The 72,089-nt window shown below is 40.2% G+C and overlaps 1 protein-coding gene across 1 annotated transcript; it reads left to right on the plus strand.

Annotated features, from left to right (window-relative positions):
• Nucleotides 1–8,915: 8,915 nt before the first annotated feature.
• LOC140480233 (anterior gradient protein 3-like) lies at nt 8,916–37,206 on the plus strand. The gene is made up of 7 exons (XM_072574944.1): nt 8,916–9,099; nt 17,411–17,474; nt 20,485–20,537; nt 21,559–21,635; nt 27,436–27,499; nt 33,781–33,864; nt 36,935–37,206. The coding sequence occupies exons 1-7, from the start codon at nt 9,000–9,002 to the stop codon at nt 36,982–36,984; spliced, it is 492 nt and encodes a 163-aa protein (XP_072431045.1). The 5' UTR covers nt 8,916–8,999; the 3' UTR covers nt 36,985–37,206.
• The last annotated feature ends 34,883 nt before the right edge of the window (nt 37,207–72,089 follow it).

Below are 72,089 nucleotides of genomic sequence, written 5' to 3' on the forward strand. Positions count from 1 at the left end.
CTCCATTACCTGTCCAGAATGGCTGGGGATAATTTTCCCAATGCAGATGTTGGTGTAATAACAATGCAAATAGGAGCAAGTCACTCCTAAAGTCTACTAAAGTCCACTTCTTCAAATACCATGATAGATATGGAGAAAGGACCGCAGGACAATCTTGCAAGGAGTTTATGATTCACAATGAAATGCTGTATGCTGTGTTCACAATGGATTACATCTTATCTCTGAATAAAAGAAAGAGGACGAGGTGGTGATCTCAGCTGTAGGAATTTTCTGCAAAATGAAGAAGGCCAAAAAAAAAAGGAAATAAGAAATGTATTTATAAAGCATCTTTCCCAGTTGTTATAAGATGGTTATGTTTTAAAATGTCACCTTTAGCTTAAGGTGAAACTGCTTGCTCTGGATATTGTGGAAGCTGACCACCCAGCTGATCACCTCTACACAGAGATATGCACAAGAGATCTGAAAGCCAAACTGAAACCGACTGAAGACCATGTGACAGTTTTCTGTAAAGGTGCAGCTGCGTTGGAAGGTACTGTGAGAAAGCGAAAGAGGGAGGCAAGATTTTGATAAGGATCTGTTTTTCTGCATGACAGAAGGGAACAGAATGGATGGGATCTTTGGAGATTTAAGGAACAAAGACTTCCCATGGTGGGACTTGCTGGTACAAGTCACATTTGGGAGACTTAAACTGTGTGGGCCAACGGTCAAAGGGAGATTTAACTTGACACCACAATGAGAGTAACTTGACTCAGCTTTGTAATGCTACCTTTGTCCCAGACAAGAGGAACACAGTAAAAGGCCATGTTAGACATAGCTCAATTGTGTTAGTAAATGCAGAAGTGCCCCTTCTTTAGTTTGATGTATGAGTTTCCTGTTAAACTATATTGAATTTTGGTTGATTTTAGTTTGCTATCTTAGTAAAAGTCTTAAAACATGAAACCTCATTCTTCAGCTAATTTCAGTTTGTCTTTGGAAATTTATTATTTTTTAAGTTATCTACCTCTCAGGTAATTATAACATAGGGAATGCATTTTATTTTTGATCTGTACCTCAATTTTATATTTTTGTATTATAGTCCAAAGATGTGCAGGTTAGGTGAATTGGCCATGCGAAATTGATCAGAGTGTTCAGGAATGTGTAGGTTAGGTGCATTAGTCAGAGATAAATGTAGGATAATAGGGAAGGAGAATGGATCTGGGTGGGTTATTCTTCGGACGGTTTAAGGTAGACTTGTTGGGCCGAAGGGCCTGTTTCCACACTGTAGGGATTCTATGATTCTATGATGATTCTATGATAATCCAGTAAGTGTAGACCAATGCTTTATTATGTGCTTGCACCGAACATTGATGTGAATGGTCGTGACATCCTAAAGAGTCAAAATAACTTCAACATTCAGATCTGACCTTTGGTCATGATATATATTTTCTCCCCATCTTTATTCTCCATATCAGCTAATCATTCAACAATTCAACAAACTGTTGAAACAGATTAAATATCTAAAAATATACAGTATCTGTGAAAAATGGTATTTGTGACACCAGAGGGCACTCTTCTACAATTTTCAGATCTAACTCAGGGTAAGAAACTGAAGAGTATAAACGTAATTTCACAGTCATTGCCTTCAAAGTTTGCTCCCATTTTTTCATAAAGTGTGATTTTCTTACACATTATTTGATAAGGCAGCTTGATAAAGTCTGGGAAACCTTAGTACTGCCTCATAAATTGACAATTGTGGTGTTTGTGTGTACAGTAAAACTTAGGGAACTCATACTGGGATGGAATTGGACATGTCCCACAGTTCTATACATACATGGTTTTGAATAGTACTGGGGGCAGAAACATAGGACTGAAATTTCCCAGACCTTGAGCAACATGGGAAATGGCAATTGGAAAGTTGGGAAAAATATGGCCAGTTTGGAAAAATGAGATTTGCAATCACTTGGGGTTTATCAGAATCAGGGATCTATATCATGACAGCCCAGGGACTGGTCCACAATCAGTCTTGGAGATCTGACACAGTCAGATTGTAATTACACTAAGCCAGTTGAGGAGCAGCACAGAGATCACTCAGGGGTCTGGTCACTCATCGGTCAAGGCTGTTCCTCCAAGTCGGCCAGGAGGGTATGCCACGGTCAGTCCAGGAGAATGTGCTCACTGAGAGTCATGGGGGAGTTTTCACGAGCTACCCCTGTATTAGGGAAGATGGGGAAGTTAATTGTAGGATTGGATACAGCATGCTGGGATGCAGAGGGGACAATAATTGTGATGGGTCTCGGGGGGCAACTTAGCATATAAGGGTGGGAGAAAATAGCATGTTGGAAGAGATGGGTTGCTGTGAGAGAGCAGGGGTGGGATTTGGTTAATGACAGTCACTACCAGCCTGGACTCAACAGGGGGACAGTGCAGAAGGATGGTTGGCATGACTCATTTGCATGGCTCGACTCAGGGAGATGGGGAGATCGAACTGAAAGAGTTGTGTGGAAGCTCAGCATTGATGGGATCGACAGAAAATGCAAGTAAACAAAGAGTTTGGAGATTCAGGGGTGGAGCCTGGATTACCAGGCTGAAAGCTGCGACTCACTCTACCAAGTGTGGCCTGTGCTACTTTCCATCCTTATCTGAGTCACAAACATGCAAAGGAAATGGGAATTGACTGTGAGCACAGTTGGAGTGGGCTGTGTCAGTGTATTGCCTACAGATTGTGTTGCTGGAAAAGCACAGCAGGTCAGGCAGCATCCAAGGAGCAGGAGAATCGATGTTTCGGGCATGAGCCCTTCTTCAGGCTCATGCCCGAAACATCGATTCTCCTGCTCCTTGGATGCTGCCTGATCTGCTGCGCTTTTCCAGCAACACATTTTCAGCTCTGATCTCCAGCATCTGCAATCCTCACTTTCTCTTATTGCCTACAGATTGCCGAGAGAGCATTAGATTTTTTTTGAAGAGAAAGAATGTGCAAAAAAAATAGCAAATTGACACTCAGTCAAAATGCTTAGAATCATAGAATCCCTATAGTGTGGAAGCAGGCCATTCAGCCCATTGAGTCCACACTGACCCTCTGAAGAACATCCCATCCAGAACCTATTCCTGCAACCCCCACATTTAACATGACTAATCCACCTAGCCTGCACAATCCCTGTATACTACAGGCAATTTAGCATGGCCATCCCACCTAACCTGCATATCTTTGAACTGTGGGACAAAACTGAGGCACCCAGAGGAAACCCACACAGACAGGGGGAGAATATGTAAACTCCACACAGACAGTTGTCCAAGAGTGGAATCGAACGCGGGTCCCTGGCAATGTGAGCCGCCACCCGAAGAGAGAGAGAGTGACGAGAGAGCTGATGCAGGCACTTTGGGCAAATGGTCATCTCTGCACCATAGAAATTGGGATTCAGAGTTTCATTCAGCTGCGTCAGTTAATACCTCACACAACCTCTTGGTAACCAAGCTAAACCTCCACTTCAACCCTCTCTGAGACAAGCGCTGAATCATTGCTCTCTCTCTCTCTCTCTCTCTCGTTTCTCTGTATGCCCACAAGCTACTAGCTCAACAGCACCGGAGATACGTGATCACCTTCCACATGTATACTGACTCGTTACCACCTCCCTCAGCTCCTCCACCATTTCTCAGTTATCAGGTCACTTGTCTGCCAAAAATTATTGTGCAAATGGTGCAGTTTTCTTCCAGATAAATGCTGAGAAAAGTGACGCCATTTTCTTTCAAATCCATGTCTTTCTGTGCACTTCTAAAATCTCAAAATCAGAACTCTTTTCCTTGTGTTTAAATCTTATCTCTCGTTCGATCAGTAACTTCCTCTGGCCCTACTGTTGCCACGCATTGGACCCCAGTCTATTATGCATAGTTTTCTTCCCCCGCACACCACTCCAATAACTTTGATCTACTGTAGTGAAAGTTACTCTGTACAGGGCTGAATATCTCCACTGGACCTTGCTCCTTTCAGAACTACCTTCTTTAACCAAGCTTTGCAGCCAGCTCACTAATGTCTATTTCCTTGTTTCAGCGATCCTGTTCCTGACTGTGTTTCCTTAGCTTTGTAGTCTTTATGACATTTAACTTGCTATGCATTAATGTTATAAAGATTATTTTTGTTGCTGTTACTTTTACAGGTTTAGCACCCAATACTGGCCTCAATGCTCTAACAACAAGATCAGCATTGGCCAGAAGTACAATAAAGATCACTCCCTCTGGTCTGTCCCAATTACTTTTCCTAGTTTAGCCCGGGAAAAAAAAAAGTCTTGCAGCTCCGGTACGATCTTGCCACTTTCACACAAAGCGCATTCTCTCTGAATGTGTTTTTGATTTCTGGTCAGCTATGTCTATTTGTGGTGTGCGGCCCACATTAAATCAAAGCAAGGGGAGTTTGCCCCACATTTAACTTGCACAGGGTATTTTTGGCCAGTAGGGTGCAGATTTTCATGTGCCAATGATGCTGGATTTGGGAACTGATTCCAAAACTTAAAATATAAACATTGCTTTCCGCAATCATCTAAAGATTTCTATCAGCAAAATTAGATTTAAAAATAACTGCCTGAATACTTTGTGCAGCCAACTGTTGTGTTGACTGAGTTGTCTCACCTAGTGAGTTTCTGAGAGTATCTACTTCCTTTCTCTCCACTACACCAATGTGCCTCTAGTTATGTTGTTTGTATCAAAAATCTTCCCCATTTTAATTTTAATGGTCATCTATCCTTTGCATGAAATATTTTTGCCTCATTATTTCGGCTGCTGGAATGGACAATCACATATGAAATAAAATTTAATAAAATGATACATTTTAATGTTAGGACGAACAAGATGAGGCAATAGAAAAAAATGGATGTAATTTTATAAAGGTTGGAGGAGAAGAGGGACATGAGGGAGCGTGTCCATGAATCATTGAAAGGGGAAGGACCAGTTGAGAATTTGTTTAAAAAAGGATCTGAATTGAATTGAATCATTTATTGTCACAAATATTTAATTCAGTGAAAAGTGCATACCAGCGGCATGCATAGGCACATCCACATTAATTTAAAATAAAATGAAAAGTAAAGAAAGATAACTTAAAGACAGTCCCAAACTTCCCTTCTCTGCTGCCAGAGTCCTGCTCCAGGCTTCACCAACCCATGCCATGCCACCGCCAATGTCCCATTCTGGGCTACACAAGCCCACGCAATATTACCATCAGAGTCCCACTCCGGGCTAAACCTGCCCACTGCAAGCAGTAGTGAGAGACCCGCTCCAGCCTTCACAGGCCAGCCAGCACTGTAGCTACACCATCTCTGAAAATCCTGCCACTGCTTTAGAACCCAGTGAAGCTGTGTGATCCTGGGATTTATGAATAGAGACATAATGTTGCTATAGCTTGACCAGACTATTGAGGTAATCTCTCGTTAGAGATGGTGATATTTTAACTTGAGGGTCACCATGCTGCAGGTGAGGGGAGAGATTGGAAAGGAGAGTCCTTCATCCAAATTTGCTGATGACACAAAAGTAGGTGGAAAGCCAGCTTGCAAAAGGGCTGCAAACAGTTTACACAGAGATATCGATAGGATAAGTAAGTGGGCAAAAAGTTGCAAACGGATTTTATGGTTGGAAAATGTGAGGTTGTTCATTCAGAAAGGAGAAAAAAAAGAACAGAATGTTGTTTAAATGGAGAAAACGTGGATCTACTTGTGCACAAAATACAGAAAGCTAGCACACTGGTGCAGCAGATAATCAGGAAGGCTGATGGAATGTTGGCTCTTTTTTCAAGGGGATACGGAGTATAAGAGTAGGGAAGTCTTCCTGCTACTGTACAAGGTGCTGGTAGGACCACATCTGGAGAACTGTGAGCAGTTTTGCTCTGCTTATTGAAGGAAAGAAATCATTTCATGAGAGGCAGGTCAAAGAAGGTTCACTAGGTTTGGATGGATTGTCTTATGAGGAAAGGCTAATGAGTTTGGGACACTATTCATTGGGATTTAGAAAAATGAGAGGTGATCTCCTTGAGATACAAGGAATCTTTAAGAGGTTTGACAAGATAAATGCTGAGAGGGTGTTTCTCTTCATGGAAGAGCATAGAACCAGAAAACATAGTCTCAGAATTAAGACCATAAGCATAAGAACAGGAATAGATTGTTCAGCCCCTTGAGCCTGCTTTGCCAATCAATAGGATCACAGCTAATCCAACTTTCCTCAGGTCCACTTTCTTGCCTTTTCCAATTTAAGTCTGGATTAATTTCCAATTTCTAATTGGGTGCCAATTTAAGACTGAGATGAGGAGGAATTTCTTCCATCAGAGGGTTGTGAGTCTTTGGAATTCATTGCTACTGGGAGAGAGCTGTGGGGCAGAGCCCTTCTGCATATTTAAGATATGGAGGCGCTGGTGTTGGACTGGGGTGCACAAACTCAGAGTTAACATGACACCAGGTTATAATCCAACAGGTTTATTTGGAATCACAAGCTTTCAGAGCTGTGCTCCTTTGTCAGGTGAAGTGGAGGGTAGTTCACAGGCACGGAACATATAGGTAGAGGGATAATGGCAAGATTATTCCTATAATTAAGAGTATCAACAGATAAGTACAAATAGTGTAAGTAGTGTCGACAGGTGGAATAACAAGTCTTCACAGGTGATCAAAAGTGTCAAACACTGCGAGTAAAGTGTCAACAGCTGAATAATAAGTGAAAGGATGACCTATGAACCAATTAATTAGGCAGAGAAAGAATTACAAATAATCAAAAATAAGATGGTGCTAGAGGCAAACCCAATAGATAGAATGACAGGACGAGGTATCAGCGTCGCATGATGAGGGTCTAACCAAAATAACAAGTAATCAAAAACTGTAAAAACCAGTTAAGGTAGAGAAATAAAAACAAGTAATCAAGGTAATGGTATCAAAATGAAACAGTAAGGAAGATTTTACAAACACAGAACGGTATGGTGGGGTTACATATAGCATGACATATTTCGGCTAAGACAGATCGATACTTGATCAGTAGAGCTATCAAAAATGATAGGGAAAGGGCAGGAAAGTGGATGTGAAAGGTGTTGGATCAGCCATGATCTTACTGAATGGTGGAGCAGGCTCATGGGGCTGAATAGCTTAACCTTGTTTCTATTTATTGTGCAGGAATTAAACACACGCTGTTGGCTTAACTCTACATCGTAAACCCATTGTCCATCTTACTAAGCTAACAAAAAGATTTTTGGGGCTACAGAATAATAGCAGAGGAAATGATCCAGCTGAGCTTTTCTTGCAGAGAGCCAGCACAAACATTTCAGAGCAAATAGCTTCCATCTGCACAGCAGATTGTCCTTTTCAATCCCATGATCAGACTATAGAATAAAACAAAGAACTGCAGATGCTGAAGAGCTGAAACAAAAACAGAAATTGCTGGAGAAATTCAGCAGATCTGGCAGCATCTGCGGAGAGAAAGCAGAAACAGCATTCTGAAGAAGGATCGCTGGACTTGAAACATTGGCTCTGCTTTCTCTCCACAGCTGCTGCCAACTGCTGAGTTTCTCCAGCAAATTATGTTTTTATATCAGATTATGGAGTTTGGCTAGACCATCTTTATCAGTTTTTTTTATGGTTTTGAAAAAAACCCTCTGTTAGGTGAGCTCAAGTGATATTCGAGCTGAAGAATGCAGAAGAATTCCTAACCAATGGCACTTGCTGCAAGGTGTTCAATTCCAAGAGGATTTGTTCCACGATAGTAATTTGTTTTACTTCTCTCCTATAGTCTGAGAGATTTAGAAACTACTATCCCTCATCACTTAATCACAAATTTTTGATTTGTCTCCAGACCTTGTTCAGGGGTCTTCATACAATACTGTTAATTTAATATAAAATCTACTGTTAGATATATTTTGTGCTATTTATGATCCTGAAAGGCAAGGATTGAATCATTGAATTACTCTGTGCCATAAAACCATCACTCATGGTTTCTAAGTATTTGACTAGGCAATAACATTAGAATTGTATAATCCCTAATATGGAAGCAGGCCATTTGGCCTATCAATTCCACACTGACCCTCTGAAGATCACCCACCCAGACTGACACCCCTATCCTATCCTTGTAACTCTGAATTTCCCATGAATAACCCATTTAACCTGCACATCCCTCGACAATATGAGAAATTTAGCATGGCTAATTCACCTAACCTGCACATTTTTGGACTGTGGGGGGGAAGCCAGAGCACCCAGAGGAAACCATGCAGATACGGAGAGAATGTGCAAACTCCACACAGGCAGTCACCCGAGGGTGGAATAGAACCCAGATCCCTGGTGCTGTGAGCAACCATGCTACCCACTAATCACCAATCACCAATAATAATTATTTTACAACAAAATATTGGAGGTGTTAAATACTTGGCATGGAGAGTTTTGAGAAATAATCAGGGAAAGAGTTTCATAAGGAAACACAGGATCTTTAAGAACAACAACACCAGCAGTGGTAAAAACTAAAATATTTTGTTCCACAGAATGAATTGAAAAATAATTATTGGCTTTAATCCAGTACGAATAGGATTGAGACCAGTCATCTCTGTAAAGTACTGTATCACTGTACAGTATTTTATTGGTAGATTCACTTTCATGAATTACACTCAGTGCTGCTTTGTATTTACTAGAGTATAATTCCACACAAAATTGATGGAAATGTATCTCCTTTTCCCTATTTTTACTTCATTTTAACATGCATATATCAATAAAGTGTGCACTTTGTATCATTGAAGATTATCAAAAAGTAATATGGTTAGATCTTGTGAAGTTATTTAACTTTGCTTAATCAAGACGTCACACAGTTGCCATAGGTACTGCTATTTGACAAGTTTATTGCATATCCACCTTATTTAAATAAATCATTCACTTCAAAAACTTTTCCTACAGGAATCTGCCTGAATAGGGAGTGTTACAGGTACTTCTCAGGCTGAATTGATGCAGATAGGATTTGTGTTTATTAACTCTGACCCATTTGAATTTCAATCAAGGGTGTAATCCAGTGATTATACAACAATGCTTCGGGTTTTTGTTCCTTTACTTTTGTTTCTGGTTGCTGTCACATCCAGCCTAGCCACAGCAATCAAAAAAAGACCACCTCAAACACTGTCAAGAGGTATGTGATGTTTACTTAATGGGGTTTGTGAATTAATTTTGCTTCTGTTGAATTTCTGCTAAGTTGATCTTGAAAGTTATATCAGGTAAGACTACATTCATGCAAATGCAAAAGCAATTCCCTGGAGCAGAAATAATCTGATTTTGCATGGTTGGAAGGTCACTGTCACATCTTAATCTTCCTCAATAACTCTTGACTGTAGACAAGGGGAATTGAATCAACGCAAGCCAAGGGGAGTAGGAAATCATGCAATTGCAGATAGTGGGAACATATAGAGAAATAGTTCCCAACTAAATCAAAGAGGAGAGAGGGCCTGAGACAGGTACATGCTCAGTGGGCTGAATGGCCTCTTTCTGTGTTGTAATTTTTTAATGTAGTTCCATGGGCAATCATTGCTAGGGAAGGTGAGAAGTGGAGTTTAGGTGGAAATCCTGCTCTCCGATGCCTACAAGGAACTTGACAAATATTGTTTAAGTTAAAGCTTTGCTGAGCTTCTTGTGAACCTATGCCTGCTTGTTGCTACCTTTTGCTTAAAGATTGTGTATAATTCAAGTCTTTGTTGATTATAATTGCATTTGGGACTAAATTATATCATCAGAACTGACAATTCCAACTATGCGTGGCCTCCAAGCTAGGAAAGTTAGGTCATGACAGCCAACAATACTCAGCACACGGTGTTCGGCTGCCATTTAAATTCCCTGGCAATATTTTTCCAAACGGTAGGCATTGCTGAAGTCCTAGAACTTGCTTCCATACATCCTACAGCAAAGTGCCTAGTGAACCATTACTTTTCTCAAGTCTGATTGCAATATAAATATTACAGGAGCTCATACAAAATTCCTCCAATAATAATATAAAAATGCTACTTCTGTGTGACACCCTTTACTAATCATCCCAATGCTTTTTGAAAATTCTGTTATCCAACAGAGTGCTCATTATAGCTCTTGTAAAATCATGAATGTGAGGCTGAAATTGGCCAAAGGTTGCCAAGTGTTTCATGGAGGCTTTCACTGGGTGAACTCTGGTAAGTTATTTCTTACAATTCTCTGCTAGTTATCTCACTCGTTATGTCTGTGTCACTCCTGTATGGCATCCTGTTTTTGCTATTGTGCATTCACAATTGGCAGAAATACTGCCAGGACCTCCTGGGATTCCAGTTAGTGCCACATCTAAAAACTAACAGTACGCCAAGTCTAGTCAGGAACTGTGCTTCACAGTGCACATAATGGGAGGGGAATCAAAACAAAATGCTTCTGAAATCACTTAGGTGGCACTTCATTGTAAACACAAGCTCACATTCATAAACATATTGCTTTTTTACACTACTCCCTGTCTGATTGATAGTCATTGTAAGGAGAAAGTGAGGACTGCACTCTGATTTCTAATGAGGGGCTTTTGCTCGAAACATCGATTCTCCTGCTCCTCAGATGCTGCCTGACCCAGCACCACACTCTCAACTCTGATAGTCATTGCAGTCAGAGCTACAAAAGCCAGACCTCACAGGCTATTGATCCTTAGCACCATACCATGCTGGATCCCTGTCTAAGTGCTGTTCCCACTACACCAATGTAGCATTTTCATGTTGTTCAGTGGTATATCATACACCGAAAAGTCTTCAAATGGCTGAAAATGTTCAATTTTTTCAACAACAACAAAAAAAACCTTTCAAGCAAAAAGTCAGTGAATACTCACATCTATTGGAATCGGGTGTTCTTGAATATGTTTTATGTCAGAAGTAGATAGATGCTTGTTTGACATGGGAATCAAAGTTTATTGGGGGTAGCTGGAAATGTAAAATATGGAACATAAGTGAATCAGTCACAATCTGATTAAATGTCAGTGCAGGCTGGGTGGCCTAATCCATATGTTTTTATGATTTCATACCTGTATTGCAGAAGTCTGCAAAATAGGTCAAGAACACCTTAGTGCATCACAACCAACCATGAGCTGATAAGCATGACCAAATCCCAAACTTTTCATCCAGGGGATAAGATGTTAATATCACTGCCTTTATAAGGTGAGCTTGAAATAACTTTACTGAGGCCAGTATCCCATCACCAAGTCCCCCTTTATTTACACATGGCGAGTCCTTGACACTGATCCAGCTCCCTCAAAGCCAGCTCTCAGAGTGAACAGAACCTCTGACACTACTGTTTATATATCTCAACTAGGGCTCCCTGTTTGGACCAGGTTAACATCCCCGATTAGGGGACTCTTATTCTGTAATGTCCACCTGGTTGACCTCATTACAATCACTACAGAAACATTGAAAGTATATTTCAATGGCCCATATTGGTTAGTGAAAGGAATTGGTAAGATTAATTGCCTTTGCGACACCCTAGATTGTCTGAAAGAAAATCAGCTGTGTCACACCATTATGTTAAAGTATTATCACTGTCAAAAGGAGGACAAGCCAATGCAGGTTTTTCAGGTAGAAGGAACACTGGAGGAAAAAGTGGTAACTCACTCCTCTAGCCTTGGTCAGAAGAATAGAAAGGGAATAGTTGTCTACAGCAATCTCAATTGACTTGCATAGTGATGAAGGAATTTATGAGAAATTGTTGGGATTTTTAAAAACCTTTTCCAATATCGTATTGACTATATTTCTTATCAATATTGTCTAAAATATGCCATTATCTTCAAGTATAATAAAACAAACCTAGTTTTACATCTTCTAAATGCTGAAATTTCAAGTTATGATTGTTTGTAACTCATGATCCATTTATTCAGATGACTAAAATCATACCTGTGCCAAAGACTGGTCTCTACTCTGCAGAGACTCTAATGCTGCTGACTTTGAGGAAATTCCCAGGGAAATTAGAAGTTTCCATTGACAATTACTGTGCCTTTGGAATCCTCCAAATAATCTCTTAAAATCAGATAGTTCAGACATTGCTGACTCATTTAAGCTTAATAGTCGCACTGAAAAACATCTAAAATCCTGGGTGGCTTTTAAACTGAGCACCCAAGTCTCCATTGACCCTAGCACCTACCACGCACCCCGCCTCCCACCCCCCACAACCAACCTGCCACTGCAAAAACAACACCCAGCTCCCCAACCCCTGATACCCAACCGTATCAAACAGATCACTACGCATTCTGAACCAATGCTGCCAGTTCCAACAGCACAACCTCCTGACCCAATACTATCTCCTTACAAGAAAGAAAATCACCCCCACCAGATCTGACACCCTACCTCTTACCCTTCCACACCCACCTCATCTGAACACCCCCAAAATTGCCAACTGACTCATCCCCTTGTCCTGCCCTAAACACTCACTGCCTAGTCTGACAGGATTTCTAATCACCCATCTGGCATTCTGTACCCAACACTCTCTCACCTACTTGGCACCTTATCCCCTCATCTACCTGGAACCCTATACCCTGAAACACCTGCCACCCTATCACCTCACAATCTAGCACACTATGCTCTGACAGCCACTTACCTTACCTCTGCACCCACCTGGTCTACACCCACTTACCTCACATACTTAGTTTTCTACAGAAGCTGTCATAGTGGCTGCTAGATATTTGAATTACAGAATAAGGCACTTGTTACTGCAAAAGTGGATCATGGTTTATGATGCATTATTGCATCGTTTCCAGACCAGGTTTGCTGTGTGTGTTTAAGACAGTTACATGATATCATGACATGACACTCTTGTCTAAAGGTATCTACGTCACCTTCATGGCAATGAAATCAGAGTGCTGTGCTCAGTCAGCCAATTATTTTTATGCAATATAGAGTTAGCATCAATAGACACAGAACCGAGGCTACACGATGTTTCAGCAATGCAATTAGGTAGTGTTGTTAATAAACTTCAAGATAAAGCTCTTGACAAGAACCTGATCTTTGCGGGACATATTATGTGAGTAATATACAGGGCCTCTCTCACTCAATACCTACAGAGTAGTGTTTGACCCAAGAAACCCCTTCAATTTTGACACTGATCTTTTCCACTCCTGGCCGCAACATTTCCTGTTTTACATTTTCTGGGCTATTGATGTACTTTAAAGCTAACACTGAAGTGGTAGTCTAATAAATGTGGCAGCTCAGTCTGCAATCGCACCCTCGACCAACTGCCTGTTGTTTCATTGTTGATATGGCCTGACGGTAAGTAAGTATTTTTTAAAAATGCAGCTTCTAAAACCTGCTGTTTTCTTTCACACTAACTGATCAAGTCACTTTTTGAGAACTTGTGGAGCCCCAATAAAATGCTTGTATTAAAAGCAGAAGGAAAGGAAGCCATGTTTGACAGCCTGAGAAAACATTTCCCCTGACCAAAGATTTTTGATGCCATGGCAAATCATTGTCCTCTTGGTTAAATTACTCAGACTGACAGATTCATGCACAAATACGAGTCCCACCTCAGTGCTACTTCCCAAAACTTCATTGTGTCTTAAATGGGCCAATATTCCCTGTCAATATATGTGATGTTACTGCAGTGAGCCTCATTTTTGAAATTAAATGAATGAGATTAATTTTCTGTACTTACAAGTTAGATACAAACCAAAAAGGGAGAAAGGATCTTCAAATGATCTTTTTTTACTGAAGAAAATAATTACTCGGAAAACTAAACTAAGGGACTAAAGGCTGACATGTACCCTGGCTTGTATCTTCGGATCTTAAAACAGAGATATTAGCAACAAAGGTCTGTCATCTTCCAAAATTCCTGAGATTCCAGAATGGCGCCAGTAGATTGAAAAACTGCACATGCAATACTTCTACAATCCGAGTCAAGGAAGGAGGGAGACGGAAAGCAGGAAGAGATAGACAGGTAGCTTAACATTTGTCTTCAGAAAATTCTGATATACTATGAAGGAAATATTGGCCAGATATTTCAGAAAATATCATATAATCAATCAAAGTCAATATTGTTTAATGAAAGGGAAATCATGCTTGATGCATTTATCTAAGGTCTTCAAGAAGGTAACAAACAACATGAATAAAAGGGAAATAGCAGATATGGAATATTTGGATTCCCAAGAAAGCATTCAATAATATGCCAAGTGAAAGGTTAGTGCATAAGATATGAGCTTATGATGTTGGGAGCAATATATTACTATGGATAGAGGATTGATTCTGAAATGGGTCACAGAGCCTTGAGATAAATAAGTTATTTTCAGGTTGGCAAACTATAGTTAGTGGGTTGCTACAGGAAACAATGTTGCAGTCTCATTTATTTTCAATTTATGTTCATGACTTAGAAAAACGACTCTTTGCTGATGATACAAAGTTAGCCAGGAAAGTACTTTGTAAGGAGGATACAAGTCTGCAAAAAAAGATAATTTAAGTGAATAAAAAAATTTGGAAAATGAACTAAAATTGGGAGAAATGTGAGATTATCTACTTTGACAGGAAGGATAGAAAATAAAGAATATATTTAAAGGGAGAGATTGCAGAATGCTATGGTACAGAGAATCTGTGAGCGTCCATTCATGGATCACAAAAATAACATGCAGGTAAAGCAAACAATTAGGAAGGCCAATGGAACAGCTTTTACTGCAAGAGGAATAGAGGTAAAAACAAGGGTGTTTTGCTACCACTATACCTGGTGTTGGTAAGACCACAATAAGAGCACTGTATACAAATTGATCTGTTTATTCAAGGAGATATACACTTGCATTGGAGACAGCACAGGTAAGGCCTGTGCAATTGCAATTACTTGTCAGTTTTTCTCACTTTCTGAATCTAATCTTTCATTCCCTTTCTTTATTTCTCTGCTGTGTCTGATTTTATATTAAACTATATCTCCTTCCATCATTCTCAACCCTTAAGCTGTTTATTTTGCAGTCCTTCAAACAGAAAAGCAAATTGTTTACTCTGCCTGTTCAGGTCACAAATGTAATGTTTTCTTTGGTAAACTGTCATCAGCTCACTTTTGCAGAATCTACCATGCAAGACATTTACTAACCTCAAGGTGGAAGGCAAACTAACAGCAAACACTGATAATTAGGGAGCTGTAGGGCAAGTATTCCATTGGTTGAAGTCAAAACAAGCACAAAGGAAGATGGCTGTGGTTCTCAAATTGCCACAGCTGCAGGATATTGATGGTTGAATTCTTCAAGGTCTTAACAATCTTTACCTGCTTTATCAATAACCTTCTTTTTATTATAAAGTTAGATGAGGGATATTCATTAGTGGTTGGATGATTTGTAACTCCTCCAATATTGAGGTAACTTGTGACCAGATGAAGCAAGACCTGCACAACATTGCAGCTTGCGTTGATAAATTGCAAGTAACATCCACATCACACAATTGCCAGGCAATGAGTATCTCGAACAAAAGAAAATCTAACTGTCATCATTTGACATTCAATGGAGCAAGCATCACTGAATATCAATATCCGGGGGTTTACCATTGACCAGAAACAGAACTGGATTAATCATATTAATACTACAACTACAAGGACAGGCCAGTCAATACAAATTATGCGGCAGCTAACTTATCTCCTGCCTTCTCAAAGCCTGTCCACCTTTTGAAAGGCAAAAGTCTGGAGTGTAATGGAATACTGTCCACTTGCCTGTTTAAGTGCGGCCCCCACATGACTAAAGATATCCATCACCATCCCAGACAAAACTGCCTACCTGATTGGCACCCAGTTTACAACCTTAGATATCCATTCTTTCCACCACTGTTAAACAGTGAATGCAATGTATATCATCCACAAAATGCATTGCAGCAACCTGGCAACATTCCTCTGACAGAATTATACCAAACCAATTAACTTTACCATCTTGCAGAGCAACGGCTGTACACGTATAGGAACACCACCACTTACTAATCTCTAATAAGACATATGCCATCCTGATTTAGAATTCTATTGTCATTTTTTCACTTTCATTGGGTCAAAGTCCTGGAATTATCTCCACACCAGTACTGTGGTTGTATCTACACCTCATCGACAATAGCAGTTGAGGAGATATCTCACCATCACTTTCTCGAGCTTTGTTGGATATGAACAATAAAAACTTGCCTATCCAGTTACACACATATCCAATCAGTAAATAATAAGAAAAAGATGCCTTGTTATTGAAAAACTTGCATTGGAAGGAGTTGAAAGAAAGTTCACTCAACTCCTGAGATGAAGAGATTGTACTCTGATGGAAGGTTGAACAGATTGGGCCTAAAATCATTGGACATTAGGTAGAAAAAGATGAGATCTTATTGAAAATATAAAGTTCTGAGGGAACTTGACAGAATGAGTATTATGAGGATGCCTGGATATATTCAAATAAAGGGGGAAAATGTAAAAAGGAGTGTCCAATTAAGATTGAGATGAAGAGAGAGTTCCTCTTTCCTAGTGTTCTGTCACACTAACCACCGTCAGAACAATCTTAGAAATCTTCTAAGGATATGCTTTAAAAGATTGAAAATCAAGGTAGCTTCTATGGTCACCAGACTATTCTGACATCTTGAAAGAGACAGAAAAACTACCTTATCTAACCTATTCCACCATCAAATTAAGTTGGGAAATCCACCTCCAGGCAAATCACCTACATGAATGTTCATAACGATTGAAATATCTCTTCTTTTTCAAGATTTTCACTCAACTCAGCCAAAGCATCAACTCAGCTAAGAAATATCAGGCTTGCATTGAAATAGAGAAGCTATTTCATTTGTATAGTTACCGTTTTATTTCCATCTGCATGTAACTTGCATTTGAGATCATGTGGGTGAGTCAAGTGAATGAGATGTTATGGCTTTCTTAACCACCAAGACAAGCGTGGAGAAAGAAAATAACCACCATTATTCAAATAAACAAAAGTGTGCTGTTGGATTATTAATATTGAGTCAAACACTCAAAGGGTAAGAAAATACACAACTCATACATATATAATGTCTTGGATAAATAGAACAAACCTACAATTTGTTCATGATAGTACTTAGGATTTGAAATTCCTTTCCATAGGTAGCAATGGGATATATTCAAGGTTCAAGTCAATTTTTGTTCTCCAAGAAAGTCAAGAGTTACTGAGGTCAGTGAGAATGTGGAGTTAAACTACAATAACCTCACATAGCCTCCTGAATCAGGAAATCAAATAACCAATCTTTGCTTATATATCTTACAATCTTATGTAAATAGAGGCTGAATTAATTTTGCTATTCTGATACCAAACAACATATATTCGTTTGATAGTTGTATAAAATTAATTAGGTCACGGTAAATTGGACAGGCTATTTATGTGAAAAAGAAATAAATCGATTTCCAGACACTAAAGACTTCAAATGGCTACTCTAAAGGGCTTATTCATGCTCTCACTTTGGTTTTATTGAATATTTGCATGCCAATATGTGTTATTATTTTAGGTTGGGGAGATGATATAACATGGGTACAAACCTATGAAGAAGGGCTCTATAAAGCAAGGAAAAGGTAAGAAAATTTATCAGTTTTAATCTTTTGCAGTGAAATGTGATACTGAAAGATTCAAAACCAATAAAGTCTACAGCAACAAAAATAAGTATGGCTGTTGTTGGGTATCTGGTCAGAGATAATGCTTGTCTTTGTTGGAATCTGCAGAAAAAGAAGTACATTTTTGATTATAGATGAAATAGTGGTGAAATCCTTGTGTATGATTGAATTGATTGTGGCTTGGTTATTTCTTGCCACAATCCAAAACAGAATTGCAGAGATACAACTGGTACATCTTGGCGATAGTAAGGACTACAAATGCTGGAAGTCACTGTCGATAAAATGTATAGCTGGAAAACCGAAGCAGGTCAGACAGCATTGGAAGAGCAGGAAAGTTGATGTTTTGGGTCAGGATCCTTCATCAGGACTGGAGGAAGGGTCCTAATGTGAAACATCTACTGTCCTGCAACTCCAATGCTGTCTGACATGCTACACATTTTATCAACTGCTACATCTGTTCACCTCCAGACAGTCTTAGCTCCTATAATAAAATCATCAAAATGAATTTTAAGCTAAATCTCCATCCTTATGCTAGGATTACAAGATCCTTTGAAGGGTTACTTTAACATTTTTGTCTGAATCACTTTATGTGGTGAATTTGGCATTGCGTAAATATCCTTAACCTGATCATTATAATGTTCGCTATTCAGTCCAATGTTCCTTTGGGGAAAAGTTCAAACCCAAAAGGAGCGGGTTCGGCTCAGAATGGAGATGTTAAAACAATCTGAATCTCAACTCCAGCCTGTGTCCAATCCATCCACTTCTCATTTATTCATGAGGGCAGGCAGTTAATCCATTCCCAGGAGGTAAGGTTAGCAATTTAAATATCGCAAGTAAAAGTTTCACATTTGCCATTTTCAATTTGACCTTGGACAACTTGGCAACCTTTTTCTTGTAGGTAAATACCATTTCACTTACCTACTGAAGTCTAAATACCTGCTTATCAAATGTCCCATGAATAGCTCTCCAATGAACTGCTTCTAAACTCCTCTGACCTCTGCCTCAAAGTTTCCAGCCTCTGATCAGGATACTTGAAATCACTCATTCCCCCAGTCCATGAGGACATCAGTCTTCTCTGAGAGCCTCTGGTTCTACCCCTTCCCCACTCAAGGGAATTCTGATCCCTCAACAACCTCCTTTCATTATCAATCCAAAAGGTCAGAGAGCTCCCCAGGATCTGACCACCACCCTCTCAGTTGGGTCTCAGATCTAATGGTTTCTGCAGTCTCCTCTCCAGTGACTCAGTTTGACCTACGGGGGTGGGGGCGCGAGGAGGAATTTCTCAGTGACTCCATATGCAGCATTGAGTTAAAACTCTACAGTGTGTCTCTGGGTTCAGGTTGGTCATGCATAACTGGGCCCAGAACCTGGCCCCAAAGAATAATATGATGCTCCCCTTTTTTCAAAATTTCATAATGATCTCTTGATAGCATTTGGTTGGCGATGTTCCTTCAGAGAGAGTTGGGGAGGACTCTATTCCTCCTGTAACAAAATCACCACAGTGCTACTCTTTCATTAGAGAAAGACAAGTGCTGATGGTTTAACCTGAAGCTCATTACACCTTGGGCAAGTGACAATGTTGACAAGATTAGACTTTATGGGAACCTCAGCCAGTGTGGTAACTGAACCCACACTGTTGCATCACTCTGTATTGCAAATCAGCCATTAAGCTGACTCAGTTTACCAACCCCCTTCCTGCTATCAAAGGCGAAAGTGTCAAGTCAGCTATTTCTAGTTACTCTTCTGCTGTGGAAGTTGCTGTTTCTAATTAAGTGAAGCCAGTCTCAGCTTTTAGGTCTGATGGCTAGTTAAAGGCATAATACAGTGTCTGGAAGGAGGCGAATCTATAGAGTCATAAAGTCGCACAACATGGAAACAGACCCTCCAGTCCAACCAGTCCACACTGACCATGTTCCCAAACTAAACCACTCCCACCCACCTGCGATTAGCCCATGTCCCTTGAAAGTTTTCCAATCATGAATTTATCCAAATGTCATTTAAATGTCATAACTGTACCCACTTTCTCTGGCAGTTCATTCCACTCATGAACCACTCTGTGTAAAAGAGTTGTCTCCTATGTTCTTTTGAAACTTTTTCCTCTCACCTTAAAAATGTGCTCAAGTTTTGAAATTCCCCCCTCCATACCCCCCCCCCACCCCACAAAAAAGATCCTTGTCATTCACCTCATCTATGCCCCCCTTTGAACTTATAAACTTCAATTGGGTCACCCCTCAACCTCCCATGTTACAGTGGAAAACTCTCCCAGTCTTTCCTGTCTATTTTTTATATCTCAAACCTTCTATTCCTGATAAAAACCTGATACATCTTTTCTGAACCCTCTCCAGTTTAATAGTTTCTTTCCTGTCACAAGACAACCAGACCTGCACACAATACTCCAGAAGAGGCCTCACCAACATCCTGTACTTCCCAACTCCTAATTTCAAAGTTCTGAACAATAAAGGCAATGACAGTGAAAACATCCTTACTCCATTAAAGAGTGACATTGGTTATCCACGTTGTATTCCATGACTGATGGGCAGATTTTCTGACAGGTTTAAGCCAATATCACTAAATTCCTGCTCACCTATCAGCTCAAATAAAAGATTTAACTCAAAATATCACAAAACATACCTAGAGACATTTTGGTATGGCGAGCCTCTGAATCTAGAAAAAAAAACAGATCGCAGAATCTTTTGGGCAGAAGTATCCTTGTCTATTGTGGCCTCTGGGTGGCAGGATCTATGCTTCCCTTGGCATTAGAAACACCCAAACACATCTCACATAACCCATCATTTGCATGGAGGCTGTTACTTCTCAGATACACCCAGCTTTGGGGCTGGAGTGGAATAGTAGATGAAACTGATTGAATCACTTCTGTAGGATGTTATTCTGCAGTAGACACATAGATCATGTTTAATTATGATTATTCACTGAATATCTCTTCTAATTTTCCCTTTATTTGTTGGTTTAGCAACAAGCCATTAATGGTTATCCTTCACTTGGAAGACTGCAAGTACTGTCAAGGTGAATGCTCGGTTTTATAGAATTCTTTCAGTTTCATAGTTAGAAGTGTAATTCTGTTCCATTTTCAAAACATAATTTAGGGCAAATATTATGCTTTTTAAAATAAACATTAGGTCAACTATTAGAGGCAGATATTTATTTCAAATCTTTACAAAGATCAGTCATCATATATTCTATATTTATTCATCTTGTTATGGTCACAGGAACATTCTGGGTTTGATTAAGGGTAAATATATAATTCAGGTTTGTCACACTTACACCTCTACCTTAACTAATATTTTGCTACAAAGTTCATCCAAGCCTTTGCAACCTCTAGACTCAATGTTGCCAATGACATACTAGCTGTTCATGTCCCTACCTTCTGCCAGATTGTCTGCCACAGAGTTATCATATTGAATTGGAGGGGTTGGGAAATGGCAAAGCAATTTGGTGCATCTAAATATGCTCATAAGTTCAAGGTTAGTTCTCTTCTGGCAAACATAGTAAGGAGCAATGTTGAAAGTGGGCAAGTTAATCTAAAAGGTGGGAGATGTAAGAAATTGGGCAGACGTTTCTCTGTCTGTAGTGACCTTGAAAATGAGGAGGCAAAAGAAGACTCTGAAGGCAATCAAAGGGCCCAGAGTATTGGTAAAAGGGTTGATGTGGAAAAAGGAGTTTTGGGAGAAGTTGCATTTACCTGTATACCATCCAGTTATCTAACTTAATTATATCAGTCTCAGGTTTCTAATTTCCTTCATTCTCTCTTGTTGAGACCAGCACACCACAGAACTGTAGTCCTCTCGCCAAGTATACAGTTATATAAAAGAGGTGACATAGAAATAGCCACACATGCTAGACATTACTAACTTAATCAAACAATTCCAAAGTACTATTTGAAGAAGAGTATTAGAAATAAATAGCCAACACTTATGTATCACCCTTAATTAGCAAAACATTCAATCTGTTTTTGCTGAATCAATGCAAGTCCTTTTTGCTTCACACTATAACACATATAACGTAATATTTTCAAACCTTTTTTCAGCACTGAAGAAAGTTTTTGCTGAAAATGACGAGGTCCAGGCTATGGCTGACAAAGATTTCATTATGTTAAATCTAATGGTAAGCATTGCTCTTGTTCACTTTGAATAAAACATTTTATAGACTTGCAGTTAAACCCACTCCAAATGTACATTGAAAATGTGAATGCATACTTCTAATAACATTTTGCCAACTAAAATTAATGATCCAAAAATTGAGGGGAATATATTAATAAACTCAATATTGATTCCTGTACCAGGGACATGCATGAGAAAATGGAAACTAGAAATTCATCTGCCCTAATTTCTATGTTCAGATTAATCACTGATCTATCACCATCACCTCCCACCTGCATCTACCAATCGCCTGCCAAGCTACCTTCCCCCAGCCTCACCCCCACCCTTATTTATCTCTCAGTTCACTTCCTCACCCCTCCACCCCCCACATTCCTGATGAAGGGCTTATGCCCAAAACGTTGACACTCCTGCTCCTCGGATGCTGCCTGGCCTACTGTGCTTTTCCAGCACCACACTTTACAACTCTGATCTCCAGCATCTGTAGTCCTCATTTTCTCCTAGTTTCGATCCAAACAAGCCAAAGGCATCTTTTACTTGAGCCAGTCTATATTTACATGCATCTGAGCAGGAGGGTTGAATAACTGAACGGATTCCCATTTAACTTCAGCAGGAAGATCTTGGACAGTGGTCTTTCCCCAATGCACTTTAGCGGCAGCTGCCCCCAACTTTAGTGCATCCCTCAGCATGTAGTCCTAGACCTTGGAACGTGCCAGTCTGCAACACTCAGTGGAGGTTAACTCCATGTTCTGGAAGAGCAACAAGTTTGAGATACACCAAAAAACATCTTTCACTGAGTTGATGGTCCACCAGGTGGAGTTGATATTTTTCTCAGTGTGCATCCTAGGGAATAGACAATAGAGCAGAGTTCTCTGTCACTCAGGACAAGCCTCGACACTACATTTAGAAGGATCAGAATCAAGTTAATTGGGTCTCAGCCATTGACCTTACATCAATATCAGCCCCCCCACTACTTCCTATCCTGTGCCAAGTAAATATTGCTAACACAAAACCCTATCTCCATTCTGTGGGGGTAGATATTGCTGTGGACCTGAACAACCAATGCAGCATTTTCCATTATTCTGCATTACCTTTGTGCATTTTGACAAGGCAGTCATATTTTGCAAATGGGCACAATTTAATGTTACCCAGGTCAAAAATGGTCAGAAAGTTCTGCTTTGGTATGCACTGTAACATAAGTAAACCCATGTTTCATTGTAAAATCCGAAGTACATAGAACTTAAAACACAGGGACAGGCCATAACATCAAATGAAACTAATCCCCTCTGTCTGCCCTTGCTCCATATCCCTCTATTCCTTGCATATTCATAAGCTTATTTGGAATTCTTTTAAATGTCCTTTTCGTATCTGCCTGAACCACACAGTGCATTCCAGACTCCTACCATTCTCTGTATGAAAACATTGCCCCTCACATCTCCTTTGAACTCCACCCCCCCCCACCCCCCACCCCCACCCCACCACCACCTTAAATGCATGCTCCCTAGTATTAGACATTTCAATTCTGGGAAAAAGATTCTGACCATCAACCCTATCTATGCATCTCACAGTTTTACAGTCTTCTACTAAGTCTATCCTCAGCTTCTGCCACTCAAGAGAAAACAACCTGATTTTTTTCTAGCCTCTTTTTATAGCTTATTCCCTCTAATCCAGGCAGCATCCTGGTAAACCTCTTCTGCACAATCTCCAAAATGTCCACCTCCTTCCTGTAATGTGGAATGTGAATGTAATGGAATGTGGAGTGTGGCCTAACCAAAATCTTATAAAGCTACAACATGACATCCTGGCTCTTGCATCTCCAGGAACAGCGACAGCTTTTCAAAAATTATTGAATTGACTGTAATGCACTTTGATATATCCAGTTGTTCTAAAAAGTGTATGTAAATGAAAATATTTCTGTCCAGCAAGAGAACTGAAGTAACTCCACTGACATTTAATGACAATAACATTGGAATCAGTAGGTAGCGGGGGAAACTGTCCAGTGGTTACCGTCACACCTGACACATAGGAAGATGGTCGTGGTTGTTAGAGGTCAGTCATCACAGCTCCAAGGCATCACTGCAGGGTAGTGTCTTAGGCCCAAACATCTTCAGTTGCTTTATCAATGATCTTCCCAGCCATCATAAAGTCAGAAGTGGGAATGTTCGCCAATGATTGCACAAAGTTCAGCACCATTCACGACTCCTCAGACACTGAAGAGTCCCTGTCCACACACAACAAGATCTGGACAATATCCAGGCTTAAGCTAATGATTGGCAAGTAATATTCACACCGCAAATGTCAGGCTATGACTATCACCAAAAAGAGACAATCTATCCACTGCTCCTTGATATTCATTAGCATAACCATCACTGATTCCCCTACTACAAATATCCTGGGGGTTACCATTGACCAGAAACTCAGCTAAACTCATCATACAAACACAGTGTTTACAACAGCAGGTCAGAGGCTAGGAATACTGTGGCAAGTAACTCACCTCCTGACTCCCAAAAGCCTGTCCACCATCTACAAGGCACAAGTCAGGAGTGTGATGGAATATCTTCCCCCCACCCCCCCCCCCCACCACCACCCCCCCCCCCCCCCCCCCCACCACCACCACCCCCCACCACCACCCCCTTCCACTTGCCTGGAGGACTGCAGCCCTAACAACACTCAAGAAATTCAACACCATCCTAGACAAAGTAGCCTGCTTGATTGGCACTACATCCACAAAACATCCACTCCCTCCACCACTGATGCTCAGTAGCAGTAGTGGGTACTAACTACAAGGTGTACTGCAGATATTCATGAAAGATCCTCAGACAGCACCTTCCAAACCCATGACCACTTCCATCTAGAAGGACAAAGGCACCAGATATATGGGAACACCACCACCTTCAAGTTCCCCTCTAAGCCACTCTCCATCCTGACTTGGAAATATATCGGCATTCCTTCACTGTCACTGGGTCCTGGAATTCCCTGCTTAATGGCATTGTGGGTTAACCCACAGCAGGTGGACTACAGCAGTTCAACAAGGCAGCTCATTACCAGCTTCTCAAGGGCAACTTGGGATGGGCAATAAATACTAACTAGCCAGCAATACCCACATCCCACAAAATGCAATTTAAAAACTCCCATGCCCACCATCTGCAAGGCACAATTTAAGTATGGTGGAATTCTCTCCAGTTGCCTGAGAGGATAGGATGGGATGGCATGGGATGGGATAGTTTCCAATAGCACTCTAGAATCTCAACATTATCTCAGAAAAGCCCACTTAATTAGCACCTCATTCACCACTTTAATCATTCACTTACTCTACTGTTGACCTGCAGTGACAGCAGAGTAGACCATCCACAAGATGCACTGCAGCAACTTTTAAACACGAGCAAAATCTTCCAAACCCACAACTTCTACCTAGAAATGCATGGGCAACAGTTGAAGGTCATACTGGCATATGTGAGTTCCTACCAGCTGGCACACCATCCTGATTTAGAAGATATCACAATCCCTTCATTGTCTTTGGATGAAAATCCTAGAACTCTCTCCTTAACACCCCTGTGGGTGAACATACATGACAAAGTTAAAATCACACACCACCAGGTGATAATCCAACAGGTTCATTTGGAAGTACAAGTTTTTGGAGCACTGCTCCTTCGTCAGGTTACTAGTGGGTCAGGATCATAGGACACAGAATTTATAGTACAAGATTAAAGTGTTATACAACTGATGAGATGTATTGAACAAACCTAGATTGCTGTTAAGTCTTTAATCACAGAATGGGTTGCAGGTTTCAATTCACTAATATGTAAATCACAGAATCTCTTTCAAGTCATATTCCTGAGATAACTTCAGATTTTATAAACAAAAGTGACATCTCAGTTCGGACAATGCATCAAAGGTGTGAGGTTAGAGTCTGTTTGTATCCCAACCTTGAGTCAAACTGGTTCTATTTCCAAAGTAGGAATTTATAAAATGTCACATGGACTGATTGTCTACAGAATGTGTGCTTTTTAAATGAAAGTGCATGTATCTGCAAATTCAAATTCACCCCATAGACTTATATGTACGTGCACGTGCGTGTGAAGTAGAGAAATACAGAGAGAGAAAGAGAGAGAGAGAGTCTGTGTGTCTGTCTGTCTGTCTGTGTGTGTGTGAGAGAGAGGAGAGGTTGAGGAAAAGAGTGTGTACGTGTGTGTGTGTGTGTGCACACGACTGTGACACAATATATTCCTGTGAGACGGTGGGTGCGTGAGTGTGAGTGTGGGGTGTGTGTGTGTGTGTACATGTGTCTGAGAGAGAGCGTGTGTATGAGAGAGGATCTGTGTGAGTGTGATCATGTGTAAGAGTGCGTGGGTATGCATGTGTATAGTGTAGTGGGGTCACCTGTAGGGTGGCATGAACCTCAGATCCTGGTTAAGGCTGTCCACATGGGTACTGAACTTGCTTATCAGCCTCTGCTCAGCGAATCTGTATTGTTGTGTACCTTGAAGTCAGCCTTGGAGGATGTTCACCTGAAGATCCGAGGCCAAATATCCTTAACAGCTGAATTGTTCTCCGACTGGGAGGGAATATTTCTGTCTGGTGATTGTTGCACAGTGTCCATTTATCCATTGTTGTAGTATCTGCATAGTCTTGCCAAGATACCTTGCCAGCAGCATATGAGATAGACAACATTGGCTGAATCACATGAATACCTGTCACGCATGTGGTGGGTGGTGTCCCCATGTCTATTCACAGTATCAATGTCGACACTCTGACATATCTTGCAATGGTTGCCATAACAGGGTTGTAAGGCATTGTGGTCGATGTTGTCCTAAAGGCTGGACAGTTTGCTGTTTATGGTTTGGTGATTGTTTAAAGTGAAGAAGTGAAGGCATTGGGAAGATCTTGGTGAGGTGCTCATCCTCATCAATAATGTGTTGCAGGCTGCATACCATACACCACATGAACCACAATTGGTTAAGAAGTTGGCTCACCAAGTCAAAGGCAATTAATGATGGGAAACAAATATTCCCCATGATATAAATAGAAAAAAAAGCTTCATTAATACATTTGAGAAATGGCAAGGGTGAACAAAGAGTGTGTTATGAACCGAAGGGTTTTACAAAGAGTGAGTAAAATCCTTTCCCAAGCCCACATCCACCCTAACCCCAGACCCTTAGTGACACTTACTGTGAATTTACCTACTGAGATTGATATGTTGTAAAAAGGAAAAATATTTATCATATGACATTTTTCATTACTCTGCATGCTTAATAACAGAGTATTCCTTATTTAAGTCTCCCAGGTTATATTCTTAAGTAGATTGTCCACCTCATAAAGAACCTCTGAAATCAACAAATTGAAGAGGTGCACATTTGATACTGCACAGATATTTGGTCTATGAGATAGTCATGGTGAAGTGAAATAAACAGCAGAGACTCACACTAACTGGATCTCATTCTAAATCTTGCCATGCTTGCCCAAGTCATGATTCTAATGAATTTCTCCTTGGTTACACAGATATATATTAGACCTTATGCTTGAGAATGAATATTGGGATACAGGGATGAGCACTCACCTCAAGTATGGAATGAAAAAAAACAACAGTTGTTTAATCCACCTCCCTCAAATAAAAAAAGGATTATATTTTTCTTTTCATTTCCCCCACCAGCATTACTGGGGGAATCTTTTAATTTATGGAGTGTATCTGGGTTGTAAAAAGCAAACTTGATCTAAGTCAAGGTAGTGTGTGCTCTGATCTTGCTTGTTTTTCAATTAATGGAGAGTTAATTCTAGGTGTTTCATAACCTTGTGTTTTTTTCAACAAGCACGAAACCTCTGACAAGAACCTTGCACCTGATGGCAAATATGTACCACGCATCATATTTGTAGGTATGTTTGCGATTGTAAATTAATCAGTTAATGCTGAATTAACCCATCACAGCCCATTGAATATTGGCGATATTCTTCATTTATATAATTCAGTGGCTTTTTTACTAGTTTCAATATGTGGTTTTTATTTTACTTTCTGTCATTTATAATCTGTAAAGAAATTAAAGTAAATATAACAAGGGCAATTGATTCTGTGCTGTAATGGCTCTACAACTGGGGTCAAGTGTTGATTTACATACTGGAAAAATGTATCTGGCAACTGGCTAATAAATCAAAACTGAGTTCAACTTTACCATAATAAAACAAAGAAATGCGGCTACTGGAGATCTGAAACAAACAAAATCAGAATTTGCTAGAGCAACACAACAGGTCTGGCAACATCTGTGGAGAGAAAACAGAGTTAAGGTTTTGAGTCCAGTGACATTTTTTCAGAACTACTTACCAAATGCCCCCATTCATTTCCAAATATAAGCATATGGCAATCTTGACTCTTCATGGCAGTACAGGTTCCACAAAATGGCAAAATGCATCATGCTTCCTTAGTGAGGCTACATTTCTCCCCCATTACTCTTTGGCAAGATCATAGACACTCTACTGACAATAGTAAGCATGCTGTTTGAGAAAGACATTCACTGTGGTTATAACCCATGGCTCAAACGTTTCTGGCTATCTTCTCCACTGATAATGGAACTTCTTCTCTTCTTCCAACATGTCCAGTGAAATGAGATTTGCTATTGCATCCAGGTTTATTTACATCGTATTAAGTTACTCTGTACTACTCTATCATGGACATGCCAATTTACCCCTCCCTCTCAGTACTACATTTACAAGAAGTGTTATCAATATAATTTGGACTAGAAATCAAATGTGAATAAATTTAAACAGTTTTTTTTAATGCTTTATAAAACTTAACAATACAAAAAATGTTAAGTGAGGATTTTTAGTATCATTCATCTGCTGTACCTGTCAGATATTCTCTAATACCCCTGAAAGTAGTATTTGTACCTGAGCTACCTGGTCCTACGAACCATGATGCCATAAGAACCCCTTCATCAAAATAGCAACTGTACATCTAACTAATTAACTCAGCATAGCTGCTCTCTCTATGCCCAAGAGTATTTTAAAGCCATTGTATATTCAGTGATGGATAGTTTGCAATCAGATTTTCATCGTTTGGATGAAAATACCAATGTATTGCACCTGGCATATGTCAAGTGATCATAACAGGAAGCCACACACTCCCAAACTGCAGTGCTATATCTATTAATGTTAACAGATCATACATCATGGCCTAGGAATGAGCAATTTCCTGACATGCATTTTCTGAATGTAATTTAGGGCAACACATACAGAATTTTTGCATGTTAGGATCTGAAACTTCCTTCAGTTGCAATTTCACCTGAAAACCTGGTTTTAGATTAGATTACTTACAGTGTGGAAACAGGCCCTTCAGCCCAACAAGTCCACACTGACCCACCAAAGCACAACCCACCCAGACCTATTCCCCTACACCTAACACTACGGGCAATTTAGCATGGCCAATTCACCTAACCTGCACATTTTTGGACTGTGGGAGGAAACCGGAGCACCCGGAGGAAACCCACGCAGACACGGGGAGAATGTGCAAACTCCACACAGTCAGTTGCCTGAGGTGGGAATTAAACCCGGGTTTCTGGCACTGTGAGGCAGCAGTGCTAACCACTGTGCCACCAAGCCGCCCACTAAGTTTTATGTTTTAGCAAATTGGAAATCTAAAAGGAGGATCAGTGATGATTAGCGGTAATAGATAGAGACACGCATAAAGAGCAATAAAAACAGGAAGAGAGTGGTAATACGATTACATATTATTATAAGCAAATAATGCAAAAATTATACATTTTCACAAAGATATTACAATTACAACATTCATTAGGAGCCATAGCTATGAAATTTTCATTGCTTTGACCCACATTGCAGCAAGGGGATAATGACAGAACCTAAATTTTGCATCAGTGAGCAGATTCTTAATGATGAAGTGCTAGATAATACTAATATAAATGTCACTTCCAACATGTCACTTGGAATTGAGAGTAGGCTGGTGGGGCAATTCTCAGCTTAATTGGATTTTAAAAATAGGATGTACTTTGGCAATACCTCACATTGTTGGTTCGGATCCAGTAATTTAACTTCACCAAACCAGGTTCATTTGAGATGGAGTTAGATTTTTAAAAATGCACACACATGGGATAGGCATGTTGCTGGTTAGGCCAGCATTTGTTACTCTAATTTGCATTTGCATTCCTTATTTACTTGGAGAAGGTGGTGAGCTGTCTTATAGAATGCCTATCCTTGGGTAGAGGGACAGTCATAGTGCTGTTAGGAAGGTTGTTTAAAATTTCAACCCAACAACACTGGATGAACAATGACAAATTTCCAAATCAGGATGATATGTGGCATGGAGGGGAAGTGGTCCCATGCACCTGTTGCATTTGTCCTGATAGATGGTAATGGACAAAAGTTTTGAAGATGCTGTAAAATGAATCTTGGTATGTTACTGCAGTGCATCTTGTAGATGATATACACTGCTGCTACTGGGCATAAGTGATGAAGGGAGTGATTGTTGAAGATGGTGGATGTGTGCTAATCAAACAAGCTGCTTTCTTCTTGCTTGTTGAGTGTTGTTAGGTTGCACCGATGGAGGCAAGTGGAGAGTATTCCATCACACCCCTGACTTGTTTGTTGTAGTTCTGGAGTACAAGGTCTTAGTCATACAGCACTTCAATCCTTGGCCTCAAGCAATCACAACCATTTTCATGCTCAGGAAATTAATTCAGAAGCTCCACAGAGCAATGTCTTGGAATCTAAATTACTTCACTATGTCATCAGTAACTTGTGGGCATTTGGCACACTTGCCTTCATTTCTCAGACCATTGAGTTTAGGATGTCATGTTGAGGTTGTATAGGACATTGGTGAGATGACCTTTGCAGTATTGTGTACAGTTCTGGTCACCCTGTTGTAGGACGAGTATTATTAAATTGGAGGGGGTACAGAAATTATTTACAAGGATTTTACCAGGACTGCAGGGTTTGAGGTATAAGGAGAGGATGGATAAGCTGGGACGTTTTTCACTGGAGCATAGGAGATGACCTTATGGAAGTTTATAAAATCATGATTGGTAAAGATAAGGTAAACAGCAAAGGTCCTTTCCCTAGCATTGGGAAGTTCAAAACTAGAGGGCATAATTATATGATGAGAGGAGAAAGAATTAAAAGAGACCTGAAGAGCAACTTTTTCACACAGAGGGTGGTTTGTATGTGGAATGAACTGCCAGAGGAAGTGGTAGATGCAGGTACAGTTACAATATTTAAAATACATTTGAATAGATACATAAATAGGAAAGGTTTAGAAGAATATGGGCCAAATGTAGGCAAATGGGACTAATTTGGTTTGGAAAACTTGTCAGCATGGACGAGTTGGACTGAAGGGTCTGTTTCCATGCCGTATGACTCTATGACTCTACAACTCAACAGTATTTTTATAAAAAAATCAAAAGAGGAGATCCAAGATTGCGGCGACTCAGCAAGTCTGAGTCTATAGTGCTCCTCCGAAGACTTCGGTAAAGTGGGCCACCCTCCTCCACCACACTCACCAAATCATTTAAACTCGTTTTTACTTAATGTAATTAGTGGTTCAGTACTAAATTTAAACAGTTCAGTCTCCTGTAAAAATGACTAGGGGGCAAGGAGCCTGCAACTCTCAGCAGGCAGGAACCCCTCCCCCACCCTCCCCAGCTGCAGCAGAGGTGTCCACAGCCGCCCCGGGGGACTTACCTACGGTGGCGAGCCTCATGGAAATAATCTCTAAACTTGATGTGAAGATTGACGCTTTCATTGAAGAGTCCCAAAGTCGATGGAATTCATTCTCGGCCGCGCTACAAAAGCACGGCCGAGACATTGAAGAAATTGAGTGCCGAGTTGGAGGGGCGGAGCTAAAGGCCGCGACCTCCGAGGCCATTGCAGAATTGGCCGTGGATTGGGTCCGGACTCTCGAGCAGCAAGTCCAGACCTTAGAGAATCACATTGACGACCTCGAGAATCGTTTACTGGGCCTTCCCGAATGGGAAGAAGAAGGCCAGCATACAAGGTTCCTTGAACAGTGGCTTCCACAGCTTTTAAATCTGGAGGCTGGATCAGGCCAGGTAAGGGTGGAATGGGCCTACCGGGCTGCAGTACGTGGGCCCGGCTTGAACTAGCGCCCCCGCCCGGTCCTGTTCTGGCTGCAGAGCTATAAGGTGAGGCAGATGCTCTTGGAAGCCTCCAGATATCTTGGGAAAGATCCCCAAGCCATGACTTATAAAGGATCCAAGATTATGTTATTTCAGGATTTTTCCCCAGCTCTGGTCCGAAAGAGGAAGGCGTTTGATGAAGCGAACGCTACCCAGCTATCCTACTCTTCAGCCATGAAGGGTCCGTGTATAACTTCAGATCACCAGAGAAGGCCAAAGAACTTTTGGACTCTCTTAGATAAATTCTAAGTGTTAATTGATGTTGTTTTGCCCTACCCCCACCCCGGTTTACCACCCTTTTATTTCCTTTTATTACCTTACTGTTTAACATTATCTCCTGGGGGTGGGAAGAAGGCTTTATTTATTTATTCTTTACTTAGCGATTTTCTTTCCCCTTTTTTTATATATAGGCCAGGGGGTCTAGTTAATGTAGATGGGGGGAAGGTGGCTTCCTTATCCTATTTTATCTTTGTCCTTGGGAGCAGAGTTGTTTTCCCCTGTTATTTTGTATTACTATATTTAATTATTATTTGCTGAGACTGTAATTTTATAGTCATATATGTTCGTATATGGTATTAACATTACCAAATATATCCAGGTGTTGGTGTGGGTGGGGTGGGGGTGGGGGATAGGGTACTCACTGTTAGTTCTAGCTCAGTAGTATACTTGAATGTTCTTTATCCTACCATGGGGTGCCTGAGTCAAGGGTGGGGCACTGATTGGGAGAGGTTATGATGGGTTTTTTGGAAAGGAAGTGATGCCCCTTGGGAATAAGGGGGAAGATCTCCGTTTAAGTATGTTTTATACTTTTCTTATTATTTAGAAATAGTTTTTTATTATATTGATCTGAATGTATTAAAGAGCTTTTATTTTTGTGAATTTTATATGCTCTATGCTCGGGATGTTTTGGATAAGGGTTTCTTCTCCCGGGCGGTCTCGGACTTGCCCGGTGATTATGGATGATCGATCGATTAAATGGTGCACCTGGAATGTCACAGGGAGTAATTCACCAATCAAAAGGAGGAGAATATTATCAAACCTCAAGAAAGAGAGGACCGACATAGCTCTCCTATAGCAGACACGTTTATTGGATAAAGAACGCCGGAAATTATGACAGGGAAGAGATTATTTTCCGTTCTCTCTTTCTGTGCAGGAAAAAACATTTTGGTAAACTGGGTGGCTGAGGGCCCTCATGGACTTTCAAGTTGGCACAGAATAATCATGGACTATACTCCCCCGGACTTCCTTACAAATATGGTGCACCAGGAGAAAAAACAAATTATTCCATAAAATATGGCCCTTCTTGAATTACACAAATACAGATATCTCATTCATCCTACAGGGGCTTTTATTTAATTGAGAGGGTGAACCTGGCTGGTCCAGATCCCCCTGGGAGAGGAATCCCACATGAAAACGGGTTTTGTTGTGATCTGATGTTAACATATCCTGAGCATGTATATCACTGCTCAATTTATGTGTTATCCGTTGGGTTTTTTTTTCTCATGAATAATGTAAGAATTTTAATCATACACTCTGGTTAGTTGTAAGTTAGATGAGTAGTAGTTGAGTTTTGTTTTCTTTTTCTCTTGTTATTTCTGTTTTCTTGTTTGATAGATTTTGGTTATCATTTATTTAAGATTTAACTGTATATCAATGTTTATACTTGGGTCTTTTTTTAGTTTTCTTTTGTAAACTTGTAAAAACATGTTAAATTTTCAATAAAAATATGTATAAAAAAACCCCAAAAAAACTGCGGATGCTGTAAATCAGGAATCAAAATAGAAATTGCTAGAAAAGCTCAGCAGGTCTGGCAGCATCTGTGAAGAGAAATCAGAGTTAACGTTTCAGGTGAGTGACACTTCATCAGAACTGTTTCTTGATGTTCAAATTTTTAACCAAAGCTTATCTCTTGCTTTTGGGGCACTAAAAATAGGCAACATAATCAAACTGTCCCAGTTCAGTCCACAATTAAGAAGATTAACTGTTTCCATTGCTCTGTATTTTGCTTTGCTGCAGATCCTTCCATGACTGTGAGAGCAGATATCACAGGGAGGTACTCAAACCGGCTCTACACATATGAACCACAAGATATTCAAATCTGTAAGTGTGAAGCACTTTGGTGATAATTTCTGAATATGCTTGTCTCAGTTCAAGAATACTTGAACTGTGTTGGGGTGAATGCTGCCATTCATCACAGGGGTTTTTGACAGCAGAGACTCATAAAATAAATCAGGAGTCAGTGAACACAGTTCATGCAACCTCAACCCACCCAATGTGTCTCCCATTGAAGCTGGTTAACATGCCACACATAGACAATGAGAACCTCACATAGACAATGAACTGGCACTTAAAAACATAATTCCAACTCGTGTTGGAGTTCTCACGTATACTTGACTGGCAATCCTCCCCAAGATTTAACCTTACCCTCTTATCTAGCAAACATGAAATTCCAACCCATTCTCCAACTCACACATCACCAGGATCTGCTCTCTCTGCCACTTAAAATCTCTGATCTGACTTGAAACCCTTACCCATCTTCACTTCATCCTTGGGACAATTTGTGGGAGTGCCAACTGAGATTGAAGAGAAATTTCAGTCTCTTTGTACTCTAGCAAACCAACCATGAATCAATTTCAGAACGGAGCATGATAAAGCTACACAGCTGCCAGACAATCAGATTGGATCCACAGCTCTAAGCGCTATCCACAATGAGCAGAAGCCTGACTCGAATCCAAATAAAGCCAACTCCAGCTTATTGCTGTGGGACAGCCAGATATTGTGTCATTGAGGTGTGGCTGACTTTTAACTTGTGAGGGGGGATAGGTTAGGGTAATGAGGTAATCCATTCCCAAGAAAATCAACCAATTATATTCCATAATTTGTCGTGAAAAATAATTAGGGAATTATGATACAAATTGGTTCTGGGTTATCAAATAAGTGACAGAAATCTCAAAATAACTTAGTTACAAGGGGAGACATAAAGTACACTAACTATATCTGCCATAGATTTTACTCAAACAAGAGGGGATTTCATTGAACATCAAATATTTAGAGCCTGACAGATTAAGTATTGGTGCAACCCCCAACGAGCTAACCTAGAAATGATGATTACAATCTCAGAACAAGGATTACAGTTAAGGAAAGGAATATTTTTTCTCTAAAACATTTGTAAATTTTTAAGAATTCTCTACAATTAGAGAGCTGTGTGGTCTCAGTCGTTGTGTATATTCAAGTTAGAGTTCAATAGCTTTTTAGATACAAGAGAAATCAAGGAGAGGGAAAATGAGGTGAGCATATAGAACTAAAGTAAACTGCTGGCCATGATCTTACTGAAGCTACATGTGTTAATGCAAAGGGTTTTATTATTGAAGGCAGAAAGTTATCTACATACACTCCTTCTGCTTCAGTTCAACGAAATAGGTGACAGCCATTGGTTCATTTCTCCTCACAATACCCCGAACAATCAAAGTCAACCTGCCTGATTTTACATTTATACAAAGACTGGCAATTAACTGTCAATCAGCATTAATTGTTGCAATTTTGATAACAGCACTTCTGCCAATCAGAGTCCACTTGCGAATCATTCGACACTCTCCTTGCATGCTGTATTAAAACTGTCCTGATGGGAGAAAAAGTAAAGACTTTCACAAAATGCATCTTTTTTTCAGCAACACTCAGAAAAATTAATTTATTTCTTATGATAATGGGAAACACTTAACAAGAAAAATGTTCTATAAAGATTACAAAATGGTCATTTCAGCTCTAATATTGCGGCATTGCATAGAATAGATTACCACAATACCAAAAATATGGAATTGAGAAGTCATACAAAAATAACATTTCAAAGTTTGTGAGAAGATTTGTAGCTTGGGTGCTCGTTGTTGTGGTTCTGTTCGCCGAGCTGGGAATTTGTGTTGCAGACGCTTCGTCCCCTGTCTAGGTGACATCCTCAGTGCTTGGGAGCCTCCTGTGAAGCGCTTCTGTGATGTTTCCTCTGGCATTTATAGTGGTTTGTCTCTGCTGCCTCCGGTTGTCAGTTCCAGCTGTCCGCTGCAGTGGCCAATATATTGGGTCCAGGTCGATGTGTTTGTTAATAGAATCTGTGGAATCCGATTCACTAGAGAGGAAGAAAAGGACAACCACCTCCATTCCTAGATGTGATGGTACAGAGAACACTGAAGGGAGAATTCACTACAAAGGTATACAGGAAAGCCACACACACAGACCAAGTCCTGAACTACAAAAGCAATCACCCCAACACACACAAAAGAAGTTGCATCAAGACACAAAAGAGCCACAACACACTGCAGTACACTAGAACTGCAAAAAGAGGAAGAAGAACACTTCTACAATGTATTCGCCAAAAACGGATACCCTCGCAATTTCATTAACAGATGCCTAAGGGAAAGACAATGGAATGAGGACATGCCACAACCCAAAGGATAGCCATGTTACCATACATCAAGAACATTTCTGAACTGACAGCCAGACTACTACGACCACTAGGACTCATAACAGCACACAAACCAACAGCCACTCTCAGACAACAACTCACCAGAACAAAGGACCCAATACCCAGCATGAGCAAAACCAATGTAGTGTACAAGATCCCATGCAAGGACTGCACAAAACACTACATAGGATAAACAGGAAGACAGCTAACGATCCGCATCCATGAACACCAATTAGCCACAAAACGACACGACCAGTTATCCTTAGTAGCCACACACGCAGATGACAAGCAACAGGAGTTCAACTGGGACAACACGACTATTATAAGACAAGTCAAACAGAGAACAGCCAGGAAATTCCTAGAGGCATGGCACTCATCCACAGATTCTATCAACACATTGACCTGGACCCAATATACCGGCCACTGCAGCGGACAGCTGGAACTGACAACCGGAAACGGCAGAGACAAACCACTATAAATGCTGGAGGAAACATCACAGAAGCGCTTCACAGGAGGCTCCAAAGCACTGAGGATGTCACCTAGACAGGGGACAAAACATCTGCAACACAAATTCCCAGCTTGGCGAACAGAACCACAACAAAATAACATTTTTTATGGTTCAAGAAAAATCTTTAATTTCTTATTCTAAGATGTTTGAACTGAATTGAGTTCGCAGATATCATTCAACATCGCTATTGTTTTTTTTTGTTTCTCCAGTGATTAACAGCATGAACAGAGCGAAACGTTTGTTACCAGCAGAGCTATAAGGAAGTATAGCAAAGCTACTTGTATTTTTTACAGAAGAGAGTGGCACTGAACTGTTATCTCTTTGATATTTTTTGTTTCCATTTGATTACTTAATCAGAGCTTCCTTGACAGTCCAAACTCAAGATGCAAGAAATGTTTGAACTTTGAGCATTATTAAGATTTTTTTCTTGATTTAATCAATATTTAATAGCATGGTGAATTAATAAATATTTTTAAATTATCATATTATCTCTATATTTAATTATTTATCCATATCTAATATGCAATAAGACAATAATATTATTCCACTTCCAGTTACAGAATTACTATTTTCCAATAATGCTATTTTATAAGGTAGAATTTTATAGGGGTCTAAGCAATGTCGAATAGGACAAGATTTAGGACAGAATTGGATAAGATGTCCAACAAGACCTAACTCCATGCCAAGAGCATCTCAGCCCATTTGTTGTGCTTTTGTTTACTGGCATGACAGGTATTTCACTAAGCAGTGGAAAGTTTCAAATTAAGGGAGAATCATTGCCCAACCTACCTCCTATCTCAGCGTCCTGTCTTCCTAAACTCTCCAAGCAAACTAGATGTCAATTCTTGGCATAGAAATCAGAGTGAGCATCTGGCAACTTCAGTTCACTGCTTGCCTTGAAGGATCCCAATGTTGGATGTGAGCACCAACATCTCAGGGCATATTCTTTGGATAGCAGCTGCATGATCCCAAAATCTACAGACATTGGCATTTGATATACGCCAGTCTTGAACCACCATCATGGTGCATCTCCAATACACTTAGACTACACCTCTCCACTTCAATGTTGCACCAGCAGCTATCATTGTAATAGTGCAGCATAGATACTGTGTGCTCATGAATGTGAATGCAGCTTAAGGACTGGACCAATCTGAGGCTCTGGGCTGTTTGCTCACTAACATAGCATTGGCTTGCTCTGAGGCCACCTTGATGGTTGCAACATCTCGGTCTTGCATTGCTTTGCCTTGCAGTTTTGTACTCCTCCCCCTCAGCCAGAGCTCCCAGGCTCATATTAGTTTCTGCCTTGTTATGCTGTTTAGCAGAGATGCAAGAGAAGGAAAGTTGTCATGGTTGTCATCAGGCCTCAGTCAAGTCAAGCGGATAGCCTTCACCCAGGGAGCACCAGCACAGCAAGTCAAGGGCAGCATCTGATACCAGGCTTGGACACAGTCATTCAGAATTTCGGAATAGACAGAGTCTGCTGTCCACATGAAGTGTGAGGTGCCGCATGCCAGGCAGCCCACTATCTGTCTTGAGTCTTTCTGCCCTATTGTGGGCAGCTTTTTCCCCAAAATGAGAGAGAGCCAGGCAAATGTCAGAAACTGCGCAGGATAATTCCTGATGGACACTGCTTTTCCGGGTGACACGCCTTTTAAAGGTGGGGTTGTCTCAAAGGATGCCAGTTAATTCCAAACTGGGAATGGCAAGATGACTCGGGAATCGCACATGGTAAGATGGGGCTGAAAGTAGATGGAAGGGATGCCATAGGGGTGATCTGGTTAATGAGACAAGCTTGGTAAGACGCCATGAGCAAACTTACTGGACATCTCTGTGAAAACCCTCCTAAAAACCCAGATCTTACACTTGGCGAAAAAGTGTCATTCAGCACAAACTGCTGTCAGTAAACCAACTATCTTTTCAATTGTTCTAATTCTCCTGGATGAACATGTTCAAAAAGCATGGAGCTGATTACTAATAAATGTAAATGTTTGCATTATGATTTTAGTATATGACCCTCCATAATTTAGTTAGATTGCCTAAAAATTCCAGTTAGAATAATCAACGAAAAAAATGCTTCTTTGAAATGTCTATTTTTTAAAAATTCTTATCTGATGGCAATTACCCTTGCTGCTTCATTTTTAAAAGTAAAGTCAGAAAAAAGGATGAAAAATCTCTTGGAATTATGGCTGGATATTTGCCCATATAGAGCTGCTGTCAGTCTACTGCAGGAACCTTATTTGAAATGAGGCAGATTCTCTGCCAGGCCTTGACAACAACAGCACATGCTCAGTGAGTTACTTTCACTTCTTTGATTGTTCTTCTTCTCATATACAAAAATGCCCTGAAAGAGAAGGTGGTACTAACTTAATAGACAGTCCAATGATCAGAATGGTAATGAATATGGGGGTTGTCTTTGAATACACTAATTAAAATGTCAGTTCAGAGCAATCAAGATTCTTTCAAATGCTCCCCTATCTAGACGCATTGTTCCATGAGTGAGACAGCAAGTCAGAGGTATCAATTTCTTTGCAGTAACTAGATTCCCACAAGTGTACAGTGTCATTGATGCCACTGTATGGCAATAAAAGCTTCATTTATCGTACAATATCTCTAATGTCCACTTTGTAAAGTGATGGTTAAAAACATTAATCACCATCTAACAAGGATAACAGGAAGCCACCCTACTTAAAAATAATAAAGTCTTCCAAATTACCAAAAAATGTATGCATACTACCATCCTAACCCTGCATTATGCTCTTCTTTAATTGTTACTATCACTATAACTATCCTGTGTCAAAATACATCCCACGAATTATCCCAGGCACTTAGGTAGTGCCACCTCGGGAAATTTAGATTTTTTTGCTTGGATTGCCCAGATGGACCATTCAAGGTGGCAATGAGATGGCCATCATCTCAGAAACGTTCATGTTCTTAAAGGTGCTTCTTCATGTGAGAATACACCTGTGAGTCTGTTGTTTACTGAACCCATATCAAAAGTTTGACCTGTGCTGGTTTTTGAGTGGGCTGCACTGCTATAGAGTTTGGTCATTGCCTCAACCACCAAGGGTCTGCAGAACTCTACTGGAAACAGACTTCCAATCAAAGCAACATCCCTCAACCATTACCCTCTACTTGCTGCCTCAAAGCCAATTTTGGATCTAATGTGCCACTTTGCCTTAAATCCCACAGACTGTTACTTTCCTAACCAGTCTGCCATAAGGGACCTGATCAAAACCTTTGCTAAAGCCGTGTATACATCAAATGCATTACTTCATCAAAGGATTCAATCAAATTTACCAAGTGTGACTTTCCTTTAACAAATCCATGCTGACTATCCCTAATTCATCCTACTTTTCCAAGTGCTGATTTATTCTGTCCCATAAAATTACTTCTGCTTCATGGAGATTTACATGGAGGGGCTCAAGAGATCACAATATGTCCACTGCAGCCATCATCCCTCAATAATGCGCAGATAGTCCCACCATTGTTAATGGCCTCCTTACTACAAACCTTGTTTCAGGCTATTAGCAAAATGCAGGAGGTTCTACTCCTACAGGATAGCAAGAGGAGATATCCTGAAATGACCCAGAAAGTGTGAACGAATGTGACATTGACCCTCACAGTCTCCGATGACAACTGACTGACCTGGTCAAAGGGACATCCATCAGCAGCCTGTCACCAAAAGAGCTCACAGCAATGAGGCAATACTACAGCACTCTAAAAGACTTCTATAAAAAGTTCTGTCGATACATAACTCCATCATGGGTGTTGGGTAAATGTGTGACATGAGTGTGGTGGTCAATTGCTCTTCACTAAGTTGCTCCCTTGTACTATTGTTTGATAGTATGAGTGGAATGTAAACCTTCTTGTTCAGATAAGGACCAGAAAACAATGACAGCTCCCTGCTAAAACGAAATGCCTCTGTATAAAATGTATGCAGAGGCAAACCCTCAGAATATGTTCAATGGGTCAGCTCCAGGACCAAACAAAGACAATAAGTCAATTCTATTCTGGGAGAGGCCTGTGTCCCCTTTTTAGAAACAGCTTAGGTTCAGAGTGTCCTTTGCCCTCCACGTACCCAGAATTATCTTGCCATCATGTTCTCTCATATCATTCTCGCATTTCTCACAGTCGTCATCAAGTTCACTGTTGAACACTTCATTCATCCATTCCTTCATTCTCCAATTCCTGCCCTAACCCCATCCTGCTCCCAAGGATGGAGCTGAATTGTATAGTGCACAGCTCCCAAGCATAATGAGAAGACTATATGCTCCAATGTGCCCTTGAATTGGTCAAGGGAAAGAAACCTCATTTTCAGGAGATCTATAGTCCTCTATATAGTTGTATGAGTGAAGGCAAGGCTGGAATTGAATCTGTCTTCCATAGGATAGCAAGGATGTCCAAGGAACATCATGAGCAGCTTCTCCAACAGGTAACCCTCACTGTTCACCAACCATCCAGCCACTCTACCAGCTGGTTTCAATAGATACAGCACCGCGGAAAGTCTGTGGATTCTGCATCATGGCAAGTCCTAGGACATTTACGGAATATGTGATAGTGATCACATACTATCCATATGTTGAGAGAGTGAAAATGTTTTCAACTTAAAAAGGCCACTAGTTAGTCAACAATCTTGAAGGTTGTTATCAATGCCCCTTTGTGTTTGTTTTGGGAAATTTGCAACTGTCCCAAAGCCCCTCACTCATCCTATGTGCTTCTCTGTGTCAGCAGTGAAATTGAGAATATCGCCACACTCTTCAACAAAGCATCCAAACAAGTTCGTTGACAATGATAAGGAAATCATTAAGAAATTCCACATAGATCCCCGACTGTCCATTGAAGGAAGCCTGAAGTATAAAACTTCAGGGCATTTGTCATTTTCAATGCTACAAGCATTGGGTGGCCTCCAAAGCAGATTGATGATGATCTCCCTGGACATTATGGCAGATATACAGGTTACTGACTCCTTTGTGGTATGTTGTCATTTTTAAGTAGTTGGGTCAATGTCTATAGACTCTGTTGGCATCCTCATCCATGTTCTCCTTGATAGTCATTAGCCCTTTCAGTACCTTCCTGACAGACATGTTGATGCAGTTGGTAGCTGTGCTTCTTGCCTGCAGCCCTCCTTTTCCTCTTGCTCCTTCTCTCATCCTCTGGGGCTGCACGGTGGCTCAGTGGTTAGCACTGCTGCCTCACAGCACGAGGTACCCGGGTTCAATTCCAGCCTCTGGTGACTGTCTGTGTGCTGTTTGCACGTTCTCCCCGTGTCTGCGTGGGTTTCCTCCGGGTGCTCCGGTTTCCTCCCACTGTCCAAAGATGTGCAGGTAAGGTAAATTGGCCATTCTAAATTGCCCTTAGAGTTAAGTGCATTAATCAGAGGGAAATGGGTCTAGGTGGGTTACTCTTTGGAGGGTCAGTGTGGACTAGTTGGGCCGAAGGGTCTCTTTCCACATTGTAGAGAATCTAATCTAATACAAAAGCTCCCACCTGAGTAGATTTTGCCAATGGTACCCTCAGGGTTCATCTGTAGCAGCCTGCCATGCGAAGAGCCCAGCTTGACTGAAGCCCTTGTAACCCCTGAGCCTCTGAGAGTTTACCAATTAACTGTCACAGAACCAAATAATGGCATAAGCTCCATCAGGAACTTTCTTACTAAACTTACCTGCATTCTCAACAGCAGCCTCATCAATCCTCACTCTCCTCTGTGGTTGTGGGCCTTCTAGCTTACCCTGCAACAGTTACCAGCACTTTGCCTTGATTCTCACCTGCATTTACCCTTCCACAAGGACCATTCCCTTTGGCAGTCTTTGGTTTGCGCCACTGTCCCCACCAACCAACACCACCAACCCTTCCCACCTCCTGAACCACCCATTTTAATTCTCCCAACCATTTCCTTTCCGACATGACCATTCTTCGCCTCCCTCATCGCAACTATGAACGAAAGTGCAAACTGGAGGAGCAACACTTCATCTTCCGCCTAGGCAGCATACAGCCAATTTCAAATAATCTCCCTTCCCATCCCCAACTCCCTTCCCAGCCCCTCCCCCTCCCTTCCATTGCTCCCTCCCATCATCCAGATTCATTCCTCCCATTGACTACGCAGGTCTTAGCCTCTACCTGTCTTCACCTCTCCCTACTTCACCACCCTGCCCCCACCACTCTGTTTATCAGCAGCTCTCCCCACACCCGCCCCGAGTCCTGAAAAAGGGTTACAGCCAAAATGTCGACTTCTCCACCTCCTGATGCTGCCTGGCTTGCTGATATCTTCCAGCCTCCTGCCTGTCTATTTTGGATTCCAGCAACTGCATTTATTTTGCCTCTAACCATTTATGTTCACCATTAACCAGCTATCCTGAATCAAGCTAGTCCCGTTTGCCAGCACTTGTGCTATATCCCTCTAAACTCTTCCTATTCATATACCATCCAGATGTCTTTTATATGTTGTAATTGTACCAGCCTCCACCAGTTCCTCTGGCAGATCATTCCATACACGCACCAGCCTTTGCATGTAAAAGTTGCCCCTTAGGTCCCTTTTAGATTTTTCTCTCTCACCTTAAACCTATGCCCTCTAATGCTGGACTCCATTAACCCATGAAAAAGACCTTCTCTGTTTATCCTATCCATGTCCCCCCCTTCATGATTTTTTAAACCTTTATCAGGTCATTAACACATCAGTTGCTTTAATTGATTCTTAAGTGGTCTGAAACAAAAGATGGACAGGTTTCCGACTTTTGAACATGACTATCTTTTGTATTATTTGAACAAGGTCTAATGATATCACAAATGTCACATGGCATCATTCAATGTGATTTGAGGGGTGTGGCGGGAGGACCATCCATACAAACTGTCCCTGGAAATAGGAAGTTGAAATCAGTAGAAGTAACAATAAAGCTGTTGGCTTGTTATAAAGTCGCATGGTGCAAAAAATGAGGCTGCAACACTGAAACCATTGTTATGGGCCAGACCAAACCCCATCAAAATATATTAAGAAGATAGCCCAGACCTTAACTTTTTCTTACTTTAAAGGTAAGTGTGAGGCGTTGCATTCCAGAGGCAATTTGATTGGTCATACTAGTTGACTTTAAGTAAAATATCTTTTATTTTTACACTACTGTTAAAGTACAGACAAAATAAAACAAAAAGAAAATAATTGGCTTAACTATAACTCTACCAAAATGCCGATCAAAATAATATATATTAACTACTACTCATTAACTGTTGCAATATAGTAGCATCTCATAAACACAACCTTTACAAAGGCAAATTCAGTAAAGTAGATTGTCTCACATGCAATTCTCGCAGCAGGAAGAGAACCCCAGCTTTTAGCTATAACAGAGAGAAGAAGAGCTTCCACATCCAGCTTTAAGACCCCAACAACTGCGGAAAGCCAAAGCTAAAAATCCTGGTTCCGTAGGAGCTTCAGTCCACCCATTCAGGATGTTTCTATTGTTGCAACTTTTAAAAAAAACCCAAGGCCTCGTTTACCTTATTGGTTTTGAGCAGACCACTAAGCACCTCTGTCTCAACCTTTCTGCAAAAAAGAAAAGCCAGGACAAAATACACCTCTTAAATCCATAACACTGTTACACCAACTTCAGCCAGAAGTACCAAACAAATATTCTGCTTTGATTTTCTCCTCAGATTCATGCAAATAGGATTGATGCTAGTTGTCAACTAATTTCATTCACTCTGTGCGTTCACAATAAATGAATGAAGACACAGGAGATGGCAAAATCTATGTAGTACTTATACTCAAGAATGAACCTTATATAGATTTATGCTTAGTTTGGGTTCCACCATGGCCACTCAGCTCCTGACTTTTTGAAAGAGCTTAACAGAATGCGTGAGGTGAGTGACTACCCTTGATATCAAGGCAATAGTTGACTGAGTGTGGTATCAAGAAGCCCCAGCAAAAGTGAAGTTAAGGAAAATCAGAGGAAATTTTTCCACTGGTCAGTCACACTTAGGCCAAAGGATGCTTATGGTCATAGAAAGCCCATCACCTCAGCACAAGATGTAATTGCAGCAGTTCCTTAGAGTAGTGAGCTAGGCCTTCATCAATGGTTAGAGACAAAAAAAAGCAGATCCTGGAATCCAAAATAGACAGGCAGGAGGCTGGAAGAACACAGCAAGCCAGGCAGCATCAGGAGGTGGAGAGGAGTTACACCTGAAACAATGACTTCTCCACCTCCTGATGCTGCCTGGCTTGCTGTGTTCTTCCAGCCTTCTGCCTATCTCTTTCATTAATGACCATCCTTCCATCCTCAGGTCAGAAGTAGGGATGTTTGCTCATGATTGTTCAGTATTTAGTAACATTCACAACTCCTCAGGTACCGATCCTTTCAATGTCTATACACAGCAAGACCTGGACAACATTCAACGTTGGGCTGATAAGTGGCAAATAGCACTTACTTGAGCTACACAAGTACTTGGCAACTAAAATCTCTAACAAGGAGAATTTAACCATTCGCTCTAAGATTTCATAAAATTACCATTGCCAAGTTCCTTCCTACCAAGAGATTACCACCCAAAAAAATTTAATTGAACTTGCCATATAAATACTATAAGAGCAAGTAAGAGGCTAGGAATTCTGCATGCCCACCTTCTTATTTCCCATTGCCTGACCACCATTTACAAGGCATAATTTGAGATTTTTTGGAATAATGTGTGCACCTCAACTAACTTTCAAGAAGCTTAACAACATCCATGACAAAACAACCCGCTTGATTGGCAGCCCATATGACAACTTAAACAGTCACAACCCTCGAATACCAGTGCCAACAGTGTGTGCCATCTACAAGATGCACCCTTGTAACTCACTAAGGCTCATTCAACAGAACCTTGTAAACCCATGTCATCTACCATTGAGAAGTACAAGAGCACTAACATATGGGAACACCAACATCTCCCAAGTTCCTATGCAAGTGATAAACAATCCTGACATGGAAGTATATTATTGCTCCTTCACTTTCACTGTAATGAAATATGAAACTCTGTCCCTTACGGCTTTGGAATGCAGCTATTCAAGAAAATGGCTCACCATCATCTTTTCAGGAGGAATAGGGGTTAGACACCAAATGCTGGAATGTAGAAGTTGGCAACTGACTGAAGTCAGTACGACATGTATAATGAATTTTGGTGTGTTGAATATCACTGCACTTACAAATGAAACAAGCAATGAATGTGGTGAATAACTACATCCTTGCAAAAACTAATAGCTGATCAAACGTTGAAATCATTGTGTTATAGCATTTCATTTTAATGTTCAGTAAATAGTGTCGTAAAGAAGATAAAGCCCGAAGACAGTGTTTGATTTTGCTTTCTCCTCACCCAGTCTGTCTCAGAAACTTTTTAAAAACGCCAGTAGCATCAGGATTCAGCTGATTAAAAGAAAAGCTATTTCCCTGAAGTCCAGTGCTGATTTACCAATGTGAAAAGTACACGTGTACTTTGCTAGAGGAGTAATGCCTTCCTGAACAATGAGGTAGTTGCATAACTCAAAGCTACACCCTGTTACTAACAGAGCTAAAGGATTCACAACTATGTTGAAAAAAAATTTACTGCTTCGAATGCTGACGACACTTTATACATTTGAAAGCTGTTGTTTTACTCCCATCACATTTACAACAGAAGAATATTTGCTGCAGCTCTCACACTTATTATCATTAGTTCTTATTTTCAGTTTCATTAATCAGGCTAAGAAAAGATTTTACAGCATTTTAAAGATAAACTATAATTCCATATTTTTTGTGCACTAAGATGCAAGTCAAATTATTATACAGCTAGCCTTAAATATAATCATTGATGGAGTATCCAAAATTCTCTTGGCTTGAAAATTTCTAAGATGAACAGCTCTTTTAAGTGAGAATTTTTTTTGTTATGGATTTCATGCCCACATCCCTGAGTTTGGGATTGAGACAGACTGGGCGAGGAGAAAGCAAAATCAAACACTGTCTTCGGGCTTTATCTTCTTTATGACACTATTTACTGAACATTAAAATGAAATGCTATAACACAGGGCAATCAGAGATATGCCAGGCTCTAATCTCACTGCTCCATCATTGACTGACTATCACCTAGCTCTAGCACTCAATGCTAGTCAGTCTACTTCACATTACTTTTCCTTTAACTCTGTCTTCACTGTCTCCTGCACAGTGAGAGTCATCTCCACAACATCTGTAAGATTGACCAAGGGTCCTAAAGCATTACATGAACCTCCCCAAGCTTGCCCTACCACTGTCAGAAACATTGATTAACATTTATATACTTTCTCAAATGCGTATCCTAAATTATTTCTTTTACAATTTTTGCTGTTCATTTTTCATTATACCTCATCCTCCCCAAGTCTTTGACTTAATTTACCTGTGTTAATATGTGGGTCAAGGAAGTCTATGACAGATACAACAACAGTTGAGGTAAAGTTGATCTTTATTATTTTTCCTGCTGGTTTCTGATTAGCAGTGCTTGCTGAAGAGTGCCACTGAAGGAATGCATGGGGAATTGGGTTGTTTCTTATTCTACTACATTAGCAGCTGAATCAAGTGATGGTGTTACTTCTTCAAGAAAAGGGTGATATCCTTTGACATAGGATACAATATAGTAGCCTGTTCTTCATTTGATTTGATGTCCAATGCTGAATATGTTTGACATTTTGGAACTGTGCACTCCACAATTGCCAACCTGCTGGTCTATCAAATGGATCTAACAGTTTGATGTAAAGATCAGTAACAGTAAAATTTGTTGCATGGGCTCATTGATGCCTCCCACTTGAAGTTATTGATTATTTTCTTGATTTGGATGTTGATTGTTAACGTTTGGATCTCTTTGTACTACAATAATTATGTTAGTTCATTACATTCTTAACATTTTATGTTTGTTGAACTTTTGATGTGAAAAAGGCTGTTGTTGGTGTTAAACTTTCTGCTTCTAAATGGTGTTTTCAAAGTAATGCTCAGCTTCCTTTACTGATGCGATGCCTTCATAGGGATGAATAAAGATATTCCTTTTCCATGTGGGCTGAAAGATTTGTGACAATTCAGTGGGTAGAACATTTCTCAAAATGGCATCAACTAATTAGATTCAATGATCTTCAAAGATGGCTATCATGACATAATTCTCAATGATTGTTTCTACCTGAGGCATTTTGGGGCCAAAGTTGATTTCATGTGATCAAATTTGTGGTTTACTCTTTATCTCTGAAACTTTTGTTAATGATTAAAATTGATAAAACATCTCATTTATTGAACAAAATTCCTGCCTCACACCTAAACCATTGAAGTAAGTTTTTTAAAAAAATCAAGCCTCTAAAGCTTTGAATTCCAACATTTGACCTTCGTTTTAGTTTCTTTTCAATCAATTCATTGCAAGTCTGAGGCTTAATTCATTTCTGAGGAATTCTCTCAACCTGTTTGTTATTAAGTTTTTTATTGAGTAAGTTGTTTAAAAACTGATAAATCTTAACTCTGCTTCCCAGCCGAGATTTTCAGGTTTATCTTCTCAGGTATCGGGTGTCCAGTTATCAGCCTCTTTTCTAAGGTAGTCCATTGAGGTTTAGTCCTTTGGATATGAGTGGTTTTGCTACTTACTATTTGTCAGCAAAGACCATGCAAGGGAATCAGCAGTGGGAATTCCAGACTGGGTACAAAAATAGGTAGAAGGAAATTTGGTAGCTCATTGCATTTACCACAAATTTTCAGAAAGAAATGACTTGTGCTTGATGTATTTTCATAGGTGGTGCTCAGCCTTTCACTGATGTTGACATTCCAACAAATCAACTTGTCCAGATTTCTGAATGTAACTTCAATGCTTGCAAATTGTACGACTTTCCTAAAGCTGTGTAAGATAATATTTAAATAGAGCTCATTGGTCATGAAAAATAAAATTATTATAAGTTCCAAAATGTGTCTAATTCAGTGCCTAACATCATTTTCTCCACTCATAATGTGGACATCATGTTTTAGAATTACTTATGATTCATTTGTTGTCACATATATTGTAAAGATACAGTGAAAAGTGTTTTGTCGCCACAATCTGGTGCCATTTTGAGCAACAAAAAGGATAAAAAGAAATTGCTGTAAAAGAGCTCATCCTCTGCTCAAATTGGGGTCTCAAGCATGGCTTCAGGGCCTCTGCAAGGTGTTCTGTCCTCGAGGAAGCCCAGCCCAGAAACAGCAGTGACCACATCAATGCCCAGGAAACCCCAGCTCTGCTGCCACACTGCCTCGCTGACACCATCATGTGTCCAGGCTCTGGGCCTAGCACTGCTAGAGGGCCCCGCTTGGGGCACTGCCACCACCAAGGATCAAATAAATATATTTCAGTTGCATTTTGAATTCCTCACAGTCACGCAAAGCTCCTAATGTGTAGGCTTAATATTAATATCTAGGGAAAAATGCTATTTATATTATGCAATAATTTAGATAGTATTTTAGTGGATAAAATTACATTATTTACATAACTTTATGTCTAAAGAGGTGTAAAATCCTTCCTATGTTCCTTGGTTCAGACATTGCTTATTGTTTCATTTATAGGACAGAAAATAAGAATTAATGATAATGATAATGTAGAAAATATGAATTTGCTATAAATTTTAAAATAACATTTCGAAGTATAAAGGAGAGTCAGCATTCCAAGTATTAAATGAGCCTTTCAACTTAATTGAAAATTCTTTAGCTCTATAATAGGGTGTAGCTTTGTGTTACGCAACTACTTCACTGTTCAGGAAGAAATTACTCCTTGACAGAAGGACACGTATACTTAATCCACTGGTAGGGCACTGCACACCTTTTCTCTGAAATAAGTTGAATCCCAATACTGCTGTCAAACCAATGCCTTTTCTGAAACTTATTTCAATATCCTTTCAAATATTTATTTTTATACAACTATGGTTGAACACCACATGAGCAGCTTGTCACATACTTGAAGATAAAGTGTTATTAAAGAATAAGTTGACATGAATACTTATTTCATGCATCACATTAACTTCAGTCAGTTTTCAATTGGGAGCTCCAGTGGCTCCTTCACAAGGTATTTTTCCTGCTGACTGTGTGGCATTGCTGACAAGACCAACATTTCTGAGTTTTCTTAAGAAATATCATTCATTTAGAGGTGTATTTCCTACTTACCCTTGAGATGGTATTGGTAAACCAGCTTCTTGAACCTCTACAGTTCATCTAAGTACACAACAATATTGTTTAAAAAGAAGTTCCAAGGTCTTGACCCTAATCTTGGTCAGCAACAGTGTGGGACCACTAACATAGTCCAAGACAGGATGGTATGGGGCTTGGAGGGGAATTTAGGTGTGGCGATGTTTCTGTACATCTGCTGCCCTTGTCCTTCTAGGTAGTGAGAATCAGGGTTTGGGAAGGTGCTGCCAAAGCAGCATTGGTGAATTATTTCAATGCATTTTGTCGATGATAAACCTGGCTTTCACTGTGCATTAGTGCTGAAGGAAGTGAATGTTAAAGATTGTGGATGAGGTGCTAATCAAGTGGGTTGCTTTCTTCTAGCTGAGGTCAATCTCCTTGAGTGTTGTTGGGGCTATAACAGCCAGGACTGTGGGAGGATTTGGTCAGGTGTATGATTTGTGCATTGCTGAATGTGGACAAACTTTAGGACAATGTTGACATGGGCATCACTGATTAGGTCAGCATTAATTGCCATTCCCTAATTGCCCTGGAGACAATCATGGTGAGCTAGTTTCTTGAATTACTGCAGTCCTTGGGATGTAGGCATCCAGAGCGCTGTTGGGAAGGGAGTTTCATGGTAGTGACCCAGCAACTAGTGTCAAGTCAAGCTACTAAGCACCTGGGAAAACAACTTGTTGGTGGTAGTGTTTCCACGCATTGCTACCCTTGTACCTCTTAGTAGTAGAGGTCTTAGAAGTTGATGTTTAAGCATCTATGGTGAGTTAATGTCATGCATGTTGTAGATGATACACACACCTACCACTTTGCATTGGCAGTGAATGGAATGAATGTTGAAGGTGGTGGATGGCATGCCAATCAAGCCAGCTGCTTTGTCCTGGATGGTGTTGAGTGTTGTTTGGGATACACTCATCCAGGTAAGTGGGGAGCATTCTATCACACTCTTGACTTGTGTCATTTGAGGAGACAGGAAGTGAGTTACTTGCTGTAGATCTCCTAGGTTCTGACCTGTTCTTGGAGTCACAATATTTCTATGATTAGTCCAGTGTAATTTCTGGTCAATCGTAACCCAGGATTTTGATAGCAATGGCTTTGAATGTCAAGAGAAGATAGTTAGATTCTCTCTTCTTGGAGATGATCATTGAGTGGCATTTACATAGGAGAAAGTGAGGACTGAAGATGCTGGAGATTAGAGTTGAGAATGTGGTGCTGTAAAAGCACAGCAGGTCAGGCAGCATCCGAGGAACAGGAGAATTGACATTTCAGGCGTAAGCCTTATGCCTGAAAGGTCGATTCTCCTGCTCCTCGGATGGCATTTATATAGCAAGGTTATACCTATGTCAGGCTTGTCTAGTCTGACATCTCTCACAATCTTCACACATGTCTTCATATGTTATAAAGGAGGACTTTTCAGGGTCTTCTAGGCAGGATGAGTCTTTGTCATTTCCAGCACTGATATCAATAATGATTTTTTAATGGCTTTTCTATAATGGTTTGATGTAACCTTGCTGAGCCATCTCAGAGGGCAAGTAAGTGTCAACCACTTGGATTCTGTGAGTCCAGAGTCACATGGAGGCTAATACAAGGCAGGAAGCCAGATTTCCTTCCTAAAAAAAGTGAACCAGATGGTTTTTAACAGCAACTCAGTAGTGTCATAGCTATCATTATTGAGACTGACATTTTATTTCAGTCTAAGAAAAAAGAAGCAACAATCTGAAGAAAATTTGTTGTAAAGTGAAATTCTAGTCCTGAAAATCCATTTTCTATATTCATTGAGTCAACATAAGATAAAAGATCAGTCACACAAATAGAATTCCCAATCATTATTGAATGAATTTTCAAGAAATAATGTGTCAGTATTGGGGAAGGTAAAAGTGACTCAAATGGTGGATATGTTTCCAGGCATGGCATCACATTTGATGAGGAATTTGTAAATCTTCACACTTACCTTGTGCAGAACCAATTTCTGATCATATTCCTCAATCTCCCACAGAAATGCTTAGGGGCACAGGAATTACCAGTTTCTCAACAGATCTGAGTATGACTCGATCATGCACATTAATCATATACTTTTCTACCTTCGATGGTGCCAGGAGTGGAAACTTTGTACACTTTTCACTGTACTTCTCTATCCCTGTACTTCAGTACACATGAAAAAAAAACTAATTCTAATTCTAATGTTACTGTATTAAAGCTTCACATATCTGGGTTCCGTAGTCACCAGCAATCTACTAAAATCAAGTCCTGCACAGCTGCTGTTTCATCCAAGTTGAGTAACAATGTGTGGAACAATAGTAACTTGACTGAGATATGAAATTACAAGTGTCCCAAGCCTGCACCTTCACTCATCCCTCTACTGGGGAGTGAGTTGCTCAGGAAATACTCGACCAGTTTTCACCTTCACCATCTCAGATGTATCGATCAAATCTCTTGGCAGGACAAGGTCACTAGCTCAGACAGTGGGTAGAATGCTAATTCCATTCGTGCAAACTCTTTGCTAAACAAACAGTGTCTGAATTGGCTCAGTCCTGTTCATCATTTGGATAACAGGTATATAGCCAAAGACTTTCTATGATCTGAACTGGGCACTGAACCATGGACCTCCTGGCCAATTATACCTCTGCTCCAAAGGCACCAGCAAGCAAGATGCAAAGATGGTGGATATTGACACTGATAACTGGGAAACAGTCACTGATAACCATGACCCCTGGAGGCTGACCGTTTGGAAGGTCATTGGAATTGGTAAGCGGAAGGGTCATGAGGGCCTACATTTTTTGAGATAGCAAAATCCATTTTCTATATTCATTGAGTCAACATAAGATAAAAGACCAGTCACACAAATAGAATTCCCAATCATTATTGAATGGATTTTCAAGAAATAATGTGTCAGTATTGGGGAAGGTAAAAGTGACTCAAATGGTGGATATGTTTCCAGGCATGGCATCACATTTGATGAGGAATTTGGGAGGGTAAGAAAAGAAGATTGACTCTATTGGGAGGAAGCTGTCTCTATTGGCACAAGAAGCTGCCACCTTCCAACACACCAGCCCATGCAGCTTATGTTGACAGACCTCCTGCCATAAGTAAAACAGCAGAAACAATACAATAAGGCCCATAAGTGGCCATTAATTTGTTACTAAATGACTGAACAGCATTAGACTGGCCACCTAACACCTCCACTACCTTCTGTAAAATGTGAGACAGGTCTGGGGAAGGCATTGCATGTTTTAGACTTTACACTTCCAAACCTCTGACATGCATCCATACCTCGCTTCAAAGCTGCTGAGAGGGTAGCATAAAATCTAGCATCCCATCCTGAACAAAGGGCACAATATTCAACTTCCGTTCATTTCAACTCAAAATATCATGAACTGGCGTACCAAATTCAGAACATGAATCCTAGTCTGTCTGACCCAGCCCAACCAGCTTGGATCTTGGTCCCCAGCAGACATCTCCTGTGCACAGTGATGTGACAAGCATCTGAGGCACCACTTCCAATCAAGTGGCGTCATTATTGTCATCAGCCTGAAGCATTAACTTTAGGTCCCTCTCTAGAACTGTTGATCAGCTAAAAGTTTTCAGAATTCGCTGTTTTGTTTTATTTCAGATTCCCAAAACCTACAATAACTTGCTTTAGTCTGATTTATAATTTATTTCACTTAATAATGAGATCAGTTGGCACCATAATCGACTAATGTCAATAAATATTGAACAGAATTATACCAAGAAAGAACATGATGATATTATTCTACCAATAATCACATCTGCTGTGTTTTAATAAGATTTAAAAAGGAAGTGGTTTTCTATCAGCTATAGAAGCTTTGATTCTGTGAGTTCACAAGCCATGTGGATAAGGAAGATTTTAGTTTCAATCTCTACTCCATACCTAATATGGATCCCTACTGCAACAGAGATTCCACAGTTTGACTTAACACTATTGTGTTTCAAAAGGAAAAAAATCTAATCAGATTTCTCTTTCTTATTCACTCTTCATAAGTCCAGCTTTGAAGTATGAAATGGGTGTGGGTGTGTATATTTTACAAACCAAATAAAATTTAATAGGAGCTCTGCTGTGACAGCCAAATAGATCAGATAGTCCATCAAATAGTATTTCACGAATTGATAATAACTATTTTGGCAAGGCTCTTGGTCACCCTGGAGAAAAGCCAACCATTCCAGTTGGGGAAGCTTGTGAGGTGAGGTGGCAGAAGGAGAGAGAATTGTTGGAGAAAATTGGCCAGAGCTTTTAAAGTTACAATGATAAAAATGAAAGACAATAAATTAAATTGAGATCTATCTTTAAGAAAAGTTGCTTCCTATTAGATAACATAACAGCATCACAATGAAGTTGACAGAAAAACAGTTCCAGCCCTTGGCACAATTTGAATCTGGCTTGAAATGCACCTGAAGTGTAAGAACACTCCTTTAAGTTTAAGTTAAACAACAAGTAGGATGTATGACTAATCCAGCCAATGGCAAGACTAGTTAAAGACAGTCATCCTTCAGCCGCAGTCATGTTTTATCTGAATTTTAATGAGCATCAGTGACAGATGTAAAGCAGAAAGTAGAGCACTTTTAGGTAATGCCTGAAAGTATTCTAATTGCATCAGTAAAATTTACCTCATGGTTTGTTTATTTTAACATAAAGAGCCGAAACTCTTGTAACATATTAACCCTTTGTGAACACATATTTAAAAATAATAAAATATGGATGATAAAATTAAGGTGATAATATTAACTTTCTAAAAGCACCTATGCAAAACAAAATTGAATGCAATTAAGGTAAGCTTTCATTACATAAAATCCACGCCAATTTAACCAACAAGGAAAAGAAAACAGAATCTGCCCACAAGTACATCATTGTCTATTTACTGTTCAGAATAGGATTAGATGCAACAAAATATAAGTGGAAATTAATACCTTCCACTCAAGTTAGAAATTCATGTTTAATTATTTTAGCAGCACACCATAGAGGGACTCTGGATTAGTGGTGCTGGAAGAGCACAGTAGTTCAGGCAGCTTCCGAGGAGCAGTAAAATCGACGTTTCGGGCAAAAGCCCTTCATCAATTTTACTGCTCCTCGGATGCTGCCTGAACTGCTGTGCTCTTCCAGCACCACTAATCCAGAATCTGGATTCCAGCATCTGCAGTCATTGCTTTTACCATAGAGGGACTATAGAGCAATCTTGTCAGTCCCATTCCACAAGTCTTTTTTTGTAATTTGTTCATATCATATCGTGTTGCTGGCTAGAGCAGCGTTTATTACCTATCCCTAATTGCCCAGATCCAGTTAAGAGTCAGCAACACTGGAGTCATGTGTAGGCCAGACCAAGTAAGGATGATGGATTTCCTTCCCAAAATGACGTCAGTTAATAGAGGTGGGTTTTTATTACAATTGACACATATTACATGGTCACCGTTAGTATAGACTTTTATTGAATTCAAATTTTAACCAGCTGCTGTAGTGGGATTCAAACCCACATTCCCAAACATCTGTCTAAACTTCTGGATTATTAGTCCAGTGATACTACCACAATATCATCATCTCCCCAGCCACTTTCCTTTTGAAATCATTCATCAGTTCCATGTTCACGACCCTGATAGGCAGTGAGTTCCAGGTCATTTCCATTTACTAAATAAATTAAGCATTCCCTCATACTTGCCCTGTAATGCTTGCTCAAAATTTAAATGTGTTCCTTTGGACATTCTGCTCAGGAGAACAGCTTTTCATTGACTACCTCATCTTAGTCTACCATAATTTTGTACACATCTATCAGAGCTCCACTAAATTTCCTTGGTTCCTAGGAAAACAGCACTAACTTCTCAAACCAAATCTTGCAGCTAAAAATACTTGCAACAGCATCACAATGCTAGTTGCCAGTGCACCTGAGGTACAGCATTGAAGAGTAGAAGTGTCCGACAAGCAGATTGGAGAGCTGGCATAAAGGTTCTGACAGACTGGCCGGTGGCACACACCAAATCCATGAATGAAGCGTGTATGTGTCTGATGTCCTTGAGTGTGCCCTGTGACATTGTTGCCAGGTGTTCAAGATGGCAGACCTGAGGCACAAGCAGCAAACTGGGGTCACCAGGTTACACTCTCCTCTCACCACCTTTCCCACCTGATTTTCATCTCAGGAAGTGTCAAAATCTAGTTTCCTTGCAGCAGATGGTAGGGCAGGAAGCTGCATAGTAATGGGCAAGATTTAGTATTTATAAAACTGTTAAAAAATAATCCCTGTTAATAGACATCTCACCACTGCTAGAATCTCATTTCAATGTGAAGTGCTTAGGTCAAAATTCAGCTAGTTGCTCCCTATGACAATAATTACTACACTTTTCATCTGTTCCTCCCAGATTTCTTGCCATAACCCACATCCGGTGAGATTTAACCTTTTTTTAACTCATCTAATTCTTTGTGACTGAAAACTTTGGGTATGGTTAAAAATGCATACCATTTTCTCCCACTGACCTTTAATTAATATAGTTTAAAAGCATTTGCCATTGAGTTAATGCATATCCTTTCAAAAGAAGTATAAGAAAATAGGAAACGTGTAATGGTCAGAACCAATAGAGGAAATTTCCTAATGTGCAATCAGGACTCACCCAGGATCTGCTAACATTGTCGCACTTTATTTTCTTCACTCTGGACATCATGACCTTTTACTCTTTATTGACCAACTCCCCTCCTACAAGTCAGGGGAAGTCATGATCAAACTGTACAACTGTACAAGTAAGAATTGTGATCATCCACTTTGAATCCAATAAGGACAAAACAGAATTTTTTTTTTCAACAATGGGAGACCAGAAGCTATAGAGGAAGAAAGTAATATAGGTGCTTACTGTCACAATCTAGCACTCAAATTAGTGCAGCTGTAACTAGCTGTGATCAGGTAGGCAGTATAATTGTAATGTTGCTTTTGCTTGATTACCACAACAAAAACCAAAAACTGGTACAAGTTATAAGAATGATGAGAGATTAATTTAATGCAGAGGATTGTAAGGACATGGAGGTACTGATTATCAATTTCCAGCACAGCATGGAACTTGCATTAGGAATAGGCGACCAAATATTGAAAATATCCATTTTAATTTTCATTTTATTGGCTGGCAGTCCTTCAATGCTAATTTTACAATGCTAGCTGGTCAGCAAGTCAAAAATCTACTCCAGAATGTCGTCAGAGTGAAGACAGCAGAAACTTTTAAAAAGGAAGTATTTGAAAAGTGAAAAAAACGAAAAAGTTCAAGTCAATGGGATTAAATGGCTAGCTCTTTCAAAGATCAGGCACAGTATAATGAGACAAATGAATACCTAAGATTGGCTTCGTTTTCAGTCAATTCTACAAGCCTTGGCTTTTCAACTTATAATATAAAGACTTTATTAAAAGCTTCAGCACTGGGATGGGTCCCTTTTTCTTTCAATGATTTGTAAGTGTTACCTTTTCTATTTTTGTTTCCAAAACAGAAATAAGCAGCATTGGAGCCACTCTCCTGGTGACTATAACTTTGTTCATGACACTGAAAATCTGTTGGCATCATGCCTGTAAGAAGGAGCTGAAAAAAGACTGTACTAAATTCCCAGCCTGATATATAAGCTGCCTGCAAAATTCTCAATTTAAATCCACCTTGGAGGTTTTCATCAGCTGTTTATGATAAACTCACAACTCACTGCTTCAGACAATATCAGAGGGAAGATTGAAGGGTTTTTGTTCAAGGAATGTCATCAGAGTACATGTCTCCCTGTATTTGCAGTGCATTTTGAGTCTGAATCTTTGGGGATATAAATTCAGCTTTTAAATGTATACTGCTATCGCTGTCTATTACCTATACATAATTTCTTGATGCATTATTGTTGCTGACAATTTTGATTGACAGCTAGCAATTACAGCAATTGAAATAGGGAAGGCATATGGAGTGGAAACTGAATTAAGCCACATTGCATGGAAACAGAAAGGCATTGATATTCTTTGCAGAATGATAAGCATTTTACAACAAATGAAACAGGTGCTTTGGGGAATAAATTAGCAATTGTGCACTTGCCAGTTTCAATTTAGGTCAAAGGTTTCTTTCTGAATGTCAATGCTAAAAGCTCGACCTGACTGCACACTGCACAATACAGCCATTCATTTAGCAGCATTTCCAGGATATCCCATCCTTTACCTTCAGGATTAATAAAGGTGATTCATGCATAGAAGCTTTGTTAAAATACAAACCTTTTATATTTCGGAGATGAAAGAAATCGGCTAACCAAATAGTATTGAAATGATAAATCAATATCAGGCCTAAGCAAAACTACAGACAATAACGTTCATGCAAAACTATGCAAGGGACAGCTACGATTAATGCTTTTATACAGTTTCACTGTAATTGCTCACTATCCATAATAAGATGCAGGGCAGAATCTAATAGGAGTATGAGAGACTAAGGCTATGGCAGGATTTGTGACAGAATTGTGTGAGGAGTCCAGCGACCCCTATCTTCATATTGGGAGCAACTCGCAGCATCTTTTATGGTTTTGTTGAGTGGTGAAGCAAGCTCCTCACTTAGCAATATTAAGTTGCCAATGAAGCGGGATCATAGCTTGTTGAACGCATTTATTTTCACCACAACTTGCCTTATTAACGTTCAGCTTCCTAACTTATTAACCGTGCTGAGCAAGTTAACCATTGGGAATTCTTGATGTGGAAGTCAGCGCAGGCACCTAGCAACTTCAACTCACTGCTGGCTACGAGAGCTCTCTATGTGAGACATAGGGCAAGAAGATCTCAGGGCATTGTCCATGGGCAATAGTTCCACTTGCCCCTATCCACAGACAACTGACATGTGAACTTCATGGCACTTCTCCAATCCACTTGCAGGATGCCTCAGTCCTTCAAAGCTGCCTCTCAGGCTGCACTGGTACCTATCACTGTCGCAGCTACAAGAGCACTGTGTTCAGGGGCCATGCAATCAGCACATTGACCTGACCAGACTTCATGTCTGGGATTTCCCTTACGCTCATAGCATACACCCACTCTGAGATTATCTGGATGCTCACAGCATCCCTGGCTCACATTCGCCCCCTCAGCCAGAGGCCCCTCAGACCCACAGAAGCACTTGTATTGCTTTGTCGTTTAGTACAGACACAGAGCCAGGAATCTTGTCATGATTGTCAGCAGTCCTCAGTCAATGGAGTTACCCTTCGATCAAGGGGTCCTCTCACAATAAATCAAGGGAAGGCTCCAATAATTGAACAGGGTTAATAAGATACTCAAGGCGGTCAGGATGTGAAGGGTGAAGGGGCAAATGTCAGGCAACTCACCACCTGGGTTAACTCTTTCTGCCCTGCTGCGGTCTGCTTTCCTCCTGGAGTACGGACAGGTGTGTATTACAGGAGTTGAAAGTGGGTGACACGACTGTTGTTTTTGGAGCACATGCAGAGGTGCCCTGAGCTAGTGAGTAGGCAGCACAAGAGCATGCAGGATTAGTGGTATCGGGCATTGAGACAGGTGATAGCGAGTCAGGGAAGATTTTGCAGGTATTATTTAGAGTGATAGAGCATGAGTCTTGATGGGAGGTGGGTGCAGTAGCAGAGAGAGAGTGTGAGAGTGAAAGGTACATTGAGAGAGTGGAGAAGGTCATTGACCTTCTCCCTACATTGCTGCACATCTCTCCAACCAGCTGACGATGAACTGACCTGAGTGGTAATTGTGGACCAGGCTGGAATGGTCTGGTTTGACACCCTCGTCTGCTGGTCCTGGGGGAGAAGACTGGTCCTGCCTCACTCTCAAAGCATGCCAATGACATTCATCTTGTCTGCGAAGTCAATGCCTAATGTCAGGAACCATGGAAGCCAGTCCCAGACTGACTGTGCTTGTCCAGTTGCAAAGCAGCCTCTTAAACATGGCATTGGTACCAAGAATGCTGATCAGTTCTGAGGTATCCCAGCAGTGGTGAGTTGTTCTGGGAACAGCACATATTAACATGAGGTTAGAATCAGATGATAAGGTCACCATACAGGTGGCATAGGTACTTAACAAAGTGATTTTGGTCAGAATAGAGCAGCAAAAACTCGCTAGGACTTAGGGCGAAAAGCCTTCAAAAATATTCAACACTTAGCCAGAAAAATGTAAGATTCAGCTCTAGATTTCAAACTTTCTTAACAATATTTCTGACTAAAATTCAAAACAATGATAGAATAAAAGGAAATAAATCAAGAAGATCACAGTAATAATTCTTTCAGAAAACAGGAACTGTGGCATTGTCCATACACCTTAGCCAGACAGTATAATTTTCAAATTAAATTGGAAAATTAGTTTAATTTGCTAACCCCTGGAATGAAGCTAAAACATGCATTGACGCACTGTGCAATAGTGTCTTTGGGCATAGAAGTTGTAGCTTTCAACTCTCCAATTAAACAATCATTGAACTCTTCTTAGCAAACAGGTCAATCCACCCCCACCCCCCGGATTTTTATTGTGTAGCTTTGGCAGACACCCAAGAACTCAGCATTAGTTTATCCTCTTGTTCACAGATGTCACATCCTTTGCTGGAGTTGTGGTGAAAAGGCATTTTGTAAGAATCCTAAGAATAATGTTAATTTGCCTGGCAAGATGCATTAATTGAATGACACTGAATGACAAAAGTTTATAGTGTCCTTATCTACACTAAAGACATTTCACTTTATATGTTACATATGCATTTTATCTTTAACAACTACATTAATAAGAGATAAAGCCTGGTGGAAAGATCACAGTAATAATACTTTCAGAAAAGAGGAACTGGTGAATTGTTCATATACCTTAGCCGTACAGTGTCTGTACAGCCATACAAATGTTTTTCAGCTGCTAAAAATCAGTTTGATTGCTTACTCAACACATCTGAAAAACACTGGGACATATATTTCATGAAATTATCTGGAAGATAGTTGTCCTCTAGGGAGCTTGGGTCTACTTCTCATTGTTGGTTATCAAACCATCAGCATATTACACAGCAAAAATGGTGGATAATGAGACATTGGGACATGGAGACAGTAATTGCAACTCCTCAAGGTATGCATACACTTGCAAACAAATGACGTGACTTTCCACATTAATATCAGTTTATTTTATATTTGCACGATATTCCTATTGCACATCACAAGCTGTAAGTGCCATATAGAAGTCAAATTGGGAATGTAATGGGAGAGATGTAGATATTGTGCTGAAAAGGCAATCTAAAAGTAATATTGTCATGTTCTGTACTCATGGTGCTGTAAAGTATTTCCTTCACACATACACATCCAAGCTAATCCAACTCTTTACAAGTTTAGGTCATTGGAAGCCAAATGGAGAGGACCACATTTCCTGAAACATTTTCTTCTTGACACATCTCCATTGAAGAGCTCAGGTATAATGAAACTTTACTCTCAATTACTTTGAAACTGGAGACCTGATGAATCTTGCACACATCTGTTGTGCAGCCTTTATAACATATATTTGCTGCATTCATGAAGAGTACACATTACACAAGTTCATGCCTCCAACAATTACTCGGATCCAAATTATTTAAAGGATTTGAAGTAAGCAGATACATCAATTGATCCTTTTAAAGATTTTGATAGCCAAAACTTTGACAATGCTGGATTCTAAGACTGACACCAACATTTTGAAGCCATTGACATGATTCAAACCCAATCAAAGACAGATACAGCCTTGAGCTGAAAACATCAGAACATCAGCAACAAAGCTTCACAAACCTTGTCACTAGAATTTCACTAAGACAGTGTCATCACTTCAACTCAGGCTTCTGTCAGCAGACATTTATCTCATGACTTGCTAAGACTAACCATCACTTAACGTTGAATCATATATTAAGCTGAGACTGTGCTACTATGAATCCCCAAAAGAACTCCTTCAAGTATTTTCAGTTCCCAGGCCTGAAGACTCATACCTAAAGAGGTGAATGAAAATAACATTTGATATTGGCATGATTGTAATAGATATCAGAAAGACTTTTTTTCGATAGCTATTGTTACTATTGAAATTTTTACTTCAATTTCAGTGAAATCAAGTTCACAAGGCTACAGTCATTTCAAGCCCTATTCGCTGAACTGCTCAGAATAACCTTACTTTAATAGAGCATTGTATCTGACAATTTGTTTTAAAAGTGATTCAATAACTTCACCACAGTACTAGAATTATTTGCAAGGAGTTCTACTTTATCTGAACGGGAAAAATCTGCTTTAGCAATATTAATTGTTTCAGTGATTTCGAGCAATAATTGAATTCTTATTCTTTTTGAACCCACAGTTATTTCACAGGAAACAAAGTATAATTCTTCTACCCAAATTCTATAGTTTCACAATAAAGCTGCATTTTTATATATGATTCTGCCCTGAGGTAAATTCATCTCAAGCTGGAATTTAGATTCAAATGCCTGTTCATCCTTATTTCAAAACCATCTTTAAAAGCAATTCTGCCTTGAGCGAGGCCTCATCTGGAGCACTGTGTGCAGTTCTGGTCACCTCATTATAAGAAGGATGTTATTAAACTGGAGAAGTTTCAGAAAAGATTTACCAGAATGTTGCTGGGAATGGAAGGCTTGAGATATATAAAAAAACAAACTGGGATCTTCTTTCATTGGAGCATGGGAGGTTGAGGGGTGACCATACTGAAGTTTATAAGATCATGAGGGGCATAGATAGGGTGAATGGCAAGGGTCTTTTCCCGAGGGTGGGGTTGTTCAAAACTAGTGGATATATTTTTAAGGTGAGAAGAGAAAGATTTTAAAAAGATGTGAAAGACAACTTTTTTTAGCACAGAGAGTTAGTTATCTGTGTGTGGAATAAACTGCTAGAGGAAGTGATGGATGCAGGTACAGTTCTAACATTTAAAAGACTTTTGGATAAGATCAAGAATAGGAACCCTTTGGAGGGATATGGGCCAAGCGCAGTCAGGTGGGACTAGTTTACTTTGGGAACATGGTCGCCATGGACTTGTTGGACTGGAGGGTCTGTTTCCATGCTGTATATCTCTATGACTCTATGACCATGTTATAAAAGCGTTCAGAGACATACAAGAGAGTGAGGAGGAGACTTAACTGAGACTGCTCCTAAAATTATAGCCAAGATATTGCTTCACTTTATCCATCAATTTCCATGATAGAAACTATTAAAAATGACTGAGATATTAAAAGTTATGTAGATTGTGATAGAGAAGATACAGAAAGAAAGCTGTAATGAACAACATAATTAGAGGCCATCAATATAAGAAAGGGGGTCACTAAGAAATCCAATAAGAAGTTAAGAAGAAATTTATTCCTCATGAACACAAAGAACTCACTAACCACTTGGAATGCTTGACATGAATATCATAGATGAATTTAAGGGGATGTTAGACAACATGAAGAAGGGAATAAAGAATTAGAATGATAAAGTTAGATGTGGCAAGATGAGAGGAGGATACAAGTGCCCAAACCAATTCATTGAACTGTATGCCCTTCTGATGTGTTGTTTATTCTTCACAGTAAAATCACCACAAAAGAAGCTAGATAGAAAACAGAGCTATCCATATAACAATATCCATAATACTACACCCTAAAAGCTGCATTACCATTCACATTCATTTAACTATAGAAAAATATCTGTGATTGTGTGCCAAGGTAAGAGGATAAGAAGCCAATCTCCTGATTTTCATTGGATTCAAGGCAATGAAATTCAAGCAAGATGCATGATTGACAGTTAAATTAGACAGCATCCCTTTTATACTTTTATCTGGAAGCAGCACCATTTCGTGAGTAGAGGGACAAAGCCTACAAATTTGGATCTAAGAGATACAAAGTTTGTTATATTTTAGAATTTAACAAATTGCATTGAAGACTTTGCCCCACAATACAATATTCGTTAAATTCTAAAATATAACAAACTTCATATTTTTAATTTTAGTTATGCATTGTGCAAATTATCCCATCAGAACAACTTATCATATCTCATCAAGCTTGTATTATTAATAGAACATTTACATTCCATGAAAGGATGTTGTTCCTTTTTCATGTGCTCACCAGCGAAGTACCTGCCCATTTATATTGAGTCTGCTAAAGCTTGAGCTATTATTATGCCATTCTAAGTGAGCTCCCAGCATTGTTAATCTCTCTACCTATTCATCGAGGATTCATAGGGGATACTTTCTAAAGCCACGATGTGGGAATGATGGGTGGTGCAGGATTGAATACAGTAGCATTAAGGGTCAAATGTTGAGCAGGCTCAAAAGACCAAGTGGCTTACTCCTGCTCCTACTTTCTATGTTTCTGTGGTGGTGTTGCCATGTATCTGCTACTTTTGTCCTTCTGGATGGTAGTGGTCATGGGTTTAGAAAATACCTCCTATGAATCATTGATGAATTTCTGCAGTGAATCGTGTAGATGGTACACGCTGTTGATTATGGAGGTAGTAGATGTTTGTGGATGTGGTGCCAATCAAGTGGGTTGCTTTGTCCTGGATGGTACCATGCCTCTTGAATGCTATTGGAGTTGCACTCATACAAGTGAAAGGGGTATACTCCATCACAGTCCTGACTTGTGCCTTGTAGACAGGCTTTGAGGAATTAGGAGATAAGTTACACTCCACAGGATTCCTAGTATCTGACCTGCTCTTGTCGTTACTGCATTCATATAGCTAGTCCAGTTCAGTTTCTGGTCAATAATAAATTCCCATAATGTCGATAAGAGGGGCTTCAGCCTTGAGAATGCCATTGAATGTCAAGGGTCACTTGTTAGACTCTTTCACTGGAGAGAATAATTGCCTAGTACTTACATGGCATGCATATTACTTGCTACTTATTAGCTCAGGCCTGGAAGTTGCTCAGGTCTTGTTGCATTTGGACATAGAGTCACAAGTGTACAATCATCAGAAACCAACTCATGAATGAACTCACTAATAAATCAATGAACCATGAGGTTAATCAGTTCTTGACAACCAAATGAATATCAGATCATAATCTTTAACACAACTGTGATGAAGAATCCTTTAAACAGACTTTAAGGTGGAATGGGAACGTACATGAGGAGACACAAATCCTGTCTGGCAGGGAGGTTGGAGCAAATAAAGACAAAACTTACAGGAATAGTGCACAGCTTAGGTAATGAATATTCAAAGATCCTTGTCATGTTCATATGGATATATTTAAAGGGAAGCTAGAAAAACATATGAGGCAGAAGTTACAGAATGTTATAATGATACAGTTAACTGATGAGAATTAAATGGATGTCTATGTGGAATATCAAATCTATCATGAAATAGTTGAGCTGAATAGTCTGATCCTTTTCAACATTTCATGCACTGTTCAAATATCTGCTGATAAAGATCATAAGTTACAGTTTTTAATGTTGTCAGCTTGGTTAGGACTTGATAGACTGAATGACCTTCTTCTGGGCTGCAATGACTATGACAACTGGCTGCTCTGTACCATTGAAAACTTAAATCTCTCACTGGGCACTAAGAAAATGCTCCATTCCATAGCCTTCAAGTTGTTTGCCTTTAAGAACGTAATAATTTACCACAAAAAAAATACAAATGTGATTGACGTACTGAGTTAACAAGAGATGGTGTCTATATAAATAGCAAGGAGTGGTCAGGTATGATTGAAAAAATATCCCGGATATAGCAGGTGCACAACCCTCATATTGCTATATTAGGCAATTTGTGTAGTCACTTTCACGGTGTTATCAAAGTCACATCCTACAGCTGGGACCAGGATCCTTCAGCCGTATGCCAAAAATGAGGGAGAAACAAGGCAGAGAAAACAATGATTAGAATTCACACCCAGAACAACAGCAAAATCATACACAATAAGTTGTTCCTGTGACAGGTAAACTAGGACTGATTGAATCCAGGAATACATCAGAGGTTAGGGTAGAATTAATTTTCTTATTAATTCATTTCATGTCTCAAAATAAGTTAATCTCTGACAGCATCTATTTAAAAGTGAACAGCCAGAATTGGCGGACTTTAATTCAAGCAACAAGGGGCTTGCATGTTGACACACTGTATTAAGAAAATGAAGCAGTCAAGTGGCCAATGGTAAGCCTTCATTAGAGCGTGCAACATGCCCTGAAGCGTTGCCAGTTAATGAGTGGTCAGCAGCTCCTCACTGCTGTCAGTTCCACAAGGGCAATGGTGGTAGCTGCCACAATTCACCCAGCACAGACTCAGCAAAAGGATCCAGGCCAACAAAGTGAGGCTGGTATGGGGTTCATAAAGAAATGATTGCTGGCTAGGTGTGTGCAGAAGCGTTGACGAAAAGAGAGGGTGTCAATTCAAGTAGGACCCCACCTTCCTGATAGATGGACTGTAGATTTGGGACTGAACATTTGACAAGAAGGCAGCTGAGTTTAATTGAAATAATTCCACAGAGCCCAGTATTCCACTACCAAGTCACCTTTTATTTACACATGTAGGATCCTTGACACTGATCCAGCTCCCTGAGAGCCAGCTCTCAGAGTGAGCAGAACCTCTGACACTTCTTTATATCTGTCAACCAGGACTCCTTGATTGGACCAGATTAACAGCCCCAATCAGGAAACTCATATTCCATGAGGTCGACCTGGCTGACCTCATTATAATCACTAAAATGATAACTGTTCCACCTGCCAGTTGGTAAATACCAATGGAAATGGGATGAGGCACTTAAGACATTGAGCCTTCTTACCAAGAGCTTAATAATGACAGAGCAAGAAAAATTCAGCACCAGACTTCATTAAAGCCTTGATTCAAATATGCACAAAAGTTCCGAATTCCAAAGGGAATGGAAGACTGGCTTTCAAAACAACCATTCACTAAGTGTGACATCAAGGAACAAAATTGAAATTAAATTAATGGGCATTAGAGGCAACTCTCTACTGGCTAAAGGCATAGCTAGTACAGAGGAAGATAGCTATGATTGTTGAAGGACAATCATTTCAGCCTCAGGCCATCACTGTAGAAGTTAGTGGGTGACACGGTGGCACAGTGGTTAGCATGCTGCCTCACAGCACCAGAGACCCGGGTTCAATTCCCGCCTCAGGCGACTGACTGTGTGGAGTTTGCACATTCTCCCCATGTCTGCGTGGGTTTCCTCTGGGTGCTCCGGTTTCCTCCCACAGTCCAAAAATGTACAGGTCAGGTGAATTGGCCGTGCTAAATTGCCCGTAGTGTTAGGTGAAGGGGTAAATGTAGGGGACTGGGTCTGGGTGTGTTACGCTTTGGTGGCTCAGTGTGGACTTGTTGGGCCAAAGGGCCTGTTTCCACACTGTAAGTAATCTAAAAAGTTCTTCATTGTAGTGTCTTAGACTGTATATAATTTCTTCAGCTGCTTTATCAATGATCTCCCTTGCATCATACGGTCAAAAATCAGGATATTTATTGATGATTGTATAGCATTTAGTTTCATTTACAACTCCTCATGTAATGAATTTGTGCCCATATGCAGTGAGATCTGAACAACATTCAGACTTGGTTTGATAAGTGACAGGTAACATTTGCATCACATAAGCACCAGATAATGATCACCTCCAACATTAGAAAGTCTAAACAGCTTGCCTTTACATTCAGTAGCATAACTGTCATTTAAAAAGTCCACTAATCAATAACTTGGGGTTTCCATTGACCAGACTTTGAACTGGACTCGCCGTACAAATATCAACAGGTCCTGTGGCACAATAGGTAGTGGCCATACCTCTGGGCAAGAAGTTCTTGTTTCGAGTTCCATGATGGAACATGATGGCCACAAAGGTATATAAATACACAGCCAACTAGATACATTATCAATCTTAATTTCATCTAATATGCTTATCATAGGCAGTAAGAGGTAGACAGCTTCCTGATCACCCAAAACTGTGAGATAGCTGCAGCATATCAGCATCTCCAACCGAGTCCAAACAGTCCACCTGCAGGATCAAGCCATGAGCATCAATGCTGATGCTGCAAGAGCAGATCAGAAGCTGGGAATACTGTGACACTGATTCCCTGGGAGCCTTTCCATCATCTGCAAAGCATAAGTCAAGCCAGAGATGGAATTCATGGCACATATCTTGATAAATGCAGGTCCATGACAACTAAGAAGCTCAGCACTATCCAGGACAAAGCAAACCACCGTATTAAACTTCACTGCCTTTCTCATTGGATCCCTGTAACTGTAGTCATGATTTGGAGATGCCGGTGTTGGACTGGGGTGTACAAAGTTAAAAATCACACAACTCCAGGTTATAGTCCAACAGGTTTAATTGGAAGCACACTAGCTTTCGGAGTGACGCTCCTTCATCAGGTGAAGGAGCGTCGCTCTGAAAGCCAGTGTGCTTTCAATTAAGGGTGGTAAAAACAATGACTGCAGATGCTGGAAACCAGATTCTGGATTAGTGGTGCTGGAAGAGCACAGCAGTTCAGGCAGCATCCCACCTATTGGACTATAACCTGGTGTTGTGTGATTTTTAACTTTGTAACTGTAGTGTTTATAATCTATAAGATGCATTGTTGCAACTCATCAAGCCTTGTTCAAAAGCACTTTCCAAACCTCCAGCCTCCTCTGGTGAGAAAGACATGTGTCAGAAAGCATATAGGAATACCATTATCATGATATTTCACTCCACGTCACACACCAAACTGACTTGGAAATAGATTTCCATTCCTTCATTGGTTCTGCGGCAGAATCCTGTACTTCACTAGCTATCAGTGCTGTGCAAATATGTTCAACATACTGACGGCAGCCATTTAAGAGGGTGGTTCACCAGATATGTTCAAGCATAAGTAGGGATAAGAAATAAATATTTTCTATGCCATTGATTCCCAGTACTTGTGAATGAAAAAAGAAAAACAAACATATCCTCATTTTATTAATAATCTTGATTATTCACTTACATTCCGACAAACTTCAGATGTCACAATTTCCGGTCGCAATCTTATGTCAACATTTGACATTGATTCTTCTCATGTGAACTGTTAAGATGTAGATTTTCCCGTGGGCGGCACGGTGGCACAGTGGTTAGCACTGCTGCCTCACAGCACCAGAGACCCGGGTTCAATTCCCGCCTCAGGCGACTCTCTGTGTGGAGTTTGCACATTCTCCCCGTGTCTGCGTGGGTTTCCTCCGGGTGCTCCGGTTTCCTCCCACACTCCAAAGATGTGCAGGTCAGGTGAATTGGCCATACTAAATTGCCCGTAGTGTAAGGTAAGGGGTAGATGTAGGGGTATGGGTGGGTTGCGCTTCGGCGGGGCGGTGTGGACTTGTTGGGCCGAAGGGCCTGTTTCCACACTGTAAATAATCTAATCTAATCTAATGTAGATTTTCATGGCATGGGGAGTATAAAGGCGATGGAGAAAGGAAAACGGTCTAAGGAGAATTTCCATTGAACCTTATCCATTTATTTCCAATTTCTCAAATGCATTTGCTGCTATCCCAGTGAGTGCCCGCTGTTTGGAAGTAGAGGATGGGACTGTGGGCCTTCTCCTTTCCTGGATTTCCATTGTTTTTCACCAGTTTCTACTTTCAGGGAACAAGTTTCATTTTCATGACAACATGTGTTCCTAAAGGGGAAACCAAAGCAAAGGACATTTTTGTCATTTATCAGAGACATTGTGAATTTTTAAAGGCTGGAAGTATACACCAACAACTGGGCTTCTTCAAAACTAAACTAATAGTAGTCAGCAGATTCAGTACAAAATGTTTAAATTAATGTAATTTTAGTGACGTATTTCATTTTCCTCTAAAAATGCTATTTCTCATGCGTTTTAAAGATGAGAAAATGGAGGATCAAGAGCATAAAAATCAGAAAAACATAGCAACGTGTGCACTCACAGATTCTGAACTATATATGATATGCCTTCTATATAGGCTCTATGGAATAAGAAAGTCCTACATGGACTTTTCCAACAGTGTGGATTCATCCCAATGCAGCAAATGATTCACGATATTTGTTGGCACCAGACTTGCTATCGATAGGTTATGTCCTATCGATACTTCTCAATGAAACAACAGCTTTGAACTCTTACTCAATCCTTCATACTTTTGAGAGCTAAGAAAAATAAATTAAAAGCACAAGTAATATTTATATTTTGCTTCTAAAAAATACTAATTTTATCAATATTATTATAGAGCATGTTTCATGAAAATGGAGCATTCAATTCAGACCATTGTGACTGAATTTATTTTGGCTTTGATATAAGTACCTGAGAAGCATGTAAAAACCATTGGAAATTAGATTACCTACAGTATGGAAACAGGCCATTTGGCCCAACAAGTCCACACCAACCCTCTGAAGAGTAACCCACACAGACCCATTCTCCCTGACAAATGCACCTAACACTATGGGTAATCTGACCTGTATATCTTTGGATTGTGGGAGGGAACCCACACAGACACAGGGAGAATGTGCAAACTCTACACAGACAGATAGTCACCCAAGGCTGGAATTGAACCTAGGTGCCTGGTGCTGTAAGGCAGCAGTGCTAACCACTGAGCCACCATGCCACCCAGGAAATAAGGAGAGAAAGCCAGAGAAAGTTACAATCACAGATCCCACAACTCACCCAGTTCCAAGATGACAGCTCTTTGAACACTACATCTAAATTAGATAAGCCATGTTGTGATAACTATATAAGGAATAGATCTGGTCACGGCATACATCCGCTAATTCATTATCTAAATGCACAGAGACAAAGTGTCTATATACATCTCTGAACATGTCATTAGAAAATGATTCACATTCTCGAAAGGGAAAAGTGGGAATGTTGTGTTATTGAACATCTTCCAGACTTGACTGGCAGTCAGCCTTTAAGACAGTTGCATGACATTATGACATGTGATGTTCCAGTATAAAGGTATCCTCCTTTCCTTCAGTCAGGCTCTGAATGGAATGGAGTCAGTGCAGTTTGTTCAGTCTGTCAGTTTTGTGTATGTAATTTGTTATGACTTCAGTAAGCACAACACCCGGATCGTGCATAAGCCTGTGATTTTACAGTAATGCAAATAGCTAATGTTGCTAAATGTCAAGAGATTTCTCTCAACAAGAACTCAGCCATTGTTGTATATGTTACCTGAGCTAATATATAGGCCAGCAGTCAGGCTACACACAGTGATGTTTGATCAATGACCTGAAACCTGTCTTTGAATAAATAACATTCTACCCTGGCGAAAGAAAATCTACACATGCCTCTCATAAGTTTGTAAGCTGCTATCAGGTCAACCCTCCGCCTCTAATGTTCAACTGAAAGCAATACAAGTTTGTCCAATCTTCCTTCATAGCTAAAACACTCCAAACCATTTAACATGCTAGTGGACATTTTCTGTACCCACTCCAAAGCCTTCACATCATCCTGGTAGGGTGGCAACCAGAACGGAATACAACATTCCAAATATGGCCTGACCACAGCTGAAACATGGCCTACCAATTTTTACTCTATGTCCCAATCAATTAAGGCAAGCCTCCTTGATGCCTTATCCACTTGTGTTGCTACTTTCTGGGAATTGTGGACATGCTTGCCTAAAACCTTCTGTATTTTAATGCTTCTAAGCATTCTGATATTTACTGTATACTTTTCCCCTGCATTAGACCTTCCAAAATGCTTCATCTCACATTTGTCTGGATTAAATTTCATCTGCCATTTCTCTGTCCGAGTCTCAGTTTATCTATTTGGCAATCCTCCTCACTATCCACAGCTCCCCCAATCTTTGTGTCATCCTCAAACTTACTAACCAGATCACCTGCATTCTCTTCCAAATCATTTATATTACTACAAACAGCTGGGCTCCCAGTATTGATGCCTGTGGAACACCACTGGTTACTGCTCTCCAGTCAGAAAAACACCCTTCCACTGCTACACTCTATCTTCTGTGACCAAGCCAGCTCTGTATCCATCTTAGCAGCTCACCACAGATTCCACATGACATTACCTACTCTATCAGCCTGCCATGAGGGACCTTGTCAAAGGCCTTGCTACAGTGCCTAGAGACAACATCGACTGCCCTGCCCTTTGAAATAACTCCACAGAGGCAGATATACTGGCAGCAATTACAATTGCCGCCAGCCCAGATCCTTGTGAAAATTGAAAGCATTTGGCTGAGGCATAGCTTTGTTTTGAGGTTTTGCTGTGGGCTGACCCAGGGTCCCACTTTTCAGGATATGTTCTGAGTCAAGCTACGCAATTGCCTTCACACAAGTGGTGTTCCCATGCTCAGTTGGCCCGGGGAAGGTGTCCACTTCCCTGCACATACCCCGTAACCCATGAGCTCCA

The sequence above is a fragment of the Chiloscyllium punctatum genome, chromosome 8 (assembly GCF_047496795.1).
Source record: "Chiloscyllium punctatum isolate Juve2018m chromosome 8, sChiPun1.3, whole genome shotgun sequence".
NCBI lineage: Eukaryota > Metazoa > Chordata > Chondrichthyes > Orectolobiformes > Hemiscylliidae > Chiloscyllium > Chiloscyllium punctatum.

Coding starts and splice junctions, on each gene's coding strand:
- LOC140480233 (XM_072574944.1), top strand. CDS start 9,000: ATGCTTCGGGTTTTTGTTCCTTTACTTTTGTTTCTGGTTGCTGTCACA. Junction 17,475..20,484: donor CTCTATAAAGCAAGGAAAAG/GTAAGAAAATTT, acceptor TTGTTGGTTTAG/CAACAAGCCATTAATGGTTA. Junction 20,538..21,558: donor AGACTGCAAGTACTGTCAAG/GTGAATGCTCGG, acceptor ACCTTTTTTCAG/CACTGAAGAAAGTTTTTGCT.